Raw genomic sequence first — 72,089 nt, 5'->3', positions numbered from 1 at the left:
ATACCCAACTTCCATCAAATCTGTAGCTTTTATTTTCATGATAATATCCTTACATGCATCTTTCATCCGACAGCATGCACAAATCACACGTGAGATAAACCTGCAAAGCTTCTGGTGTTAGGAGGAAAACAACAACAATGATGATGATAATTATTATAATTAAAATCTTTTTAATTACTTTATATATGTAGCCTACTATTGATGTAAAATCAGTGTTCAATATAAATGCATATGTTAAATTATCTGGATTCCTGTTATTAGATAAGTTTGGCTGTACTCTCTCAAAACGTAAAAACAAAGCATAAACACACCTTCAGATGTGATTAATCTCAGAACATATTAATATCCATCCTTAGAGCTCATCTTAGCGCTGTATCTTCTCCTAAGCTCTTATGACAGTGTGTGAAAGTATTAACCGGCTCAGACGCTCGCTGATGCTCTCAGATTGATCAGAACCTGGTGTAAAGTGTTTGGATCCTCTGCAGTAAGCAGTGACTGGTGCCCAGCAGGATTCACACTGACAAAGAATGTCAAGGACTTTTGCAATTCAGCATCAATATTTAAAGTTAAAAATGCATGCATAATGTATAAGAGAAAGTGCATAATTTAGGTGGTGCTGCATGACTAATAACCCTGTTATTGCATATTTTGCAGGTTACTTATACAGTCTTGTAGTTTGCCAAATAAATGTATGACTTGCATCTCATATCACAAATTTCTTGCAGTCTTTGGCTGAAGAGAAAATCAGTTTCCTGTCAGAAAATCTCAAAATTAAGAGTAAATGTAATGCAGAGTTAAAGCCAGACTAAATTAAGCCTGCTCTGACCCAGCTCAGCTTGTTAATTGCTGTGAAATGCATTTATGCCACCTCTGAGCAGCATTAAACAACAGTCTGTTTAAAGACACCTTAATGCAGCTTCAGAAGTGTTTCTGTGCCACCTCTGTGGTGTAAACTACACACTTCTTTACACAGCTGAGTTAAGGCTGCTTAGTGCCAGCTCAAATTCAGCGTAAAGTACACAATAAATACCAGAATACATTATGCACTTCTGTGCCACTTTTTAGTGATTTTGATATAAGGTTGAAATAAGGTTGCTTTATGCATACTCAAACTTTGGTGTAATGATGCTAAAAGTAAAGATGCTTTTGTGTAAAGACTAAAACCCAGACAAAATTCTGCCTGCTCGGTCCCAGTAGTAAAGTATGCACTATATATATTTATGTGTTAATGCATTTATTGCATTAAACAGTTCATGCCAAGACACCTAAATGCCACTTCAGAAGCGCTTCTGTTCCACCTTTGCAGTCTAAATTGTACCCTTTTAGTCGACTAAGACAGAAGCGCTTCTGAAGTGGCATGTAGGTGTTGCATGCAAAGCTAAATTCTTTTTGTCACCTGCATCACTTGATGAACAGAGAACCTAACGAGCAGGATTCTCATGACAGATGCAGAGGAGAGACACGCTGCGTCTCTGATTCACACTCAAGCAGCTCAAGCAATAGGTGAGACATTTCTCTGGTTCCTATGGCAATGAGTAATTAAAAGAGAACGAGAGTGCAATAACACTCATTGACACAGGCGCCTAATTAACCTGCACAGTGGCACCCGTGACACTGATCTAATACTTCCAAACCATCATCTCTGGCATCATGATAACGTTCAGTCCACCCAGAGCTGCAGCTGTTCTTGAGCCCTCGCTGTCACTCAGTTCCTGCCATTAAACACATTTAGGGAGCATCGACCGCCGTGTGCTCGCCGTGGGAAGTAGATTCACTCAAGCTGTAACTTAGAGACTTATAGAGCAGGAAAGCATGCCCAGGAGACTCAGATATGAAGCAGGGTAAAGTGCAGAGCTGTTGATCTACAAACCCTGAGCCTAAGCTCATCTCAAATATCATCACATGCCAATAAAGGTTTAGCACACAGCATCTGAGCATAACAATATTTAGATTACATTGAGCAGAGGCTTTTTATATATAAACATTGCACTGATTTATTTCAGTTAATGCATTCCCTTGAAATCAAAACTATAGAGTCTTAGTGATGCCGTTTATGTACATTTCTTCAAATATATATATATCTGACCAAATGCGAGTCTCTTTACTTCTCACTTGATAAAAGTGTAATCTTAACAGTTACAGAAGCGCACCGTGTGTTTGGAAGAGGATGCAAATTTGCTTATAACTAGAAATCCTTGGCCTACAGCTTTGGCTCTGCTTTCTGTAGACTCTGTAGAAGAATAAAATGCAATGCATCTTTCAGTGTCAGCCATGTTGCCTGTCTGTTATGTTGATGTAAAGTTAATCTTCAGACCTTACCGGTCAACACAGAGGCTGGACCGTGCTTATGCATCAGCGTATTAAAATGAAATGACAACAGCAGCCAAAGTTAGAAATGAAGGTCACATCTGCTCATAACCCTTGAAACATTAAACTACTGCTCTTTTAACTCTTTGGATCTCAGTTGATCTGATTTGGCTTCAGTTTCTGATCATGTAATTGCTGCTCTGAGCTTCTTTTAGATATCACAGCTAATTTAACGACTGATAAGAATAAAGCACCTTCACAGTTTCATTTAATTCATTTCTCTAAGTGGTGTTAGTTATTGTAAATTGTTTGATATATTAAAATGGATTTTCAAACCTAAAATGAATGAATTAATGAATGAATAAAGGTTTAAACGAACATTTCTGAGAAAAATAATTACTATCATACATTTTTTACCATGCTTTACAGAAAACACCCACACAAAAAAATCTAATAATACATTTTTAATCATCTAAAATATAATCATATCTAATATGATCTCTTACTTTTTTATATGTCTGGTCAGAATAAGTATATATTTTAATTTTTACACATTTATAAATGTATATAAAATTACTTTTCTAAATTTAATTAGATGCCTAAATTTTAATTTTAGTATTTGACCCCTAAACGCTTTTAAATTAACACACATTTACATCAGATGCAAAATGAAAAATAATGCATTGAGTTACCAAAAAATCGATTTAATTCAGAGGGAACACTAGATGATGTTTCTGACCCCACATGCATATATTTTGTCTGGTTTTCAGGGAAAACACACTTCATCCAGATGCAGTTTGCCTCTTTAGTAAACAGAAGACATTTGTGCTGCAAAACAAGACAAAAATCCATTCATTTTCTGCAAGAGCTAAGTTCTGTCTGTTCTCAGTCTTAGAGTTTGAAACCCTCTCAGCGATGGATCTGAACTTCTTCTACAGCGAGAACATCAGTATTAACCACAGCATGCTCTTCAACGACAGCAGGAACCTCACGTTCTTACCGTTCTACCAGCATTCCCTCGCCGTGGCCTCCGTCATCATCCTGGCCTACGTGCTCATCTTCTCGCTGTGCATGCTGGGAAACATCCTGGTGTGCTTCATCGTGCTGAAAAACAGGCAGATGAGAACCGTCACCAACATCTTCATACTCAACCTGGCCATCAGCGACCTGCTGGTGGGCATCTTATGTCTTCCCATCACACTGGTGGACAATCTGATCACAGGTACATCTGTAACTTCAGGTTTGATGCAGCTGGAGAGAGTTTGTCTGTTAGTATGTGCATGCATCTTCACGAGGACTCACTCGGCCAATCAGCAGAGCCGTAGATGTCATGTGACTCACCCTCATCTCTATTAAAGAACATGAGTGTGCATGCTTTGTCTGCAAACATATACATGCATGTGTGTGTGTTTATATATATTATATAATATAAACATTACTTATTTTTGTTGCATCTGTGTTTTGCATTGGAAATGCATTTTCAGGATGAACTAGTTTCCTCTAGTTTTCGACTGGTTAGTGGGTCTTTGTTGTGGTTCTCAGTACATTTCAGTCATTTTTCGGCAAATGCGAGCGCTGAAGAAAAGCCTAGCATTAGAGGCAGCAGCATTCGTGCAACTGTTGCATAACGAACACACTACCTTTGTGTTTCTGTGCATTCATTACTCTCAAAGTGAAGTAGAATCAGAAGGAAAGCACCAGAAGAAATGTTATGTAGGGCTTTTAAAGCGTAGGAGTCAACAGAGTCTCATTCTGCAAATGCAAACATGTTTACATCAGTGTTCGTGTGCTGGATGACAGCATTATACACTGTTAGATTCATCATTCACATCAGAACATGTGTTGTGTAAAGCATCCATATTCCAGCTGATTTATCAGTTTGTTGGATGTTAAATACAGCTGTAACACCCGATGGGTCACAGATCATTAAAACCTCCTTCATTTACATCAATCTGTTGAACGTGTAATGATATTTTTTATTGTTTTGACACAGCCTCCTGCTTGTATTTTTCCCACACTGTACATGAATATATGTTTACATTATTCGGTATAAAAGAAAACAAATATGTACATTCAAAATGTGTAATCAGAAGAGGATGATTTATTTATTTAGGTGTTGCAAGATCTTAAGGAGAATTCAGTGCAAAATGTTGTCTTTAATGTTGGATAAAATGTCCAGTAGTTCTGTAATAATCATAATTATTATTATCTGTCATTATTTTGACTTTTTATAATTAAAACATTGCACTATAATTTTTTACTTTTCATTCTTGTTATTTTGACTTTTTAATTAAATGTAGTAATTGGAGTATATTGTGTTATTATTATTACTTTCTCATCTTACAATTACAAATTTTGGCACAATTTTGACTTTTACATCTTGTAATTTTGACTGTTAAAACGTTTTTTTTTTCTTCTCTATTTATAATCATGTGTCCTTATGTCTAATTAAAATTAGTATTAAGTATAAGTTAAATTTTAGAGTTATAATTTCAACTTTTTTCATATAATTATGACATTTTGACTTCTCCATCCTATCATTTGGACTTTTAAGAAATATTTAGAATCATATTATTAACAAATACATTTTATGTCGATTTCTTTGGATAATTTCAAATTTTTTCATAATTTCTACTATTTAATCTTATGGCTTTTTAATGTCATAATTACATTTTTCTGTCACATTTTGAATTGAAGAAATACATAATTAAGTGCTGATATTCATGATAATTTTTACTTATGTCATAAGTTTTTCCATGCCATTATTATTACTTACCATATGTCATAACTTAGATTTAGGGAAGCTGCACTGAAAAAATAAATTATGCTAAATGTTGTTGTTTTTTAAGGTAAATGGTTGCAACAATTTATTTTAGCTACATTTAAAAAAAAGTTGAAAGTTAGTCAACTAAATTTGCTTATTTAAGTGTATCTAAAATAAGTCATTTGCAACCACTTACCTTAAAAAAGTATTGCCAGGAATCAGTAGTGTAGCCAGAAAAGAGACTCTGGGTGTGCATATGAAAATCTGGGTGTTCCAATCCACATTTATTGTCAGATTACTGTGCAAAATTATGGGGTAGTATTTTTGTCGCACTGGTTCCGTCCAACCATACTCCTAGTGGTAATTTGGAGGAAGTGTCAAAATGTAGTTAGTTGTTAAATGTAATAATTTTCTTTCAAATACGATAATTATGAACTTCTGGTACGATACTTGGACATTTCCAGTCTGACAACACTGTCTGTTGATGTTGGGCCCGGGAGGGAGAAACATCCTGATCAGGTGTAATGTTAAGGCCTTGTGTCCTGCTGTCCAAAAACAATTAAGAAAGGAGCTCTGCGACATATTGCTAGCTATCAATGTGCAATCAAAAATGATCTGTTTATATCATAGACTGCTGGGGTCACAGTCAGCTGCTGTTTGCTGATTGGTTGGCAGTCCGAATGTCGGCAGATATATTTTAACAAAATTAATTTAAAATGTAAATTACATTTTAACATTTTGAGCATTATTGCCCCATATATTGGATTCTTATGTCTGTGCCCCTGAGAGTATGATTTAGAATGTTCAGTGACGTCACAGAACTGCCAGATTCAAACAGCTTTCGCGCGTCGGCTGCACTGAGCCAGAGACGCACGCGCTCAGAGCTTGTCATATATCACAATTAATATGCAGTGTTTTCAACCACATAGTGTTTATTTTAGGTTTCATACATTTAAATATACATAATCACTAGTAAAACAATACATTGGTAGTTTGTAAAACACACACTGATGTCTATGGAAGCAGCAAATCTAACAATCTAGACAAATGTAATTTGTCGACGTGTTTTATTCATATATCAGACAGACATAGAAGCAGAACAATAAGGTTTACTCTATTCTTCGTCCAGTTCAACAGCCACTTACTTTCATGTAACGTTGTTTCGGGAGAAACTGGGGAATTCAAGTGCTGTACATTCAATCCGGCTGAGAGGACTCTGAACTGCAGCGCTCATCTCCTTATAGATCAAGATAGTTTATAAAGGTTTTAAACAAAAAAATCGGTATAATTTTTGTATATAAAAAAATGTATATATTTTAATAAAAAATGAAAAATTAAATAAAACGGATAGCGATACATCTGTTAGTGGCTGCGGTGTGTCACGTGACAATCATGACGCGTCGCCATGGAAACACGGGGTCAGTTAAAATATTTGAACTTACGCGTGAAAGGGTTGATTAAAAAAAAATATATATATATATATTTTCTAAGTAAACAACAATAGCCCAAGTTTAGTAAACATTTTTTATTGAGACTATAAAAAATAATTCTGCATCTATTTTTAGGTGTGCCAGCTGCCACTGTGGAATCACAAAAGAAGTGAATATTCTGAAACTTTCTAAAATAAATATATACTGTACAGTGCTTTTGTTTCTCTGAGCTGTATGCCCCTCCCTCTCTCTCTCTCTCTCTCTCTCTCTCTCTCTCTCTCTCCCTCTCTCTCTCTCTCCCTCACTCTCTCTCTCCCCCCCTCCCCCCCCCCCCCTCTCTCTCTCTCTCCCTCCCTCCCTCTCTCCCTCACTCTCCCCCCCTCTCTCTCTCTCAGGCTGGCCGTTTGATGTGGTCATCTGTAAACTGAGTGGACTGGTCCAGGGAGCGTCAGTCTCGGCGTCGGTCTTCACGCTGGTGGCCATCGCAGTGGAAAGGTTAATAACTCTCTCCCTCCTGCACTTCACATGAATACAGAAACACGCTGAGACACGCAAAACCAATCACTCTGTGACTTCAGTTAATAACTGATCATCCTGTCAACGTTTCCTCACCCTTATGTGCTTCCAAACCCTCATGACTCTCTCAGAAACACTCATATCAACTAATAAAGCTTCTGGTCGGTGACAGACAGTGTGTTCACAATGTGCTGGGGCCGTTTGGAAAAGAACAACAAAATAAACAAACAAATAAATAAATACTTTTGACTTCTAATGACTTTATTTGGACAATTTTTATCTTAAAATATGGCATGCCATTATTGAGACTGATGATTTTTTGTCAAAATACTGACTTTTCAATTTCAGTCTTTAAATTTACCATTTTGACTTTAATAACCGTGATATTTCATGTTGATAGCTTTTTGGTAATTTCAACTTTGTCATAATTGTCTCATATAATTATGACTTATCACTAGATTTTATTTATATCCTGTAATTTTTTTGTTGTTGCATAATTTAGATTTTTCAATACCAGAATTTTCACTTTTTCTTAATAATTCTACAGATTTTTTAAACTTCTTCTATCATAATTATGACATAGTATGTTGTAATTGTCACTTTTTCTCATAATTATGACTGTTTTTGACCTTTTAATCTCTTAATTTCAGTTTTTGCCATAATTTTGACTTTACAAATATTAAGTTTTGACTTTTTATTCAAAGATCATTTGTGATGTCATGTTGATTTTTAAAGATAATTCCAGTCTTTCATGTCATAACTATGACTTTTTTAATTTTTTAATCTCACAATAATTCTTTTTTTTTATGATTCATCAAAAACATTCAGTTCTCACTGACTTCAGAAGGAAATGAGCTGCTATAAAGCTTCAGTCTGGTGGTTGACAGACGTGATAACAATGTGCTTGTATTGTTTGGAAAAGAACAACAGATGAACATGAAAATCCCTTTGTGCTCCACAAAAGAAAGTAAGTCAAAACAGATCTTAAAAGCACCATTAAGTAGAAGATGTCATCACACACACACACACACATTTGACAGACACTTCACACGTTGTATTTAACAAAGCAGTAATTTATAGGCACACGTCGCCCACAGTCTGTACATTACTGAAGATGAAACAGGGTCTGACGGGTTTGGAACAAAATAAGGGTGAGTTATTAATGACAGAATTTTCATTTCTGGATGGAGTATCCCTTAAACTTCCTAATCTCGTAATCATGTAACTCCGGTTTCCCGAAGCATGGTTTAGTTTCTTCCGTAGAGTCTGGTCCGGATGGCTCAGATCTGATCTCCTGTGTTTCAGGTTTCGTTGCATCGTCTATCCGTTCCAGCAGAAGCTGACGCGGCGTCAGGCCATCATCACCATCGCCTTCATCTGGGCGCTGGCCGTGTCCATCATGTGTCCGTCCGCCGTCACGCTGACCGTCTCGCAGGACGTCTTGCACTTCACCGTGGACGGGGACAATGAGACGCACCCGCTCTACACCTGCTGGGAGGCCTGGCCCGACCAAACCATGAGGAAGATCTACACCACTGTGCTCTTCTCACACATCTACCTGGCTCCGGTCACGCTCATCTTCATCATGTACTCACGCATCGCGGTCAGGCTGGTCAAGCCGCCCGTCTTCCGCCGCAAGCTGCGCGTGGTGAACATGCTCCTGATGGTGGCGCTGCTCTTCGCCGTCTCCTGGCTTCCGCTCTGGATCCTCATGATGCTGACGGATTACGGAAATCTTTCGGCCGCTCAGCTGGACCTGGTGGCCGTCTACGTCTTCCCGTTCGCTCACTGGTTGGCCTTCTTCAACAGCAGCGTCAATCCTATCGTTTACGGCTACTTCAACGAGAACTTCCGGCGCGGATTCCAGGAGGCGTTTAAGCTGGGTTTGTGTGTGGTGGACGAGCCGACGCAGCCCAGACGCAACGCAGCGTGGAAACACAACCGTGTGTTTGCGGACCGAGACGAGACGAACGCAAAGAGCGACGGCCGGAGAGAGTTCTGCAGCGGAGAACAGAGAGACGAGCTGGTGCTGGAGGATCTGGACTGAGACACTGACACACTCATGCAAACACACACACACACACACACACACACAAACACATATAAATACACACACACACACACACACATACATACAAACGCACACACACACAAACACATTCTCACACAAACATGCACAAACACACACACTGACAGCATGGATGCATGGTTTTGGAAAAACATACAAAAACAAAAATGTATTATTATTATTAGAATATGAAAACTTAAATAGCATAAAAAATATTAGTATTAAAAAAAAGATACAAATATTGCTATTGTAATATTTCAGCTACTGTTATTATAGTTGCTAATAAGTTAAAAAATGTATTAGCATTGGGATGTTATATTATATTTTAATATTGCCATTGCAACATTTTAGTGTATTATAAAAAGATTTAGTATTTGTGTCATTGTGGTACATTTTCTGAAACTTTTTCTGAGATTTATGCATCATCTGAAAGCTGAATAAATCATCACTCCATTGGACAATATCTCTCTGAGACAAAACTACTTGTAAATCTGGAATCTGAGGGAACAAAAAAAACTAAATATTGAGAAAATCATCTTTAAAGTTGTTCAGATGAAGTTCTTAGCAATGCATATTACTAATCAAACATTAAGTTTTGATATATTTACGGTAGGAGATTTACTAATATCTATTATTTTGACCCATGTAATATTTCTGTGCTACTTATGACTGCTTTTGTGCTGATTTCTTTTTAATTAATTGTGCAGCCCTAACTGAAACAAACACTCCAGCTCTCTTCTGCTCAAACAGAGAGATAAAAAACAGAATAATTCTTCATTTTTGAGGGATGTTCCTGTAATAGAACGATGCATGCAAGCATGCTGCAGAACTGTACAGCACACGCACATTAAACCCTCATTAAGTACAAGAAAAACATTCAGTGTATTAAATGATTCATGGACTGATATTTGGAAGTAAGTGTTTGCGGTGTTCTTCTGCTGATCTGGTGTTGTTTGATATGTATGTAAAACTATTTGCTCTGTAAAACAAACAGCAATTACCATTCATGCTGGGCTGTGTCTGTTTGCCTCCAGACAAACACTGACAGCTAATTAGAGAAATTCACATGACTGTGAAAATGTCTTTTATAACAGTGTTACTTGTAAAAGCTGTGTAACTTTTATTTTTATGTCAGTATCTCTGGTCTACTTGAGTGAACTGAAGCATGAAATAACATCTCAAACCTCTATGAACAGCAGCATCCATCCATTTGATTGACAGCTGAAGATCTGCAGAAGCTCCTCCCACTGGATTACAGCAGCACTGCAGGAGACGGCCATCCAATCACAGTTACTCTGTATAATTGACAAAAATCATTATAATTTATTTCATCAGAATAAATTACTCCTGAATGTATAAAGATGCTGTTTAACAGCAACAAATGGTAACCAATACAAACCAGCCAACCCACTTGTTATAACACTAAACCATTAAAAACAGCTGAAACAATACACAATCCAACAAGTCATTTCTGGTCTTATACTGTGAATGCAATCTTGTTTGTGCTTGTTTTATGTTTTTTTCAAAATATAAATCCTTCTGAAATGATTTTCTTGTCAATTGTTATTTCAAAGGTGAAGCAGTTTTACTAAAATCTCTTTTTCAGTACTTTAATGCTTTCTATCATTAATATAATAAAGCTTTGGTAAAGTACTGCTAGATCATACATGTTAGACAGACATTTTTAATTAATTAAAATAGGGGGAAAACATGCACATGTGAAGAGTTTAAATGGTCTCTTATTTTTAATATATTCCATTAGATTTAGATTATTCATGTCCACTCCAACGGATGTTTATATTTTTAATAACAACTTTTTGGATTGGATTGGGCATTTTAGAGAGACATAAACCAAAAATGACAAAACATCACAGCATTGCAAACCCATGATAATACTTACTGATGTTTGTGCAGCTGATTTCCCTCCAAAATGACATCACTTCCTGTTGGATGATGTCATTGAGAAACTGGCTTTTGTTAGTTAAAGGGATTTTACTAAAGATTAACGGTGTAAAATTATAATAAGAACACACACACAATTATACAATTATATTAGTATATTAAATATTTTAAACAATATTTGAAAAGAAAATATGTTTAGATTTTTTTTATGTTATTTCAGAATGTTCTCTGAATGTTCAAAAAATATTTCCCTCTTGGTTCAGCAAATGTTAAGGGAAATATTTCATTTTGCAAACATTTTGGAAATGTTACTTTTGAATGTTCTCTGAACATTCTAAACATTCTTTAAAGAGATTTCAAATGTAGCATTCCCATAATGTTCAGAGAACAATCCAAAATAAAGTTCAAACTAAGCTTTTATCAGACTGGGCTTTTGTTGGATCATGTAGCAGAAATGGCTCTTTAGCTGAAATATTGTAAAAGCATGGTAAACAAGACGAGTTCTGATTGTCCCGTCACAGCAGATGCTGCCAGACACAAGTAGCCTACAGTCAACTCTGACCTGTTTTTAATTGCACTCAGTGGGACTTCATTAAATCCTGCCGATGTCACTGTGCATTCTAGAAGAGTGAGAGAGAAGAAAGAGACTGTAAATAAATACACAGCACTGAACTATTGATACCTCTTTTCTTGCATGCTTCTTCTTCTTCTTCCACAAACCATGGGAACTCACTCAAACAGATTTAAGTCTGTTAATGAGGAGAAACTTCCCCAGCCTTATTTATAGTCTGTTACTATCTATAATGTGACCAGGTTAAAAATCAGCTTCCATAAGCATCTTATGAGAGTCTGCGCAGCAGGAGGGTAATCTGGGCTGTAATTGGCTTTGTGCTAAACTCCCGTCTCTCCCACCTGCTGCTGTAGGTGAGTGTGTGTTCGGATCACACACATTTACACACGCTGATGTGCTAACTATGTGTCCACCTGCCCTCAGGATACAGCGCTGCAGCAGAGACACAGTAAACAAGCACAACATGTGAAGGTCAGAGAACTGAGCTCTGCTGTGTTGCATATAGAATGAATCAAACGCAGGGGAAACTGAGCTCTCAGCTCCCAGAGATCAGCAGCTGTGAGAACTGCTTGTGCTTTTAGACCCCTACAGAAGACCAGAAGCTCTGCTGCTGCAGATGAAGTCAACTACAGCAGTGACCTTAATCACTAGTGTGCTCACTTTAAAAATTTGCTTGGCAGCCTGTGTCATAATTTACAGATGGACAGACTAAAAAAAGACAAACATATGTTTAAGCAGATAGATTAGTGATTTAGTGATGGTGATTATGATTGTGATTTAGTGATAATGATAGTGATGGTGATAGTGATTTAGTGATGGTGATTATGATTGTGATTTAGTGATAGTGATAGTGATTTTGTGATAGTGATAGTGATGTTGTGATTTTGTGACAGTGATAGTGTTAGTGATAGTGATTTTGTGATAGTAATGGTGATAGTGATAGTGATGATGTGATTGTGATAGTGAAATTGATAATAATAGTGATAGTAATTTTGTGATAGTGCTAGTGACAGTGCTAGTGACAGTTATAGTGATAGTGATGGTGATGGTGATGGTGATGGTGATAGTGATAGTGATTCTGTGATTGTGATTGTGATAGTGATTATGATAGTGATAGTGATAGTGCTAGTGACAGTTATAGTGATAATGATAGTGATGGTGATAGTGATAGTGATAGTGATTCTGTGATTGTGATAGTGATGATGATAGTGATAGTGATAGTGATTTTGTGATAGTGATTTTGTGATTGTGATAGTGATAGTGAAAGTGATAATAATAGTGATAGTAATGTTGTGATAGTGCTAGTGACAGTGCTAGTGACAGTTATAGTGATAGTGATGGTGATGGTGATAGTGATAGTGATAGTGATAGTGATGGTGATGGTGATAGTGATAGTGATGGTGATAGTGATAGTGATAGTGCTAGTGACAGTGCTAGTGACAGTTATAGTGATAATGATAGTGATGGTGATAGTGATAGTGATAGTGATTCTGTGATTGTGATAGTGATGATGATAGTGATAGTGATAGTGATTTTGTGATAGTGATTTTGTGATTGTGATAGTGATAGTGAAAGTGATAATAATAGTGATAGTAATGTTGTGATAGTGCTAGTGACAGTGCTAGTGACAGTTATAGTGATAGTGATGGTGATGGTGATGGTGATAGTGATAGTGATAGTGATAGTGATGGTGATGGTGATAGTGATGGTGATAGTGATAGTGCTAGTGACAGTGCTAGTGACAGTTATAGTGATGGTGATGGTGATAGTGATAGTGATGGTGATGGTGATAGTGCTAGTGACAGTGCTAGTGACAGTTATAGTGATAGTGATGGTGATGGTGATAGTGATGGTGATAGTGATGGTAATGGTGATTCTGTGATTGTGATAGTGATGATGATAGTGATAGTGATTTTGTGATAGTGATTCTGTGATTGTGATAGTGATGATGATAGTGATAGTGATTTTGTGATAGTCTAGTGACAGTGCTAGTGACAGTTATAGTGATGGTGATAGTGATAGTGATAATGATGGGGATAGTGTTAGTGATAGTGATGTTGTGATTTTGTGACAGTGATAGTGATAGTGATAGTGATAGTGTTAGTGATAGTGATTTTGTGATTTTGTTATTTTGTGATAGTGATGGTGATAGTGATAGTGATGGTGTGATTGTGATAGTGAAAGTGATAATAATAGTGATAGTAATTTTGTGATAGTGACAGTGACAGTTATAATGATAATGATAGTGATGGTGATAGTGATAGTGATTCTGTGATTGTGATAATGATAGTGATGGTGATAGTGATTCTGTGATTGTGATAGTGATGATGATAGTGATAGTGATTTTGTGATTGTGATAGTGATAGTGAAAGTGATAATAATAGTGATAGTGATTTTGTGATTTTGTGATAGTGATTTAGTGATAGTGATTTAGTGCTAGTGCTAGTGCTAGTGATTGTGATTTAGTGCTAGTGCTAGTGATGATGATGGTAATGGTGATAGTGATAGTAATTTTGTGATAGTGATAGTGATTGGGACAGTGACAGTGATGGTGGTGATGGTGATTGTGATATTGAAATAAGTAATGTTTTAATTGCCAATTTTAAATTTTCAGTGGGATTTAAAACCAGAACAAGATTATATTGTTAAGTGTGGAAAGAATTTTGTAAAGCATCTTTCCTTTTGCATATATTTTTCCCCATGCCACTTTGAATTATTTTATAAAACAATCCATTATGCCAAATGGAGTCAACAGCCTTCATAAAATCTTTGAAGCATGCAAATATTTTTCCATCTCTCTTTGGGTGTTCTTGTTCATTTATTAACGTGTGCAGTGTGTGAGTATAGTCAGTGGTTCGATATTTAAGAAGGAAGTGGTTCTGAGAATTGCTGATGATATTGTGCTGCTTTCAGAAAGTGAAGAAAGAGAGAGATAGTGTTGATTAAGGAGCAAAATACCTTTTCCAAATTAGTGTCTCTCTCTTTCTCTCTCTCTCTCTCTCAGGATTAGGTGTGATTATTAGATTAGCAGTGTCTCACAGCCGTCAGTGTGTTCAGAGTTCAGCAGAGCAGGAAGAACAGGCAGCATGAGCTTCAGCGTGGAGGAGAGAGGCAGAGAAAACACGGCCAGCTACAGACTTTACTTCAGTAAGTGTCTCAGCATCCATCCATCACCAACACTGCACTGATTCCGCTCACGCTCACAGTCTCACAATGAAGTGAGCATTGGCTGATTTTAAATCATTTTTTCCACTTGAGTAGATGCAAACTTCTTGTAAACATTGTATTAATGCACTTGTAATTAATTTGTTGGGTTTATATATGTCCAGTATCACTTTCCACTTTCCATTTATTTGTTTAATTGCAGTTAATCTGACAGTGCTTGTGTAGTGTTACTCACTCACTGAGAAATTAACATTTACATGAAAACTCAAGACATAATTAGTAAAGCTGAATGCATGCCTTATTAAATTACCCATGCATATTCATTTTATAATTGTTGAAAGGATGCTGCATAACAACAATGACCTGTCTAGTGGCATCGTCTTAACTCTATAATTATGCATAGGTGTATTTAATCATCTTCTCTTATTACACACACACACACACACACACACACACACACAAGCTGTTGAGCATCTGCTGGTGGCAGTAAGAAACAGGTGGAAGTCACTATGCGACCAATCACCAAGAAAATCTGCTTTCTGTTGAAACCATAAGTGTTTGTTTCCGTAATGAATTCAGTTTTTGGTTCAAACCTCACAGTAAATCCTCCTGCTCTCACTGTCAGACATCAGAAAGTGCTGGAAATCTCTTTAATCTCAGAGTATTTTAGATCCTTTGTGAAGCTCTCTTATCTCGTCTCACAGGAAACGCTGAGGAGAAATACATATCTCCATTCCATGACATTCCCATCTACGCAGACGAGGCCGAGGTATGGAGTATATCTGAATCCTGATTCATGCATTCAGTCCTCAGATCTCTGAACCGGGATTTAATGAGGAACAGAAGTCGTTCCCTTCACCTCTGTGAAACACAGATGGATTTCTCACATCTATGATCACGTGAAGTTCAGAAAAATTCAAGCAGAGCCCAAGCTTTGGTTTTGAATTGGAAAATGAAGTCAATGATGAAATGAAAAGTGCATCTGTTAACTAAACGCATTAGTGTGTGTGTGTGTGTGTGTGTGTGTGTGTTTCTCTCCCTGAAGTATTTGTGTGAATTAAATCTAATTAGATGCATTCTCTTACGATAATCATCCTGGAGTTCATAATGACATTAATATGTCAGATTAATTATGGGAATAGATTCCACTATTCAAAATCACGGGGGTTTAATCAGTATAAACTCAACACAGAGCAGAATAATCATGAACTCAGAACAGAAGAAAGTGTGTGACCTCCTTCATCCAACAAAACCTGAAGAAACCTGATCGTGAAGGACTTTAAACCATTAAGATCATCTGACCAGACCCGTTTTCTCCTGCAGAACATCTTCAATGCTGTCATCGAGGTTCCTAGATGGACAAATGCAAAGATGGAGGTAAGAAATCTTCAGCGTTCAGTGCAAACCTCTGGATGTGGATCTTCACACACATGCTGGTTATCTCACCTTAAGAGCAGGAACGTCTTTAAATCGTGTTTAAACTCACGGATGGCATTCAAGGCTTTTCATGATTGTCCCTAACTAAAAATAGGAATTCAGGAATTATAATATTGACAAATAATCTGTGAGGGATATTGAGGAAGTTAGTTCTGTAGACAGTCATTAAGTCATTTTACTTAATTATTGTTATTAAGAACATTTTTCAAGGTGTATCTAAAATAATAATAATAATAATAATAATATATATAATTTTTTTTTTTTTTTTTTTTTTTTTACTTTTCCAAAAGTGAAACTTTATTTTCTGCTTAAAATTAGACATGGACAAAATGCATTAACATTTCAAAAGAAACTCTAAACTTCTTCAGGTCAAAAAAAACGAATAGATGTTGGTTTTTTATTTATTTATTTGTTTTAGATAATGATCTGTTTTTATGAAATGTAGTGAAGTGAAAGGATGTAAATGTAAAGGTTTCCAAAAAAATGCTCTGATAACTTACTGTATCAAATATATTTTTAAATTCTTAAAAAAAAGAAGTATTTACATTTTTTAAATACATTTTCACAAATTTTAAAAATGGCATAAAAATATAACACAAATATATTGGTATACTTGGAAATTAATATTTTTTTAAACCTATTTCAGCAAATATATTTTTTATTATTTTCTGCATATATATGTAAAACAGAATGAAAATACACCTCAGAAATTAAATGCAGATTATAATAAAAAAAATGTATAAGAAAAAAAGTAAAAAAAAAAATTATATATATTTTTTTTGGGGGGCTGTATGGGACTAGTTATTTTATGCTGATTTTTGGAGCTTGATTTTATAAATCTGCATTTAATTTCTGAGGTGTATTTTCAATACGGAATGTTTTTTTTTATTCTAAAAAGACTGCCCTTGTTTCTCCAGATCGCGACTAAAGATCCTCTCAATCCCCTGAAGCAGGACCTGAAGAAAGGGAACCTGCGTTTCGTCAGCAATGTCTTTCCTCATAAGGGCTACATCTGGAACTACGGAGCCATTCCTCAGGTGTGTGTGTTCTCGAGGTTTAGAAGAAGAGTAAAAGCGTGGGAAGCTCCAGGGAACGTGTGTGTGATGCACGAGCGAGCTCAGAGAGCAGATGTCACGCATGTTTAGATGCCAACCCAAGCAGTGCTGGAGACTGGTTTCATCTGAGCTCACTCACATCATGAGAAAGAACGGACAGTGATTTGCTGTGTTTTGCAGACGTGGGAGGATCCGGGCCACAGGGATGAAGACACGGGATGCTGCGGTGATAACGATCCCATCGACATCTGTGACATCGGGAATCAGGTCCAGAGCAGCGCACAAACACACTTCCTGTAACACAACACACTTCACTGCAGTGTGACGCGATACTCCTCATGCTTCACTGTCCCTCACACACAGTCTGTGTTATCCCCAAGTCTAGTCACTCAAAACTCACATTATTTCAAGCACACACTCTAGCTCTTCATAACAGCTTTCTGGACCATTTCTCTGAATCAAAAAAAAAAAAAAAAATAAATCAAAAAAAAAAAAAAAAATATATATATATATATATATATATATATATATATATATTATTTTTTTTTCTAAATATATAAATAGTCCAGAAACCTCTAGTTTATGTATATAATGTCATATTTTTCTCTTCAAAACCATGCAAAAATAAATAAAAGTTATGGAAAATATACTAATAAAATTATAAAATTTAGAAAAAAAGAAAACTAGAAAAAAAGTCATGAAAATTTCTGAAGTGAATTTACATTTTCCATTTTTATTGGTCTGTTTATATATTTCTATAATTTATTATTATTATAGGTATCTTAACATACATAAAATCTATATATAAAGTGTATATAGTCAAAATAATTATTCAAACTCATGCATATATATATATATATATATATATATATATATATATATATATATATATATACAATATAAATAAAATACAATATAAAATAAAAATAAAATAAAAATTAATTAGCAATAAAAATATACAATATAAAGTAAAATATTATATTATATTATATGTCATATTTGTCTCTTCAAACACATGCAATATATATATATTTATATATATATATATATATATATATATATATATATATAGTTTGAATATTAAAAATATACTATAATAATAATTGTATATGTATATGTGTGTATTTTTTTTTTTTTTTTTTTTGTAGAGTAAAAGTTGCTCTCAATGTAAATTATAAATTGTGAGCAAATCATTGTTTTAAATGACTTTAATGATTCGGTCACACTTTGATCTGAACGATTCATTTGAATCACTCTGAATCAGACTCATTTGAAGCATCTCCAGGGGTTTCAGTGTTCTTCACATGTTCTCCATCAGGTCTGCTCTCGAGGAGAAGTCATCCGTGTGAAGGTGTTGGGGACTCTGGCTCTGATCGACGAAGGAGAAACCGACTGGAAAGTGATGGTCATAAACGTGGAGGACCCCGAGGCTGAAGACTTCAACGGTGTGAGAGCTTTAGCTTCTGTGTTTGTGATGAGCTCGAGGGTGAATCTCAGCGTCTTCTGTCTCTGGCAGATATCGAGGACGTCCGCAGACTGAAGCCTGGGCTCCTGGAGGCCACACTCGACTGGTTCCGGATGTACAAAGTCCCAGACGGGAAGCCAGAAAACCAGTTTGCCTTCAGTGGTGAATTTAAGAACAGGGTAAATAGAGCCGCCGCTTTAATGAAAGACAGCAGACGACATTTGATTAATAACTACTCCCTGACAGCCAGACATGAAGATGTTTCCATCATGTCACGAAGGCAAGAGAATCCAAGCATGTGATTTTCAAAATTGCTTTTTCAAGAGGTGATGGTGTCAGTGATTAAATGCCTAGACCTTCTGACAGATCTGAGATCAGTGCGTCTCGCTTCTCAGAACTTTTCAACACTACGAGCTGCTAAACATTCAGAAGAAACACATGCTTTACCTGTGTTTGAGTCAAGCTCCACTCGTAACATACTGAACACAACATTCTGTTTGAAAAAAATAAAATAACAAGTTGAATTTTATTGTTTTAAAATGTTACTGTAAATAAGAAAGAGATGCTTCTTTGACTGAATGCTTCTTTGTGGAACCAAAAATGATTCTTTTATGGCATCGCTATTTTTAAGTGTATGTCTTTTTAAGGTATATATTGGCCTGTCTTTTTTAAATGTACATTTTTTTGTAAATATTCAAAATATTTATTTATTTTTAAATATTTAGGAAAACGTGTAAATATGTTATTAAATGTTTTAAAATTATTACTTTTTAAACTATTTTTAAATGAATAAAAAATTGCATACTATATATTTTTTATTCATATATATATATATATATATATATATATATATATATATACACTTGTTTTCTTTTTAAATGCTTAAATTAGCACATACACTGTTTTAAAATGTTTTATCAAATTTTTATTAAATGTTCAAAATAAATGTAATTTTAAAATGATCATAACATATATACATTTTCTTAAATATATTAAATAATTATATTTAGTTATAGATATTAGTAAATATGCTTAATAGTTTTTATTTTAAATTATTTTAAAATATTGAACATTTACTACATCTTTTCTTAATAGTTTGAAAAAATGTTTTTAGTAAAATGTTTTTATTTATTTATTTAAATGATGTAAAATGCAGCAAATATATTATATATCCTTTTAAAATGTTTTCTAATGATTACTTTTGGTAAATATACTAAATTATTTTATTATTTATTCTCTCTCTCTTGTTTTTGTTGTTGTTGACGTAATGTTTTAAATAGTTTTTTCTGGTTCATGGCCTGCAGGATTTCGCCATTAAAACGATTAAGGACACTCATAGTTTCTGGAAAGCTCTGATCTCCAAGAAAACAGACGCTGGAGAACTCAACTGGTAAGACATCGGTCTCTCGGCCATAATTTGGTTTTAGTTCAAACTCCAGTATATATATATATATATATATATATATATATATATATATATATATATATATACTACATAACTTTTAAGTGCTCTTAAGCTTCGTAAATCCACTGTATATTTCCTTAAACGTTTTAAAATGTTTATTTTTAATATATATACTATGTCATATTTTAATGCTTTTAAAATAAGTAAATATATTAAATATTTTCTTAAATGTATATATATATATATATATATATATATATATATATATAATTTAAGTTTATTTATTAATAATAAAAAAATATATTTTTAATTAGCAAATACTATAACTTGTTTTAAAGTGTTTATTTTGAGTAAATATGGTGAATGTTTTTAATTAAAATCATAAATATACAATGCGCTTTCTTAAATGTTTTAAAATGTTATAAAAGTTGTATAAATGCTTTAGAATAAGTATATATATATATTTATTTATTTATTTATTATTTTTTAAATGCTTTAAAAAAATAATTCTAGTAAATTATACTAAATAATTTTTAAGTGCTTTAAAAATCTTTTGCGTACTACATATTTTCTAAAAAAATTTAAAATGTTAATTTTTAGTACATATATTACATTTATATTTTTTAAGTGTTTTATAAGTAAATATATTTTATTAAACAATTATTGTTAAGAGAACCCAGTTTAAATTCTGTTTTCATAAAGAGCTCCAAGACATCGCTGACCGTTCCTCTTTGCTTTATCACGGCTGGAATATCAAATACCTCAATACACGCATTTCTGTCAAATATAATTCATGCAATATGTCAAACCTTTAACCCACGGGGAAAAATAAATCAACCCACGGCAAGAGTTTAAAAGCAGTCTAATTAAATTCAATCTTGGCAAACCTGCTGAAATTGAAACAATTTAATTGAAATGAAACTCCTGACAGCAGCATGAAGTCAAACCCAGTGTGCTGTCTACATAGGGAGCACTTCTTCAGCACCAAACGTGAGGGGTTTTTCAATAAGGAAGGCATTATTGTTCCTTTTAAAGCAGGTGCACACCTCCTGAATGTATTTATTGCTATAGACTATATTTGTGCTCCAGCAGCAGGTCATCAGAATGAAATGCAGCCTCACAAACATCTGATCATCAGTCAGCGAGATGCTCTTCATGGTCACGCTCGGATTGAAATCATCATGTTTCTGATATTAGATATGAACAGCTGATGGTCAGGGTTTGTTTAGTTCGGCTCACCTCCAGTGACTCTAGACTGAAGGAAGTGAGGTTTGATTTCTAATGTTGTGCTTGTGTCTGTAATGTATATCCATCAGTGTGAACACCTGTGTGTCTGACAGTCCCTTCTGTCGCTCCGCCGGTGAAGCCAGAGCCGTCCTGGATTCAGTGAGTGTTTTCTGTCTCACACAATTATAATTCAATCTCCAGAAGCAACTTTTGAGCATAATGAACATCTGTTTTGGATTTATTCCTCATTTATGCAACTTCAAATTGTTTAAGATGACTTTGATTGTATGTTGAGATTTTGATCGTCTGGTTAAAGTTCAATTAAAAAGATGTCAGCATCAAAAAGCATAATTAGGGTCTCATTAAAGTCTTATTTAACTCAAATTATAGTCTCATTTAAGTAGTCAGGAGTCACATGATAGTTTTGTGTGAAATTCAACCCATTAAAGAAATTAAATGTGCAGGTAATTCAAGTTTAGGATGAGTTTGTGTCTTCATCAGGTTTGTAGAAATGTAGCATTGCATCAGTGTCTCATCAATGGATGCTCTGCAGTGAATGGGTGCCGTCAGAATGAGAGTCTGATAAAAACATCACAATAATCCACAGCACTCCAGTCCATCAGTGAACATCTGGAGAAGACAAAAGATGAAACACATCCAGCATTAAGATGATTTTAACTCAATTACATCCAGAATAACACTTCCTCCAGTGAAAAAGTGTTCTGGTCTGAATCAGGAGAGAAATCTGCACAGATCAAGCAGCGTTTAAACAGATCTAAACTAATATGTGGCTGGATTAACTGATGGACTGGAGTGCTGTGGATTATTGTGATGTTTTTATCAGACTCTCATTCTGACGGCACCCATTCACTGCAGAGCATCCACTGATGACACACTGATGCAATGCTACATTTCTACAAATCTGATGAAGAAACACACTCCTCCTGATCTCAGATGAACTGAGGATGAACACATTTACAGCAAATTCAATTTTTTGGTTGAACAGTTCCTTTAAGCTTCTTGACTGAAAGCAGCAGAACTTGTCTAAAGCATCTCAGAAATGGCTGTCTTTTTATGATGCATTAAGTAAATGATGGCAGACTTATCATTTTTGTTGGTCTGATCCTGTAAGATCTACTTTCTGTTCTCAGGCTCCTCCGTACAGTGCTGCGGAGCCGACTCCGAGCTCAGGTGAGAGAGAGATGCTTCAGTCCTTCAGACACCTGCATTAGAGAAGAACCACATAATGTACACTAAAATCAGTTACTATATCTAATGAGCTTTCCAACATATATTTATTAATGCAGAATATCATGATTATTTCATAGACATTTATTTCAAAGTTAACAGTTTACAGAAGACAATTATATATATATAAATAATAAAAATATAATATATAATGTTTTATATATATATATATATATATATATATATATATATATATATATATATATATATATATAAAATGTAAAATAATTATAAAAAATTATATGTATATAATTTTTTATATTATTTTATATAATAATTTTATATTATTTTTATACTATTTCATTTTAATTAATTGGTATATTAAATAATAATATGATCTTTTTACACATCTGATTATATAAAATAAAGTCATGGCAATGTGTTTTTACATCACTTTAATTCACTTAATTTAAACTTCATTTTTTAGGTAATACAGATTGAACTCTTTTTATATGATATAACTCAGTTTAATATGTTTTAATAAGTCAAAATAATTCAGATTAGATTATACTTAAGACTGCAGCTGAACATTGTTTTATATATTGTTTTTTTACAGTGTAAAAATAATATTTTCCCTTTCTTTCTAGCTGATAAATGGTTCTTTTACAAACAGACATAGAGAACGATCATCAGCGCTGATGGGAAGAATAAACGTCTGGAAAACAGTTTTATTACACGCATCCATCATCAAGAACAGCAGACTCACGGACGTCATGATTCTGTCATATACTGTATTAGTTACTGATAAACACTGTGTAGTTAGATTCATAAAGGCCTAAACAAAGTTTGGATGATAGGTAGTCGATGCAAAATACTGTATGAACATATAAAGCCTTTCAAGAATAAAGCAATGTGACTTTATAAATACACATCTGTGGTTGTCAAGAGCTGTTTTACTGGAATACAGTGCATATTTATATTATGCATAATTGCTATGTCTATTTCTGCAACTGTTTGTTAAAGGAACATCTAATTGTAGCACATTTAATTAATTTGGCTGGCTTTAATCACTGTAATTGCTCGGAAACACTTGATTGTGGTTCTACAGGTAAGAGCTAATAATGTCATGATGCCCCGTCGCCATGGAGACCAGCATCACTGCAGCATCAGCTGTTTCTCTGCGTTTGATTGACAAGCAGATGTGAACTGATGTTTACGGGGAAATAATTACACACAGACCTATGAGGATCATGAGAATGATGCATGTGAGTAATCTTCCGCTAACTGGAGAAATTTCCTGAACCTGTACACAAAAAAATTTAATAAAAATCATTAAAGTTTCACATTGGCAGCACATAATTACGTTTTTTAATGTTAATGAAAGATGTCTCTTTTGCTCACCAAGGCTTTATTGAGCACTGATGATACTTTATCAGCATTTCTGAAGATCGTGTGACACTAAAGACTGGAGTAATGATGCTGAAAACACAGTATAATTACATAGAAAACAGTGGTTTTAGATTGAAATAATATTTCACAATTTGTACTGTATGTTTGATTAAATAAATGCAGCCTCAGTGAGCAGAAGAGACTTCATATAATTAATAAAAAAATAAAAAAACGGCAATGTGAAGAATGATTTATAATGGCTTTAAAGTTCTTATTGCATCGCTTTAATCAATTTTCCCTAAGCAAGTATTGAAGTTTTATTTATTTTAATCTTAATCATTACTATCACACACACTATTAAAGTCCACTTAAACGCTGATTATGGCAAATATCTGATGTGATAAATGTTTTAATTTGAGATGCAGACTGAAAACATTTAAGATTTTTAATCATAAAAATCCTAACTAGTCACATACTGGTAAAAAAAAATAAAAAAATAAAAAAATAAATAATAAAAATTGTATAGCCTGAAATAATTACTTTGGATAAAAGTGTCCATAAATATTTATCTCATATTTTTAACGCATATATACTAGAATAAAACATTTTGTGTTTCTGATCGCTAATATGAATGTTTTTCCCCCATTAGTGAGAGTTTGTACATCACTGATTTCTATATGCATGATGTTCTCTATGCTGTATGCATCCCAAGAGCAGCCTATTAAATATAACGCTGAAGTCAGTCACGTGGTGTTGGAGTAGATGTGTAAACAGCGGCATCTAGCGGTCAATGGTTGGATGCGCAACACACCTGCCTGCACAGGTGCGCGTTCTACAGCCATACAGGTGTGATTAAAGTGTTTTATGTATCCACATTTTTTTCAAGTTTTAATTGAGAACATCAAATAAACTGGCAGCTACAATACAGTAGAAGTTAAAAAAAAAATAATTAAATGTAAAAAGGACAGGGATATGTTACTAGTGAAAATAAATCATATTAAAAGGAAAATATTTAAGGACAAGTCGTTTTTAATAACTGCCTAATTACAAGGTGAATTGGAAATAGTCCCAAAATACTGCAGCAAACAGAACACACAAAAGTGGGTTCTGTCTTGAAAATGTGCATTTATGCACTTAATATTATGTTAGTCATGTAAGACTTTTTACATTTAATAACCCCATTTAAAAAATCCTAAAGTAAAAAAAAAAATAATAAAAAAAAAAATCTGACAATGTTCTCAATTGGAAAATCCTTTTAGAGTGATGGCAGAGCAAAAATAAATAAATAGATCGATAGATAGATAAACAGACAGACAGACAGACAGACAGACAGATAGATAAGTTAGATGTATCAAAATCAGTTTCTCTAATGTTATTGACATTAGCGCATAAATAAATAAACTAAATATTTATGAAGATTAAATTACGTTCACGTCTTTAGACATCGTGATTTTGACGTGAAACATTTGTAATTTGTTTATTTGTTATTTATTTTAGCATTATTATATTATTGTAATGACTGACACATAAGCGGTTTTAATTATGTTATTTAACTGTAAAAGTAGCGACGCTCTCTGACCAATGAGATCGCGCACCGACGGTGACGTGCATCAAGGCGGAAGTAAGGTCAGGCTGTCGTGCGCGCTCATGTGAGAGATCCTGCGAAGTACTAGGGACGTTCCACGGCTCGCGCGCTTTCAGACAATAACGGAAAAAACGGATAATTTAACGACGACACACTGAGGCCGCGACACGCGTCTGAGAAACGGTGAGCGATGATAAAAAACACATACATACTGAGAGAGAGAACCGGACGAGGCTTTAATCAGGCCTGGGATTAACGGTGTGTGTGTGTGTGTGTGTGTGTGTGTGTTATCTTGCACCTGATGACTCTGTCACTCATCTGATACGACAATAAGTGCATATATAATAATATTATTATTCATAACATTGATGATAATAACACAATGAATTATAGGCTCATAGCCTAAATAAAATTGTAAACACTACAGTCATCAATTTTATTTTAAGCGCCCACTTTCAAAAACTACATTACGTTACCTGTTCATCACGAAATACTTTTCTTCTCGTTGTTTTCATATGTTCGGGCCACACCAGAAAAATTTAGGAAATAAATGTAAACAGTTAACTTCTATATCGCATATTAATGAGTAATAAATCCGTCGTCGTCTCTGAGGGAATATTCGCCGACCGTTAATGCGCGCGTCCGTCTGATTAAACTAACGTTACTGTTTCAATTATTAAAGTAGTTCAGTTTTGTATCTGAGCTAATGGAAAATTGATTTTACTTAGAAAAACGTTTAGATAATTTTTTTATTTATTATTTTTTGTTTGTTAAATGTAAATTGTTGTTGTTGTTGTTGTTGTTGTTGTCAACGGCAGACAGTGAATTTATTTAATCAAAGACTACACTCAAGTTTAAATGATCAATTTAATCCATTTTGGAATAAGGCTGTAACATAACTAAATGTGCTAAAAAGTGATATGCAATGGTACTGAATTTATACCATAATATTTAGCCCACATGAACATCGATAAGTGTGGAAAAACGTTTTAATATTACGATATTGCACTAATTTATGTTTTCAGCATTGTGTGACATTATTTTCATGACTCAGACTCGCTCAAACAAAAACGAGTCTAATTATATTTAACTGTAACATACTAATATTATGATATATTGCCCTAAATACAGTAGATATTTACTAAACAATAAATTTTAAACAAAAAACAGTAATACAGTAGATGTTTACATGCACATTAATAGGTGTGGAAAACATGCTAATGTTATAATATACATTGCAATAAATGTCAAAAACAGTACATAAAGTATTACCATGTTATAATTTTTTTAATGGTATTACCTAGTTAACGTTACATGTTTAAAAACAAGTTTGTTCTGCAAATATTTACAGTAGATGAAGATTAGTAAACTGGTGTTTTTTAATCTTTTTGAGAAGTTTCAAACCTGGAGCCTAGTTAAAAAAAAATTCTTCTGTTTAAAATATTGGTAATTTTTTCTGTGTTTTTGTTAGGAAACATCTGCGATGTCATTTATTTTTGACTGGATCTACAGAGGCTTCAGTGGAGTGCTGCAGTTTTTAGGTCTGATTCATGAGATTTAATCACTCCAATATTACTCTAACGTGGAAAATAGTTAGAAACAAAGCAGATATGATGATGACCGAGAAAAAGTTTTTTTTTTTTTTTGCATGTTTGTCACACTTTAAAATGTAATTTTATATTACACAAAGATAATGCAGGTAAATGTCCAAACCTGCCTGGCACAGCGTGAAAAAGTAATTGCCCCCTAAATCTAATAACTAGTTGTGCAGCGCTTTACAGCAACTAAACCTGAATTTAGTTTTTCTTTAGGCATTCAGAGGTGGATTCCTGGATCATTGTCCTGCTTCATAACCCAAAGAAATCATCATTTATAAACTGCATTTTATATTTACTTGCATTATCTTTGTGTACTATTAATTAGATCTGAATCGTTAAAGTGTGACAAATATACAAAAGATTAAAAACAAAACAAGAAGGGGCATGACACTGGATATATACATACATTTTGTGTTTGTGTTCTTGCAGGTTTGTATAAGAAGTCTGGAAAGCTGGTTTTCCTTGGTCTGGATAACGCTGGGAAGACGACTCTTCTTCACATGCTCAAAGACGACAGATTAGGACAACATGTGCCCACATTACACCCCAGTAAGACTCTGTTACTGCGATTAAAACACTACACCGCTGTGAGATGAATGATTCCCTCTGACTGTGTTTCTCTCAGCGTCCGAGGAGCTGACCATCGCAGGAATGACCTTCACTACGTTTGACCTGGGAGGTCATGTACAAGGTCAGAACTGTCCCTTCAGCATCACTCCTGGAGTTTCAGTCTGTATACTCACCTACAGTTCTGTGGGAAACAAAGAAGAAGTTAAATGAATCTTGTAAGTGTGTTGTCTTTCTTCTGCAGCCCGGAGAGTGTGGAAGAACTACCTTCCTGCGGTCAACGGCGTGGTGTTCCTGGTGGATTGTGCGGATCACGAGCGTCTCACGGAGTCGAAGCTGGAGCTGGACGTGAGTCTGCGCTGTTTCAGCCGATCGCAGGCAGACGCTTCTCTCTCTGAGCTCAGTCTCTGTGTTTACAGGCTCTGCTGTCAGACGAGAGCATCTCCGGCGTTCCCGTGCTGGTTTTGGGGAACAAGATCGACCGTCCGGAGGCTGTGAGTGAGATCAGACTGCGAGAGGAGTTCGGTCTGGACGGACAGACCACTGGGAAGGTAAACGCTTTTCTGCTCACCAAGCCTGCATTTATTAGATCAAAAGTGCAACAAAAGCAGTTAAATACTGAAATATTTTTACCATTTAAAATAACCGTTTGCTATTTGAAAATATTTCAAACTCTAATTTATTTCTGTGATGCTCCGCTGTATTTTCAGCCTCATTCCTCCAGTCTTCAGTGTCACATGATCTTCAGAAATCAGAATAATATGATGATTTACTGCTCAAGACACATTTCTGATTATTATTAATATTATTTAAAACAGTTGAGTAAATTATTTCAGGATTTGGGTAAAGACTTTTATTCAGCAGTGATGCTTTAAATTGATCAAAAGTGATGAAAACACCATTTATAATGTTAAAAAGATTTCTGTTACAGATAAATACTGTTCTTCTGAACTTTCTTTTAATTAGAGAAACCTACTATTCTGTTTTCAGCATAATTATACTAATAATAAATGTTTTTGAGCAGCAAAACATCATATTTTCATGATTTCTGAAGATCATGTGACACTGAAGACTGGAGGAATGATGCTGAAAATACAGCGGAGCATCACAGAAATAAATTAGAGTTTGAAATGTATTCAAACTGAAAACATTTATTTTAAATAATAAAAATATTTTACTGTTTTTTATGCTGTACTTCGGATCAAATAAATGCAGGCTTGGTGACTTCTTAATTAAACAGTGTAAATCTGTTCCGAACTCTTGGGTGGGAGTGTGTATTAGACACTGATGCTGATGATGTGTGTTGTGTCTGCAGGGCAGCGTGTCGCTGAAGGAGATGAACGTGCGTCCGCTCGAGGTCTTCATGTGCAGCGTGTTGAAGAAGCAGGGTTATGGAGAAGGCTTCCGCTGGCTCTCGCAGTACATCGACTGAGTTCATCCCTTCTGGCCTGATCGGATTTATTATCAGCAATAAGTATCAAAACCCGCTCCTGACATGGATTTAAAAAAGGTAATTGTGACTTTTCAATCTTACAATTCAGACTTTCTTTTCACAAAATAAAGAGAAATTCAGAATTGTGAGATATAAAGTCAGAACTGTGAGTCTGTGTTTCCAAAGTCACAATTCTGAGTTTTTGTTTTCTTAAAATTGTGAGGAAAGTTTGCCTTGTGAGGTCTCATAATTCTGGTTCATATCTAGTTTATATCTCAGACTTTTTTCCTCACAAATAAGAAATAAAAATCTCACAATTCTTTAACTACATCTAGCAATACTGTTTTCCCCCACAATGAAACAATCAAATAAAAAAAGACAATTGCAACTTTTTATCTCACGCTTCAAACTGTTTCTCACATGATGGACCTCTTTTCTCATAATTCTGAGGAAAAGCCAAAACTGAATCAAGAAAGTCTGAGTTGTGAGATAAAGAGTCACAGTTCCTAAAACAAAGTGTCTTGTGGCTTAAACAAGCTTCTATAAATCAGAGCGGTTGATTTGATCACATGGTGTGTTTCAGTGGATATTTTCTTGATCGTGTTGTCATCTGTTCTGCATGTGTGCAGCTGTAAATGCAGAAGATCCTGTAGCCATGGCTTCTGAGGTAATGATCAGAGTACAGGGAATAATATTTAGAGCACGTCTGCATTCTAAAGCTCTGATGTGTTTGAGATGTACAGTATGCTGTGATATATATTCTACTGTACAGTGTTTGTGTGGATGAAGTCATCAGCTGCCGTCAGTGTTTGTTGATCATCAGGAGAAGCTTTGGCTCGTCTGATATGAGAGCATTTACGGCACAGGTGTCATCTTGTGTTGCAAGTGTGTAAATACTGTATAATGAAGTATAAATGTGTTTTATTGTTCATAGCTTTGACTTGAGTGTACAGGAATCCAGCATAACAGACCGTAAACATCTATAAACTAAACTATTTTAAAGAATGTTTCTACTGTTGTTATTTAATATCGATAATCCACTCTTTATATTTTGTCCTTGTTACAGTTGAATTATGCATTTAAGGACTGAGTAATATTAATTAACTACATGTACTTACTGTATGGTTGGGATTAGAGTCTGTTACTTGCATGTAATTATGCAGAATGTATTGTTATTATAATAGGAAGTGCATGTAACCAGTGTAACAAGGACGCCTTAAAATAAAATGTAACAAAAAAAGTAACACCTTCTTAACAGTGTACTTGTTACATGTACTTAGTATTATAACATCAAGCAACTAACCCTAAATCTATAGTAAGTACATGCATATTAATATTACCCAGTAATCAGTTGTATAATTAAATTGTAACAAAGGCACCTTATAATCAAGTGTAACCCAGAACTCTATCGATTGGACAAAATATTGCTTTTAATTGTTAGTTAAAGGGCTGTTAAACAGCAGGAGGCAGCAGAGACTTCAGATCATGAGAAGACACACACTGCAATCCTGACAAACAGCAGTTTAACTGGAGTGTGTTCAGATAAAGAGTGTATGCATGTGGCTAGAAATGTGTGTTTGAGCCTCAGGGGGTTAATAAAACACTGTTTGGATGTGTCTGAATAAGTCTGAAACACTGAAAGCATTCTGGTTTCTTCTGCCTGGTTTTCCTTTCCACCTTCAGGATTTAACAGATAAAACTAACTACCATGCAGTAGCTCAAACAGCAACACAAGGTCATGGGGTCGATTCCTAGGGAATGCATGAGTGAAAGTGTAAGGTATTTGATGAATGAACTGAAATCAATGTACACCTTCACAGTAATGTGAGTGGCTTTAGATAAAAGCATTTGCTAAGTGCATATATTGTGTGTTCCTGCCGTATATATCATCTTTACTGCACAGCAGTGTTATTCACTATCACTGATATACTAGTTTTTTAAATAAATATTTTTAATCTTTGTTTATACTTTATTTTTTTTTAAGTTGTAGAAATTTAGTAACTCATTTTTTTTCTGGGAATAGTAATTTAGTAACAATTATAGTTTTATTAATATTTTGATATAGTTTCTGTTAATACTTTGTTCTCATTTAATTTAATTTGTAGTAATTTACCAGTTCTTTTTGTTTTTATTAATTTAGTAACCAAGTTTTTTACTAGTAATTTAGTAACTATTAGTTTTTATTCATATTCAAAAATAAATGTTTAAAAAGTTTGTATTTTGAGTTAAAGTTGTAGTAATTTTTAAATTGTGTAGTAACTCTTAGCATTTTTATTAATTTAGCTGCTATTATATATTTTTTTGTAATATTAATTTAATAACTTATCGTTTTAATCAGATTTTGAATTCGTTTTTATTTTTAAACTGTTAGATAAACATTTCATTTTTTTATTTATTTTAATGCCTTTACAGTTTTAGCTTTAATTAGTATTTAACTATAAATTGAGAAAAGTCATCTTAGCAAGTAAATTATGTAAAGTTATGGTTTATTGCATTTCAAGTAAATACAATTTTTTTTATAGTTTTAGTATTAGTTGTAATAATAATCCTATTATAACCCTGCTGCATATGCAAATTACCGTATGCACAGATCTTTACTACATTTGGGAAACTGCAGCATACAGCTGGAATACAGTATCCCACAATGCATTGCACTCAACACCTTCCTTTTCCAGAGTGATGAATGAAACTGAATAATATTTCTGATGCAGAATGATCTGATTCTGGTGCCGTTTAATATCACAGCAGTGTTTTCAGCGACTCTGAGGCTGTATATTAATTCAGCGCTGCCATATTGATATTGATATTGATTCTCAGACGCTGCACACAACACACAGCTGATTACGCATCAGAGAGACGCTTCGGTTATTTACAACATTTTATTTCACAGATTTCGAGGAGCCGAGCTTCTCCACATCAGACATCACGCGTTGACTGCTATTCTACAGAAAGAGCCAATAAAAGAGCTTTCTGATGTGAACGATCATGCAATATATGAAAAATAAAGCCCAGAACATTATCAAGTTAACGTTTCATGTTCTGTTTCAGCAAAAATGACCTTTGACATCCCACAGGCTTCATTTAAGACACAACCTGATGTGAATCAGAGACAGATTCAAGAAACCGGAGTCACTCCTGATTCAGAGACGAGTGTGAAATCAAAGTGTTTCAGCTGTCAGTCATAATTAAGTTAATTACATATCAGTCATTTGACTTTGATGTTTCGCTCCATGTTTGTGTTTGCTACATTGATTCTTTTTCAAATGTTTTTATCGCCAAAGCAAATCGAGCTAAAATAGTCTCAAAATGAATGCATTTACCAAATATTAGTGAAAAAATCATGTGAAAATCATATTTTTTGTGAACATAAGAAAAGACAGAAACATACTTGTGTTTATAAATAAGTTTTGAATTTAAAAATCATATTTTGTGCATATGAAAAATCATTGAGTTTTGTCTTTTTCTCTTTGCCATTATATACTTATAATAAAAGTTACTAAAATTATAATATAATTAATACATACTTATAAATTAGAAGTATATGCAAATGTTTATATTTAAAATAAACACTTATAAATACTTTGCATATAAATTAAATATATAAACATTATAAGAAACTTAACTGCAAGCTAATTCACAAAGAAGTCGATTGGTTTCAGGAAGGCGTGAACATAATATTGTATCTATGAAGTTTGCATTTACTGAATTTTAATTGTGCAATGCATATTTTCTGAATATAATTTGAGAAGTTTATGTTTGCAAATATATATATAATACAGTATCTTTGCACATTTCTGCAAGCAAATTCACATTTTTGTGCATGTGGATGTCAGTTTGTGTATTTGCTAATCATATTTTGTGAATATGAATTAGATTATGAGCTCATCGATTTATGTTTGCAAATATATTCTAATTAAATATTAAATACATTACTCATATATTGTAATAAACTAATACTTAAGCTAATTCACACTCACAAAAAGTTGATATATTTACAATTGATCATTTCGTAACTTTAGTTATAATCACAAAATGTGATTTGCAATTTTAAAAAAAAATGTATGTGTGAATGAATTTTTTTAGATTTTGAGATTATTTTTTTTAGCTGCTCCAGAAAGCAAGCATCATAAATGTGTATATGTATACCGTGTCGGAGCATTAATGTAGGGAATATGCATTATTAGTGCATAAGAACATGGTTTCTAGAGAGCCAGAAGCTGAGACTCATGATGATAGTCACGTTCACACAGATGAAGGTCTGTACAGTGAGTGTAAACCTGATCTCCAGAGGTTCAGAAACCAAGTTCTGTTGCATAAATCCCCTCAGATAAACCCTAATACCCTGTTAATGACGACGCATCCGTCTCCAGGCTTCGCAGAGTTTGAGTCTTTCGTGCATCCGTTAAAGCGATGACAGAAATGAACAACAGTGAAATGCAGACTCGTGCTGGTGGGATGCTTCAGGAAGCAGAAGTAGATCAGGTGCAGCGGTCAGCAGACGCTGGAGATGTTTCACCAGATGTATCCGCCGTCGTCAGACTCCTCTTCATCCTCCTCTTCCTCTGCGTTCTCATCCACGTCTTTCTCCTCCTCGTCCTCCTCGTCCTCCCAGCCGACGCCGCTGCTGAAATCTCCAGAGCTGAGCAGCTCGTCTACGGCACACACAATTATCAGATTCATTATAGTTTATAGTAACTTTTATTTTTGGTCTGATTAAAGAATATTCACGGGGAGTTCAGTTCAGATTTTGTTGCTATATGTAATTCAGGATTCCCCCGTTCATTTAGACAGCACTTTGTCTTGTTTGAGCTGCTCGGAGACTTCGCAGATATAATGAGTGAAGGGACTTTACTTGAAGGGGTCACTCACCACAGTCGGGGTGTCCGTGGATTCGGGAGCCCGGGGCCTCGGCTCCGTGAGGGTCGACACACCAACACTCATCACGGCTGTGGTCACACTGCAGCTTCTGGTAATAACCGTCCTCATCACAGCTGGGGATGTACATGCCTGCACACACACACACACACAAACGGGCGTACGCACACATGCACATGTACACACACACACACAAACACAACATGCAAGCAGATGCACACACACGCACATGTACACAAACAAGCACACACATGCACACACATACGCATGCATGCGCACGTACACACACACACACAACACGCACACAAACCACACACGCATTAGTGATCTCGTGAAATTACTTTTTTGGTATTTTTATTTTACTTTTACTTATTGTTTTTAGTCATAATTGTTTATGTTTTAATATTTATTTACCTTTATTAATTTAAAAATATTTAATTAAATATTAAACTTAAATGTTTAATTATTATATGTTATACTTTATTTTTAGCTAATTAAACTTGATTCAAAGTGATATAGTTTCTTTGTCATTTTTTTATTTGTTTATTTAACATTTTTTGAATTTTAACTCTATTTGTTTATATATAATTATTTATAAAATTTTAGCTAATTCAACCAGGGAAATCAATACAGCGATCAAGACTGGCATTATTTTTTATAATAAATATAATACAAGAACATTAATATGGTTACAAAATGTTTTACCATTTTAAAACTATTTATAATTACTTTTTAGATATATATAATTATTTTTATATTTAATAATTTAATTTATTTATTTTTAGGTAGTTAAAGAAAATACATTATTATTATTATTTCTATTACAAAATAATAGTAATATGGTAACAAAATGTAATAAATTTCTTAATTCATGTTTCTGATCTTTTTAATTTTATTTATTGATTTTTCTGCTTACTCTTAGGTGGTTAAACAAGGAAAATAAATACAGCGACCAAGACTGGCATTACTTCCACCAATTATCTCATAATATAAAAACATTAATATGGTTACAAATTTTTTATTTTATTTTTTAAAAACATTTGTAAAATATTTACTCTATTAATTCATATTCCTGGTCTTTTTAAATTTTTATTTTTGTGCATGCATGTATTAATTAATTTAGCTACTTAACTAATATTAACCATATTGATGTCATTAATCAACTATAAACAATAAAATCCATAGAATTCTCTGTTACTCACAAAGAAAATACATTGCATCCATTTTCCATTCAAAAAACACTTTTTCTAATTTAATAGAAGTCAGATTATATGGATTTGATGTATTCAAAAAACCTCTTCTATCTTCTAATCATTGCACACATATATCCTTCCTTTCTTAACCACAAGTGGCTTCGTTTTGAATCATTTTCCTGTAATTGCATTTCTGCTGGTTTGTCTATCTGTGTGCATTTACCCGGTTTCCTCTCGGACGGCTCTTGTATCTGAATCCTCTCGATTTCAGCCAAACATGGAGGTTCTGCAAAAAAATACAAGAAAAAAATATATTACGACACAGCAGTCCATCTCTCAAATCACACATGAGGTCAGATAAAATAGATAATAAAATAATTGTAACATTTACAGGTCAGAAGAACCATCAGAGAATTTTTTTTTTATGCTTTTCTCTCTCTCTCGTGCTTACTATTTTTTTTCTCAGTGCAATGTTATTGTTTTTGCACTGAAACACAATTTCCCCAGAAAAGCCCATGCCACACTCACTCTCTCTCCAGAAGCACAGACACCATTCTGCCGTGGACACCTTCCCGTCACGATACGAGTCGCACGAGTTAAAGAAGGGCTTGATGCACACTTCATACTTCTCCAGGTTTATAGCGGCCAGCTCGGACTGATCCAGGAACAGGTCATTACTGGTGTCCAGCTTGGAGAACATCCAGCCGATGGAGTCCTTACAGCCGGCCACGAGCCCCCGGTCAAACACTGCAGAGGAACAAGCCGAGATTCAGAACGATGATCCAACAACTCAACTCTGTTCAACTGTGTTCTCGCTGTTATCCGCTAGAGGGCGCTATTACACATCTCCTGAGTGAGTCTAGATAGAAGATGCAGAAAGGTGCCATGATCTCATATGAAAACATATGCAATCATCAACACTAACACTAAAACTAATACTTACACTAACTTTTTCCAAAAACGCTGTCGGGAAAAAATATAAGATATATAATATATAAGATATTTTACAACTAGCTTTTTAATTTTTTTTATTCCATGGCTGGAATAGTTTTTCTAAAGTTTTCAACATTTCAAATGTTTCTCGAGCAGTAAATCATCATATTATTCTGATTTCTGAAGATCATTTGACACTGAAGACTGGAGGAATGATGCTGAAAATACAGCTGCACATCACAGAAATAAATTACACTTTAACACAGATTCACACAGAAAACAGCTGTTTTACATTAGAATAATATTTCACAATTTTACAGTATTTTTTGAATCAAATAAATGCAGCCTCTGTGAGCAGAAGAGACTTCTTCCCCGTGCAGTGAACTCTGTCGTGTGTTCACCTGATGCTGTTCTTTGTCTTCCAGAGTTGTTCTGTTTTGCATTTCCATGGAGAAGCTGAAACCAGTCTCGGAGTCTGTCGCCCAAATCTGCCAAATCCTGACCGGTGCAGAGCTCTAGAGACAGAAACACCAGTAAATAACGAGAAGACTCTCTTTCACTTCAGCCAGCAGATTAATAATGCAGAGGAACAATAAACTCACTCAAATGCATTCAAATTTCCTCTAACTAGGCTTCATAAAATATGAAGGTCTGAACTCGCTGTGACACTAAACATCATTCTGCACGTTTACAGAGAGAGCTGATGGAGTAATGTGTGTGTGTGTGTGTGTGTGTGTGTGTGTGTGTGGACCTGGTTTGGCTTCAGGTGACGTCTCTGGATTCATCTTGATCTTGGGTTCTGCTTTAGGACGTCCAGCACTGATACAAGGACATGAACCAGAACACAGAACAGACAGATCCTTCCCCGACAAACACGCCTGCTGCTCCAGCTTACACTGATCACACACACACACACACACACACACACACACACACACACACACACACACACACACACACACAGGAGAGAGAGCTTTATATGAAAGAAGCGCAGTGTGTTCATATCTCAAAGCAACACTCACATACATAATTAAGCAGATATGAATGGCTGAAGATGGTTTTCACTATTCTGACTTAAGAACGAGTATTTGTTGGACGTGTAAGATGTTTTGCAAAACAGCAAAATTAAAAACATTTTCTTAAAATTTTCATTTTTCATTTTCTTAAAAACTTAAAACTTAATTGAAAAATATTTTTTTAATTAATTGAAAATGAATTTGTAAAAATTTATTGAAAATAAATATGAGTGAATAAATAAATAAATTAGAAATAAATCTATCTGTCTATATATATATATATATATATATATATATATATATATATATATTTATTATTAAATAAACTTTTTAAAACATTAAAATAAATTAACAAATATAAAAAAAAAATAAAGATAAATAAAAAAAAAATAATTATTTACAATTGATTGAACATTATTATTTAAATATATTGTTAAATAAGATGGGGAAAAATGAAATACATCTTAAAAAAAATTCAAACTGATTTTTTTTTAGAAATAACAAAAAACAAACAAATAAAATATAAAAAAATCATTTGAATCAAGTATTTTTAAAAAAATACAAAATATACTCTAGCGTGGGTGTGCGCGGTGTAAACTCTAGCGCGTGTGTGCGCGTGGTGTTAAACTCTAGCGCGTGTGTGCGCGGTGTAAACTCTAGCGCGTGTGTGCGCGTGGTGTAAACTCTAGCGCGTATGTGCGCGGTGTAAACTCTAGCGCGTGTGTGCGCGTGGTGTAAACTCTAGCGTGTGTGTGCGTGGTGTTAAACTCTAGCGCGCGTGTGCGCGGTGTAAACTCTAGCGCGCGTGTGCGCGGTGTAAACTCTAGCGCGTGTGTGCGCGGTGTAAACTCTAGCGCGTGTGTGCGCGGTGTAAACTCTAGCGTGTGTGCGCGGTGTAAACTCTAGCGCGTGTGTGCGCGGTGTAAACTCTAGCGCGTGTGTGCGCGTGGTGTAAACTCTAGCGCGTGTGTGCGCGTGGTGTAAACTCTAGCGCGTGTGTGCGCGGTGTAAACTCTAGCGTGTGTGTGCGCGGTGTAAACTCTAGCACGTGTGTGCGCGGTGTAAACTCTAGCGCGTGTGTGCGCGTGGTGTAAACTCTAGCGCGTGTGTGCGCGGTGTAAACTCTAGCGCGTGTGTGCGCGGTGTAAACTCTAGCGTGTGTGCGCGTGGTGTAAACTCTAGCGCATGAGTGCGCGGTGTAAACTCTAGCGCGTGTGTGCGCGTGGTGTAAACTGTAGCGTGTGTGTGCGTGGTGTTAAACTCTAGCGCGTGTGTGCGCGGTGTAAACTCTAGCGCGTGTGCGCGCGGTGTAAACTCTAGCGTGTGTGCGCGTGGTGTAAACTCTAGCGTGTGTGCGCGTGGTGTTAAACTCTAGCGCGTGTGTGCGCGGTGTAAACTCTAGCGCGTGTGTGCGCGGTGTAAACTCTAGCGTGTGTGTGCGTGGTGTTAAACTCTAGCGCGTGTGTGCGCGGTGTAAACTCTAGCGCGTGTGCGCGTGGTGTTAAACTCTAGCGTGGGTGTGCGCGGTGTAAACTCTAGCGTGTGTGTGCGTGGTGTTAAACTCTAGCGCGTGTGTGCGCGGTGTAAACTCTAGCGCGTGTGTGCGCGGTGTAAACTCTAGCGTGTGTGCGCGTGGTGTTAAACTCTAGCGCGTGTGTGCGCGGTGTAAACTCTAGCGTGTGTGCGCGTGGTGTAAACTCTAGCGCGTGTGTGCGCGGTGTAAACTCTAGCGTGTGTGTGCGCGGTGTAAACTCTAGCGTGGGTGCGCGCGGTGTAAACTCTAGCGCGGGTGTGCGCGGTGTAAACTCTAGCGCGTGTGTGCGCGGTGTAAACTCTAGCGCGTGTGTGCGCGGTGTAAACTCTAGCGTGTGTGCGCGTGGTGTAAACTCTAGCGCGTGTGTGCGCGGTGTAAACTCTAGCGTGTGTGTGCGCGGTGTAAACTCTAGCGTGGGTGTGCGCGGTGTAAACTCTAGCGCGTGTGTGCGCGGTGTAAACTCTAGCGCGTGTGTGCGCGGTGTAAACTCTAGCGTGTGTGCGCGTGGTGTAAACTCTAGCGCGTGTGTGCGCGGTGTAAACTCTAGCGCGTGTGTGCGCGGTGTAAACTCTAGCGTGTGTGCGCGTGGTGTAAACTCTAGCGCGTGTGTGCGCGGTGTAAACTCTAGCGCGTGTGTGCGTGGTGTAAACTCTAGCGTGTGTGCGCGCGTTGTAAACTCTAGCGTGTGTGTGCGCGGTGTAAACTCTAGCGTGGGTGTGCGCGGTGTAAACTCTAGCGCGTGTGTGCGCGGTGTAAACTCTAGCGCGTGTGTGCGCGGTGTAAACTCTAGCGTGTGTGCGCGTGGTGTAAACTCTAGCGCGTGTGTGCGCGGTGTAAACTCTAGCGTGTGTGCGCGCGTTGTAAACTCTAGCGTGTGTGCGCGTGGTGTAAACTCTAGCGCGTGTGTGCGCGGTGTAAACTCTAGCGCGTGTGTGCGTGGTGTAAACTCTAGCGTGTGTGCGCGTGGTGTAAACTCTAGCGTGTGTGTGCGTGGTGTTAAACTCTAGCGTGTGTGCGCGCGTTGTAAACTCTAGCGTGTGTGTGCGCGGTGTAAACTCTAGCATGTTTGCACTGTGTAAACTAGCGTGTGTGTGTGGTGTAAACTCTAGCGTGTGTTTGCGCTGTGTAAACTCTAGCGCGTGTGCAGCTGCAGATCACACGCATGTGATGAATGAAGTGGACAACTCTGCTCCTGCTCACTGTATCGATTTATACACTGTTCTCAATTATGACCTTGTATGTGAGAGACGGAAAATTACCTCCTTCCCTCTCCCTGTCTCCTTCTCCCTCTCTCTCTTTCTCTCTCTTCTCAATGAGCAATCACTGTTTCCTGCGGTCACCCTTATAAATATTTGATCTGATTCCAGCTAAAGCCTTGATGTTCTCACTGCACCACAGAGCCGTGTGTGTGTGAGTGTGTGTGTATGAGTGTGTCTCTCTCTCTCTCTCTCTCTCTCTCTCTCTGTGTGTGTGTTTACCTGTGAGTTGTAGTTGTGTCCGTCTGATCCACACACAGGTGTAGAGGTCATTTCTGAACAGAGGTTACAGCTGTTAGCGTGAGGCTTCAGTCCAGACTCTTTGGTTCTACACCAAACACAACAAAACAATCTCAATCCAGCAGTTTCTGCTTTCAAGAAGACACTCTATGATTAGAGATGATTAAAACTTTCATTTCTTGGTTTAATATAAGTGAGTGTCTTTAATAACAAATAACAATGAACCAAAAACTAACCATTCTTTTTTTTAAAGGAAAATACCTTATTTATTTGTGTGACAATGCAAGGCTATATCTTCTATCTATTCATTTTGTTAATAGAAGTTAGATGTTTAATATATGTGAATTTTTTTATTTTATGGCTAATGTGTTTTAATTAAGATAATAAATCACAAACTATGATCGTTTTCAAGACAACGATGAAGAGTAATTTCTTTCAAGAATAGAAAAGACCTAACATTAAAGATCAAAATCAGCACTTCATGTGAGATTAAACACTCTCGCTCTTTCTCTTCTGTCTCTTCACTATGTCCCACCTAACCCTAACCCAAAAAACATCCCAACAAATGATTTTTTAAGTCAGTTTAGTAATAACTTTCAATGTGATTCAATCTCTCTCTCTCTCTCTCTCTCACACACACACACACACACACACAGATAATAACACTGTTACACACTCAGAGATGAACGATGGCTTCAGCAGATAGGAACAACACGGCCGGTTATAATGTTCTGACCCATTAGTTTTTGCCCATTACACTAAAGCTCTGCGGACCAGATAAATGCTGAAAGTCTCAGACACACACACACACACACACACACACACACACCGATGAGAAATGTTCGGTGGGTTCATAAACTCTGCTGTTCTGCTGTTAATATCAGTCTGGAGCAAATGAACAGAGACTGAAGGAGCCATTAACACTGAACACTAAAGTACACTGGAGTTCATTTGTATTTCTATTTAAATAGATGTTCATGTTCAAAATACATTATTACAATATCTGAAGCGATAAATGTTCAGGCTCATTAAATCTTCAATGGATTATTTTATAATCTCAGTTTTACTGATATCTCTTGTATTACGTTGAAATGTTGGCTACGATCAAAAACTGATCATAATTGGATTCAACACAATTCACCAAAAATCACATGATGAAAATCAATCAATTAATAAATCAATCAATAAATCAATCAATAAATTAAATGGGGAACAGGTAAACCTTTAACATTGATACTTTTCATTCATTATAAAAATGATATTATAATGAAAACATTAGACCATATGATTTTTTTTATTATTATTATATTAAACAAATATTTTCAAAACCTTATATTTTTAACCAAAAGTGAATATTTTAATTTTATTAAAAATACAGAAAAATTGTGAAATATTATTCTAGAGTAAATCATCTGTGTTCTGAGTGAATCTGTGTTAAAGTGTAATTTATTTCTGTGATGCTCCGCTGTATTTTCAGCATCATTCCTCCAGTCTTCAGTGTCACATGATCTTCAGAAATCAGAATAATATGATGATTTATTATTAATGTTAGAAACAGTTGTGCTGCTTAATATTTTCTCAGGATTCTTTGATGAATAAAACATTAAAAATAAAAAATAAATCTGTATTTGTTTTGACAGAAATGAATACCTTTATTCAGCAAGGATGTGTTAAATTTCTGTGTAGAATAAATGTTTGATTGTGAAGGATGTGAACTCTGAGACACTGAGCTGACCGGAGAGACTGACCGGTGCTGGAGCTTCCTGCGGGTCACACACATCGCTCTCTGATCGCCCTGAGCCACACACACCTTGTGACGACTGCACTTCACCTTCTGACACGGATCCTTGGTGGTGTCCAGACCTGCAACACCCCGTCAGACCACCGTCATGAGCATCAAAACCCTCACAGTACTGAAACATCAAACGCTTTTACATGCACAAAATTGAAATATGAAAAATACACATTTCACTTTGGAGGAAAGCAGCATTTGATTTGTATCTGTTATTATACACACCTTTTAACTAATGAATTTGTTTGTGATACATGTGAATAAAACACTTGAAACTATCTTTTCTTCTTATGTTTAGTTAAAGTTCAACATATATATATTTGCTTTTGATCTATATATTTCTATATATTTCATTTTTTTGTAGAATTTTTTATACTTCAGCTTATCTATCTTTCTATAATATATCTATCATCTATTAATCTATTAATGTATCTATCCATCCATCCATCTATTTATCCATCCATCCATCCATCCATCTATCTATCCATCTATCCATCATCTATCCATCCATCCATACATCATCCATCCATCCATCTATCTAACTTATCTATCTATCTATCTATCTATCTATCTATCCATCATCTATCTATCCATCATCTATCCATCCATCCATCCATCATCCATCTATCTATCTATACATCTATCCATCCATCCATCCATCATCTATCCATCTATCTATCCATCCATCCATCCATCCATCCATCTATCTATCTATCCATCATCTATCCATCCATCCATACATCATCCATCCATCCATCTATCCATCTATCTATCTATCTATCTATCTATCTATCTATCTATCTATCTATCTATCTATCTATCTATCTATCTACCTACCTATCCATCCATCCATCCATCCATCTATCTATCTATCTATCCATCTATCCATCTATCTATCTATCTATCTATCCATCCATCCATCTATCTATCTATCTATCTATCCATCCATCCATCCATCTATCCATCCATCCATCCATCTATCTATCCATCCATCCATCCATGCATCCATCCATCCATCCATCTATCTATCTATCCATCCATCCATCCATCCATCTATCTATCTATCCATCCATCCATCCATCCATCCATCCATCCATCTATCCATCCATCTATCTATCTATCTATAAATCCATCCATCCATCCATCCCTAATGTTGATCAGATCTCTACATGATACTCTAAATAAAGCAGATCTCACAATCTCATCAAACACTTTATAGAAAACAGAAATGGTGAATCTCTTCTCGAACAATTCAGACACTAGAGGAGAGAAGAAAGCTCAGGAAAGAGAAGAAGGGATGAGGCTGGAAGCTGCATTTCTGTGGAGAATATTCCATCTGTTTTCTGAGTGTGTGATGATAAACCCATAAACAAGAGCTCAGACAAACAACTAGAGGCTAAAGACAGAACAACATCTATTCCTGAGAGAAAACATGTTTTCACACAAATATCAGACTGCAGGCAGCCACGACTGATGATTATTATTCACTGATCAACAAACCCTGAACCTGACAGGATACTTCTGCTCCCAGCTGCAGAATATATCAAGTGTTTATTTGCAAAAACAGATATATATATATATATTTTTTTTTTTTTTTTTTTACTGCAGTTCATTGAGATTAATAGAAATGCACAATGAAAAAACATGATTTTTGAAAATTGTTAAAAATGGAGTTATCTGTTTTTTGCAAATGAACTCTTCATATATATATATTACATAATATTATTTGGACTTTAAAGTGCATTTGAATGTAAATACTATAATAGAAGCAGCAGTATATACAGGGTTTCCACATCTTTTAACTAATTAATTTCAATCACATTTTCAGTTTGTGATTAATGAATAGAAAGTCAAATCAAAATGATTAAAAATTATATTGACGGAATGTATAACTCACTAAATAACAAACTAACAAATAATTTTAACTGCAAATTTAAAGTTTTACAATTTAAAATAAAAAATAAAAAAAAACATTTTTTTCTTTATTAGATTTAATATTTATATTCAGCTTTAATTTATTAAAAAAAATATTAGTATTTTTATAATAATATTTTTAATAAAAATGTATAATCAAATAATACATTTTTAATTATTAAAATGTGTAAAACTATATATTAACATATTAAATATAAAATGGAGTTATGAGTTACTTTTTATTTTACTATAATTGTATTGTAATTATCTATCCACCTAAACTTTTTAATCCTAATATCTGGGATTTCGTAAACTTTACTATTTACTTAAAATCATTTAATGGACAATACATTCATATACAGATGATGAAACATTTTTCAACTTAACGTATGTAGACTACAGAAAATAGATTACTTTTCCAGAAATGGAAAAAGTCACAATTTTAAAAAGGCACAATTTGCATGATTTTGAAACCCGTAAAGCACCTTACAGTCCTGTGATGTGATGCTAGGTTCATGCTGCTGGGGTTTATATTATGATAACGACCGTCTGACTGTAGATTCACATCAGCACACACACACACACACACACACACACACTCACACACACACACACACACACACACACTCACACACACACACACACACACACACACACACTCACACACACACACACACTCACACACACAGTCTCTCTGATGTCTCTGTGCTGTGGGTTATCGTTAAACCCCGTTAGGTGAGTAATGCCTGTGATTTCTGTATGCAGGCCATCGCATCTCTCCCTCGGAGCTGCGCCGGAGGTGTTTCCATAGAAACATGAGCGCGCTGCATTTCCTGCGCTATGATATGATTTGTAGCACACTTACAAGCTTCATAAATTCATGAGAGCAGCCGCACCGAGAGAGAGGAATAACGTGCCGAAGGTGTTTCATTTAACTTGCCGTAAGCTTTCCATCTGTCCACATTTACTCTTATTTTTTGGCATTTTTTATGTCATTCTGGTTCCTAAAGGCTCACAGTGACAACTAGAGATGTTTAGATCTTCATATCCCAAGGTAAAAAGATGTTGAGGGTGGTGTTCAACCGATATATTGCCACAACCGATATATCGGCCGATATTTGGCGTTTTTCAAATGATTTTCACTGTGTGCAAAAACATTTATGCATTCAGCAGACACTCTTAATCAGTTTCAAGGCATTACAAAAACTACAGTAATGTAAAAAAAAATACTTAAATAATAGTAAAAATAAGTATAAATACATAAGATTCATTTAGGCTTAATTTTCTGTGAGCAAAATATTCTCCAATTTTTTTCATTGATTTTGATTGAGATTTCACAAGCGGAGAGTATGTTGTTACTCACTTTCATCTGAAGCCCGTGGACCTTCAAGTGTACGGATGTAGTCATCCTGAGGAGAAACACCAGAGAATCACATGTGTGACGTAAAATAAATCAGTCAAATTAACCTTTGAACATATACTGCTGTTGAATGGCAGTAAACCAGGTGAAACACGCACACACACACACACACACACACACACACACACACACACACACACAGAAACCAACCTCCACTTCCTTCAGCAGCGTGAGGCCAGGAATGAAGAAAGAAAGAAAATCAGACGTAAACTTAGACACAGATGAAAGAGGACAGCTCCACACTTTGCTTTAACTAAGAAAGCTCATGTACAAGTAACGTAAAAAAAACTTTGCTTTTCTGTTCATCTGCAACTCTGGTCAAAATAAAATAAATATCAAAACTTAATTATTTCAAGGAATAGTTCAGTCAAAAAAATTAAATATACAATATTTTAAGGAATCATTCAATCTAAAAATTCGAAACATTACGTCATTATTATATCCCCAAATTTGCCTCTCTGTTTCTCTGACTCTTACTTTGTGATGAATTATTTGAATGATTCAGTGAGTCATTCATAAAGAAAGTCATTGGCTTAGTTTCTGAATGAATCAGACGTTTGAATGAATCAAGTGAGCCAATGATTCAGTGAATCATTCATAAAGGCATTCACTTGCTTTGTTTCTGAAAAATCTGCAGTTTGTACCAAATGAGTGAGACTATGATTCAATAAATCATTCATAAAGACAGTCACCTTTGAGTGAGCAACTGATTCTGTGATTCATTCATAAATAGAGTCACTTACTTCGTTTCTGAATCAATCAGCCTTTTGAATGAATCGGTTGAACGAATGATTCATTGACTCGCTCATAAAGAACGTAACTCGCTGCCTCCTAACGGCATTTTTTTTTTACATATTTAGAAAATAGTTTCATATTTCAAATTTGCGTCTGTTTATCTGCGTCTTACTTTGTGGAACTGCATGTGTAAAATTAAATAAAAATAATATAAAATGTTACAATATTTCATTTTATTTTTATAATAATATATAATATGTTATTATATTTTAATATTTTTTTATATTTCACTTGATCAGAAATTAACATTTTATCATTATATACTTATAACCTCATGTTATTATATTGTTATTATTACATTCTAAACCTGCGTTATTTTTATGTTTATTACTGTGAAACGATGCAGATATTTTAATCCCAATCAATGACCATTTCAAGCTACAAAAAGGTCCAAACACATTAATATATAATAATATACATAATTAATGATATTGTATAAAATATTCTACATTCTCAGTCCCTTTTCTCATGCATGAAAGCTGGAAAACTTAAGATGTGAGTTTGCCCTTCAGAAGAACTGGTGTCTGTGAACTGAATCAGAAGCTGAAGAGCGAACACAGAACACAGAACTACTTCAGCTCAGCGTCTCATTATAATGTTGTCGAGCTCCTGGAGCGAATCCAACTTGAAAGCTCGGCTGAAATTTAGTTCTAATGAAATTTGCATGCTCCACATGCATCCTAAAGCCACATTCACATTCTGCCAACACCATCAATCTGTGATTCTGTAGCGCTTAGGAGACGCACTGTTCAGTTAGATGCAGACAGAGCCCTGGAGAATGAACATAACGTCAAACAAACCCAAAACAGACAGATTGACCCCAGCGCTCCATCAATATGTGGTTTTCAATGACTGCTGCCAATACTGATGTCCAGAGGTCGCCAAATGCTGAAACCACATCATTATAGGAGTAAGAAGCTACTTTTTGTTCATTAACAGCCATTCAAAAATACATACGTTTATTCTGGCAAAATTAATTTTTTGCAAGCAACATATTATGTTTTATGATATTCTAGATATGGAATAGACATACATATATATATGTATATACACACACACACACACACTATTTCTGGGATCAGAAATATTTTTTATGTTTTTTAAAAAAAGTTTCTTCTGCTCATCAAAGCATTTATTTGATTAAAAATACTGGGAAAAAAATTTAATATTGTGAAAAATTGTTATGATGTAAAATAACATTTTTCTTTTTTATTATACATTTAAATCTAATTTATTTCTGTGATGCACCGCTGTATTTTCACCATGTCACATGATCTTCAGAAATCACTCTTTTTCTGGATTTTTTTTTATGAAAAAAAAGGTAAAAAGATGAGCATTCATTTAAAATAGAAATATTTTCTGACAATCTACACTACTGTTCAAAAAGTTTCAGGGTCAGTAAATTTTTATTCTTTCTTTTTTTTAAAGAAATTAACACTTTTTTTCAGCAAGGATGTGTTAAAATGTTAAGAAGTGATAGCAAAGATTTATATTGTTAGAAAAGGTTTATATTCTTAATAAATGCTGTTCTTTTTAACTTTTTAATTCATCGAAGAATCCTGAAAAAAAAATTTGACAGCACACCACTGATAATTCTACTAATAAATCATCATATGTTCATGATCTCTGAAGATCATGTGATACTGAAGACTGGAGGAATGATGCTGAAAATACAGCTTTGCATTACAGGAATTAATTATATTTTAAAGTACATTAAAATAGAAACCATTATTTTATGTTGAAATAACATTTTGCAAGATTACAGGGTTTTTTTAACCTTTAAGTGATGCATGATTTTGTCAGACATTGATTTTATCTAAATAAACAAATGATATTCAATTAAAACTGATTCAAGCTTGATATTGAATTTTAAACACATTGAGTTTATTAGCGCTATTACAGAAATCTATAACAATATGCATGACAATTATGCATGTTTTATTATTGTGTTTGGGTTAAAACGGTGTTATCCAAATAGATGCAAGTATAATATTCAATGCAACTACATACTGTACATCTAAATGTTGTTCAGAGAGTCACAAGCAGAGGGTTTGAAACGTAAAAAGCTGAATGATCTGTTTTTAAAGGGGTTGATGATTTAAGGATTGACTGATGAGAGACGGGACGATGAGCCAGCAGCTTCAGTAATGCAGCGCTGCACAGATTGCTTTGGCTCCGAGACGCTTCATGTCACTCTTCAAGACTCAGAAGAGCCTCTCTCTCTGTCTGCTGTGATCTGTGAAGTGGACAAGATTTCATCCTCCCCAAACGCTGCTGTCTGCAGTAACTGGTTTCATTTCCAGAGAAAATAATATTTTCATCGCCGCTTTTGTGTGATAAGCTCTGCCCCAACGTCAAAGTCAACTTCACCTATAATTAATTCAGTATTTTTTTTTTTTTCTTTAGTACATCAAGTTCAACAAAAATAAATGAGATATTGGCCTGGGAAAATAAATAATTTATATATATGTTCTGTTAAGATATTATTTATTTTGAGCACTGACATTTTTTTTCATTTTAGATTAGAATTTTATTTATTTTATTATTTGTGGTGTGTGTTAATTTATGGTTTCATTTCTAAAAACAACTGTAATTTTTTCATTAGTATTTCATTTTAGGTTGTAATTCACTTTTCACAAAATGTACTTTATTGCATTTCAGGTATATGTTGGATTAGTGCATGCATTCCATGGGAATTAAACCCAGGACCTTGGTGTTGCAAGCACGATGATCAGGAATGCAATGCACAAGCTTACATGTGACTCTGCCTTAGAATTTAACTCAAAAAAATCACAGTTTGTCCAAACATCAAAGGCATGCTTCTGCATTGTAATGCACTTTAACAAAAAGTTGAAAAGAATCTTTTGGAACAGCCTCAGTGTCCTGAAATGCTTTAAAATGCTGTCTATATACAGTAGGCAGCTCACAGTGTTTCAGAACAGAGTATAAGTGTGCATTGCACCTCTTTCTGCCACTGCAGAGTTTTTCACTCACTTTCTCCATCTCTATTTTCTTTCTCGATGCGCTTTCGTCCATTTACTGACAGACACGGCCTGAGAAATAAAAAACCTGCTGCTGCATCGTCAGAAATCCATTAAGGCTCTTCTCAGACTGCGGTTTCATATCAGTCCGGCCGTACGTGCACCATGAAACTGGACATTTTCTTCAGTCGAGCGTGTGTCTGACTTCTCCCGGGCAGAACCCAAACAACCTCCGGCCCGCGGCTCTTATCATGTGGCCAGAATAAATCCACATCAGTCTGAAGCTGCCAGCTGCACTTTAAGATTCGCTCCAAAGGAACAAGAGACTAGAAGATGAACTACAGTCACCGTGCACTCACACTCACTGTATAACGTTAGTCAGGGTTTCAAACCCCAAAAACATGAATCATAACGTCACATTTAACACATTTTCACACCTTGCCCTTCACTGACTGTAGAACAAACATCAAACTAAATCATTTAAATCAGAACAAAGACTTCCTCTAAAACATCTTTATTTCAAAAGCGCCTCATCCTGAGGGTAACGTGTCTTTACCTCTAACACATAAAACACTTTCTTCTCCCGCTGCGTCGGAGAAGACATGAATTTTAAAGACTTCAGGAGAAAGGAGGAAGCGCTCTGTTACTCGGTGTGATATTCTGAAGCCACGCGTTCACATCAGCCGTGATTTATGATTCTTCAAAAGACACAATACCTGGAGATCCGTCAGTGTCTCACCACTTCATTCTGAGATCATATCACCGCCTTAAATTATTCCCAGCTATCTGAAAGCCGATCTGACGCCGGAGAAAGGTTTCAAATGAAGATGTTCAGATCTGAATACTTCACCGCGTGAGACACTGCTCACAAAAACCCACAAGAAACAGACAAGAAAGGCTTTCAGTGTCAGGAGAACAGCGGCTCGCTCCATCAGATCTGACTTACAACACATCAGAAAACTCCTTTAGTCTGAGAAGTGAATGTCTGTTAAACCTCTGACATGTTTATATCCCTCTACATGAATAATAACATTGTTTTAAAGGCGAGAATACTGAGGTTTGCAACCAACTTGCTGAAAATATCACCATCCTCATTGCATCAATGTCTCATCAATGGATGCTCTGCAGTGAATGGGTGCCGTCAGAATAAGAGCTGATAAAAACATCACAATAATCCACAGTCCATCAGTGAACATCTGGAGAAGACAAAAGATGAAACACATCCAGCATTAAGATGATTTTAACTCAAACACATAGAGTCTATAATCCAGAATAACACTTCCTCCAGTGAAACAGTGTTCTGGTCTGAATCAGGAGAGAAATCTGCACAGATCAAGCAGCGTTTAAACAGATATGTGACTGGATTTTGATGTGAGAGACAACACTTTTTCACTGGAGGACGTGTTATTATGGATTATTGACGGATGCCTTACTCTTCCATTGTTTATTTGACTGAATACTTTGTTTCAGCCTACAATAATTAAATAACAGGCATAAAATGTGCATAGAAATACAAAAAACTAGCTTTAATGTGCATTATTTATACTGTCTTCTGAAACCAGGACGCGTCCCTTTTAAAATGTCCTTTAACCTGCGTCAGTGTGAGGGCAGACGCACCGGCCACATCGCCCTGAGCGAGAGCCATTACCCACAATCCCCTGCTGTCTGACTGCAAGCATATGCAGAAGGACAAACACGGCTTGCGGCTCAACTCCTCATGTCCGCTTCAGTATGTGTGCTGGTTTATACAGCGTTTCTGAGAGCTGCAGACGGGTGAAAGCCTCCTGATGATCAAACTTTAAAGGCCAGGTGCTGAGAGCAGATGCTTCATTAAGAATTAACCACCATCATGGCATCCACGAAGCAAGAGTTCATGCATTTACATCCACATTAACTTCCTGAACAAACCGGCATGCTGTAGATCTAATGAGAACACGAGTTTGCCTCTGAATAAATAAAATAGACTATTATTTATATCAAGGTAATACATTATTACATTTAAATGAACCTCAGCTAACATGAACTAGTTATTAACTAACATTAATAAAGGTTAATAATTACTGTAACAAATGTAATGCATGCATTTGGACATTGTTATAAAGTGATGCCATTAAAGAAAATAGCAACACTTGCGGTATCCCTATGGTTGCCATAACAACTGAAAGATAAGCCAAGGCCTTCCACTGTCTCTGACAGCTACAAGATTTCTGTTCTTTTGTCGATAATGTGCCCTGAATGTAAAATAAACCATCAGTTATCAGTAAAGCTTTGAGGAGGATGATTACACACAGCACCGCTCAAGCCACACCCACTTCCTGAAAGGCTTACCATATATGGGCAAAGCGTTAATCCAGGGAGCCATTACTGATATTTCACATGGGTGATATTTTGCACATTATATTTTACTGTAAAAACTAAATACTGTTTTAGAAAAAACATTTACTTTATAAGTAAAGAGACATAAAATAATTATTGTTTTATGAGAAATTTGTTTAAAATTAACTGTAAACTAAAATCAAATAGTTCCCTTAACGTGCTGCAAGTATTATCATTCAAAAACTCATTTACAAACAAAATAGTCTAAATCAGCTCTCTAGTATTTATTTTATACTATGAATTAAACAGTTGCAGGCAACAAAATACCCTTCATCTAATTTATTAACAGGAGTTGCAATAAATCATTCTCAGCGTGTTCCTCGTATTTTTCAGCCAAACAACCATCTGTGCAAGACACCACATTATCAGTCAAGAAATCTGTCTGAAACATGACTGCAAGATAACACGATTCCTCTCGGCATAATTGATCGTGATGAGATGCAGCTTTCCTAACGACTGTCTCAGGAACAGTGCTGTTATTAATAATGATGCCACGCTGCAGAGCTATTGATCAATCACTGCTTCAGGTCGCAGATATTACTGAGTCTGTGCCGTTTCCCTTCAGCTAACTGTGCTGGAATCTGTTCCCAAGTTTGAGATTTGCTTCACATTATGCATAAACAGGAGATAACATGACAGCATGACATGCAACCTTTTTGCTTCAAATCAACTAAATCTACTAAAAATTAAAATAACGAAATAGATTCTAGAATGCCTGAAATGTTTATTCTTCAGACGTCCACGTGATGCCACGAGGAATAGTTCCTCACATACCTTTAAAATGAATATATATTAATGTCAAGAAAACAATGTAATAAAACTACATAACATTAAAAAAAACAACATGGAATAAAACATAAAATATAACAAAACAACATAATGTAACGAAAAGGCATAACATTAAACAACATAAAAAAGAACAAACATAACGTAACATGAAACGACACAATGTAACAAAACTAAATATATATATATTTTTTTTAAACAACAATGTACAGTAAGATATAACATGTTTTGTGACAAAAACAAAGTTTGCAAGGAAACAAAAACACTTTTTCACTGGAGGAAGTGTTATTATGGATTATAGACTCTATGTGTTTGAGTTAAAATCATCTTAATGCTGGATGTGTTTCAGGTTTTGTCTTCTCCAGATGTTCACTGATGGACTGGAGTGCTGTGGATTATTGTGATGTTTTTATCAGACTCTCATTCTGACGGCACCCATTCACTGCAGAGCATCCATTGATGAGACACTGATGCAATGCAATGAAGAAACAAACTCATCCTGATCTCAGATGAGCTGAGGTCATATACAATTTCAGATTTGTTTCATATACTGTCTTTATGGCTCTATAAGTCTTAAATGGTGTTTAGCAACTAAGATTTTTACATTTTTGATTCCAGACAAGCATGGACCCAAACAAGACAATAAAGCCCATAGAGTGTCGATGCAAGAACCATAACGCAGTCGTGTGCACACACCATCTCTGTCACCTGAGTCACTCCTGCGCTGACAGACGGCTCCCAAGGTGTCTCTCTCTCAAATAAATAAACACAAAACACACAATGTCTGTCTGTGTAGCGCTAACTCATCCAGACAGCAGATCCTCGGGGAGCAGACCAGACTTCAGCTGTCATCTCTCACCAGCTCTCTTCCTAAACAGCGTGACTGAGACGAGATTATATGGTGTGTCGAAAAGAGCAGGGAATGTTTGCTTTCTGCTCCGGCGAAAAATCACTTGAATTCACTATGTTTATTAACAAACAATGTCAAGGTTATCTGTATCTGAATCATATACTGAATTGAGTTTATCATCTTGAAGGTGATCTTCATACAGTGTTTTCTACATTAGATTTTAGACAGACTTCAGGTGTATACCAGTTTAGTTTACTAAAATTAGAATTGGAAGGTATTTTTATTAAGCACATTAATATGTAAATGTATTTGCAGAATACTTTGCACACAATAATGTATACAGTCCTTGATATTGAACCTCACTGACCACATCTTTGATGCTTTATCTGAAATGAAAGTGATTTATTTGTTTACATCATGCCTATGTGGATACTGAACCAACTTTTTTTTTTTTTTTTTTATATCACCCTCCTTCCACCATTATTCTGGAAAAAAATAAAGTAAACAAAATAACATTGGGCCTAATTTACTAGATTTATTTTGTCTGTTTATAAAATATATTCAATATTCAACTTATTGCTAAAAATTAGAAACAAATGATTCAGTCACGCGCTGATTTCTGAATGAGTCAACGTTTTTTGAATGAATCTCTTTTTAGGTCACGTGTTTAAAGCACTTCGTTTTACCTTGAGTGTTATAAAGGCTTTTTTAAATGAATGTTGATTGATTTATTAATTTATTGAAAATCTTTATAAGAAGCTTCGTGACTTTTAAAAAGGTGATTTATTGTAAACAGAAGTATTTATATTCGAACATATAAACTTGTATTCCAGTACTTTTGTGATTTTAAGGGTTGTTACAAAAATAATAACGATACAAGACTTTGTGAATATAGATAAATTCTATGTAAATTCTATATAAATTCTTGTTCGACATAAATGAATTACAAAAAAATCAAATAAATAAATAAATAAATAAATCTTCCCTCCAAAAAAAAATTAAAATGATACAGTTATTTATTGTTTTCAGTTTGACATTGTTTTGGTTGGCAGCATAAAATACATAATAAATATGCGCACACTATTCTCAAAACAGCGCCAAATATGATCAACGCACCGGATTCCTGTTAGGAAACGTTCAATACCATTGTTGTAGTCAAGACTTTAATTTGTCGATAAAGAAATCTGACTTAATAAACCGTTACAATGTTGTACGTTAGTGGAGTCGCACTGTTTGTTCTGTGGTCATTATGAACGGATAACTCACGTCTCTGAAGCGGTTCCAGTGTTGGACGGTGCGGCTGTAGCGGTGGACCGTTGAGAGCCACTGCTGCTCGTCTTCCAGGAGATTCCCGCCACCGATCTCCCGCGCTTCTCTCGCGCTCAGCGTCACGAGCAGCAGCTGAAGAACCGATAAACCGCGCATCACGAGCCGCTTCTCACGAATAAACACCGGAGAACCGAGGAGACGGTCTAATGTCTGCTCAGGAGACACGCAGCGACCGGACTGAAGAGAGAGAGAGAGAGAGAGAGAGATAGCGACAGAGAGAGGGAGAGAGAGAGATCTGCATCTGCGCGCAACCGCTGCTGACCTCAAGCAAAGTTCATCAATTAAGGCTGATCGTGATTAATTTCTTCAGGATTCTGAGATGAAGAAAGTGCAAATAACGATATTTAGTCTATCTGAAATAATTTGTAACATTTTAAATGTCTTTACTGTCACTTTTGATCAGATCAATTCAATTTGTCATCATTTATAATGAATGAATGAATGATGCATGTATATGACTAGCCTGTGTGTGTGGATAATGTGAGAGTTTGTGACTATAATCCACACACACAGATCAGATCAAGCAGATGGGAGATGTATAAACTAAGGATTGCGAGATTTATAAACTCAGGATTGCGAGATGTATAAACTCAGGATTGCGAGATTTATAAACTCAGGATTGCGAGATGTATAAACTAAGGATTGCGAGATTTATAAACTCAGGATTGCGAAATTTATAAACTCAGGATTGCGAGATGTATAAACTCAGGATTGCGAGATTTATAAACTCAGAATTGATAGATATATAAACTCAGAATTGCGAGATGTATAAACTCAGGATTGCGAGATGTATAAACTAAGGATTGCGAGATGTATAAACTCAGGATTGCGAGATTTATAAACTCAGAATTGAGAGATATATAAACTCAGAATTGCGAGATGTATAAACTCAGGATTGCGAGATGTATAAACTAAGGATTGCGAGATGTATAAACTCAGGATTGCGAGATTTATAAACTCAGGATTGTGAAATTTATAAACTCAGGATTGCGAAATGTATAAACTCAGGATTGCGAGATGTATAAACTCAGGATTGCGAGATGTATAAACTCAGGATTGCGAGATGTATAAACTAAGGATTGCGAGATGTATAAACTCAGGATTGTGAGATTTATAAACTCAGGATTGCGAGATTTATAAACTCAGAATTGAGAGATGTATAAACTCAGGATTGCGAGATGTATAAACTAAGGATTGCGAGATGTATAAACTCAGGATTGCGAGATTTATAAACTCAGGATTGTGAAATTTATAAACTCAGGATTGCGAAATGTATAAACTCAGGATTGCGAGATGTATAAACTCAGGATTGCGAGATGTATAAACTCAGGATTGCGAGATGTATAAACTAAGGATTGCGAAATGTATAAACTCAGGATTGCGAGATGTATAAACTCAGGATTGCGAGATGTATAAACTCAGGATTGCGAGATGTATAAACTAAGGATTGCGAGATGTATAAACTCAGGATTGCGAGATTTATAAACTCAGGATTGCGAGATTTATAAACTCAGAATTGCGAAATGTATAAACTCAGGATTGCGAGATGTATAAACTCAGGATTGCGAGATGTATAAACTAAGGATTGCGAGATGTATAAACTCAGGATTGCGAGATTTATAAACTCAGGATTGCGAGATTTATAAACTCAGAATTGCGAAATGTATAAACTCAGAATTGCGAAATGTATAAACTCAGGATTGCGAGATGTTTAAACTCAGGATTGCGAGATGTTTAAACTCAGGATTGCGAGATTTATAAACTCAGGATTGCGAGATTTATAAACTCAGAATTGCGAAATGTATAAACTCAGGATTGCGAGATGTATAAACTCAGGATTGCGAGATGTATAAACTAAGGATTGCGAGATGTATAAACTCAGGATTGCGAGATTTATAAACTCAGGATTGCGAGATTTATAAACTCAGAATTGCGAAATGTATAAACTCAGAATTGCGAAATGTATAAACTCAGGATTGCGAGATGTTTAAACTCAGGATTGCGAGATGTATAAACTCAGGATTGCGAAATGTATAAACTCAGGATTGCGAAATGTATAAAATCAGAACTGCGAGATGTATAAACTCAGAATTGCGATATGTATAAACTCAGAACTGCGATATGTATAAACTCAGGATTGCGAGATGTATAAACTCAGAATTGCGATATGTATAAACTCAGAACTGCGATATGTATAAACTCAGGATTGCGAGATGTATAAACTCAGGATTGCGAAATGTATAAAATCAGAACTGCGAGATGTAAAGAAGAATTCTGAGAGATAGACTCAAGAATTGCAAGAGATAAACTCAGAATTGCGAGATATAAACTGAATTTCGAGAGATACACTTAAGAATTGTGATATATATTCTCAGATATTTTATTATAAAAAAAGGTAAATTTGAACTAATATCTCACAAAAGCCAGCATTACAAAATATATAAATTTATAATTGCAAGATATAATTCTGTTTTAATGTATCTGTGCAGCAGTGCAATCCACTGCAAAATAAATAGGCCATTTAGTATCAAACTCTTTCCAGGTGTCAAAACGTAGAGTTTGGAAAAGTCTATTTAGAAACATATTTATGATCAATATGGAATTTAAAGAAACAGACATAAAGAACACTTCTGCAGCTGGCAGTATATCGATCGATACAGTTTATTTCAGATGAAGGTATAAACCTGACTGTCGTGGAAAATGAGATGTTATTAAAAGAATAACTAATGTTCAACAAAAGCAAAGCAGTATGGGTTAATGTATGTGAGCTATTAATTTAATCATTTACTAATTGACAATAAATCCACAATATTATATTTCAACCCAGCAGACTTCAACAGCTCCTTGAGCATGAAACAGATGTGAATGGATTTTCAGTGACATGATGTGCGACTATAAAGCGCTAGATCAAAGACGTCTGAAGATAATAGATGAGAGACACTGGTGTACTGAGGCTTGCAGAAGCGCTGTGAATGAGAGAGAGCTGGAGGGGGACAGAAGAAGCCCACGGCCTTCACTCAACACTCATTTACTGAGTGGGAAGATGTGGAAACAGGTCGGAGTTCACTGCCTCTGTTTGAAATAAAGGCATCTATTAGCAGCATTATTCAGCTGAAAGAGAAACATCATTTACTTCATTACTATCAATTAACTCACTAATTAATATAGTGTGTGTGTGTGTGTGTATACACAGAGAAAGCGAGAGAAAGAAATATCATAAGTGTATTTTTGAGTATCTGTGCAATATTATATTTTTTTATTCATGTATTTATTTTAAAGGGTTTTAAGTAAAAGTATGCATATTATTATGTATCTATCTATACACAGATTATTATTAATATGTATTTATATAGAATTATCAATGTTGGCAACAGTTTTCGTTTCCTTTTATTTTTTCAGATACTTTTTTCAGGATTCTTTGACGAATAAAAAATTTAAAAGAACAGTATTTATTTAAAATATAAATATTTTCTAACAATATAAATCTTTGCTATCGCTTCTTAACAACTGAACACATCTTTGCTGAAAATTTTTTTTAATTTCTTTCAAAAACGGTAGTTTATATTATTAAAAAAAGTTGTATATTTTTTTTAATAAATTCTCTTCTTTTTAACTTTTTATACATCAAAGAATCCTGAAAAAAAGTATCACAGATTCAAAAAAGAATATGAAACAGTAAAAAAGATTTGAATGTGTATTAAAATAGAAAAAGATTTTACATTACATTTACAAACATTACATTTTCTCTTGTATTTTTTATCAAATAAATGCAGCCTTGATGACCAGAAGAAACTCCTGTAAAAACAGTAAAAAACATTCTGATCCCAAACTTTTGACTGGTAGTGTACACACATATACGTATTCACATGCAGTCAATCGGACAGATCTGCATAAACTATGTTTTCTAAAAGCGAGGCGTTTTATGTTGTTCAGGCACAAGTCGAGGGAAACGCTGACGCCTCTCAAGTGATTTCTGCGTCCCACGAGGAGAAACTCAGCAGATCTGAGTCATGACTCCAGCACACACACAAAACCAGCCCACTCTCCTTCAAAACATTCATTATACTGTGCATATTAGTCAATCTGAACCTCATTAGTTTCCTGAAACCACCGAAGAAAGAGAGTTCAACACTAATTAACCAGCAGAGAAACAACATGACATGATCAGAGCTGTTAGTGTTTTCTTAATATCACATGATGATTTCAGCTTATTTTAGTTCATCCCTTCAAAAGAACCAGGATCCTCACAATCAATGTTTAGATCTGTGATATCTTAAAACGCTATATGGGCATTTATATAATGAATATAAACTTTCATGACAGTTAAGCTCTACAATAAAGGAGTATTTTTATTATTATTATTATTATTGTAATAATATAAATTAAAGATACAAAAAAATAAAATATTACAATATGTATCCTTATCCAGTAAATAATAAACTGGAAAAGTCACTGGTTAAAAAATAAAAAATTCTAAATCTGAAATAAAACCATTCAAATTAATAAAATCATAAAACTATATGCACCCGTGTAATTATTATACTTTCTATGCTAAGTTCTAAAATATTTTATTGGATAGAATAATATTGATGATATCATGCTTTAAAAAATATTAAAATTAAAATATTAAAAATATTTTTTTCATACAATATTTTTAACCTCTATGCAGTAAATAACTGGAGAAGTCATGCCATTGGTTAAAAATACTTTTAGTTTTGGGAGAAAAAACAACAAAAACAAAAACAACATTTAATTAATAAAATCAAAAGGCTATGCATCTGTATAATGAATAAAAAAATTATATTCTAATTTCTAAAATGTTTTAATATTTTATTGGATAGAAATTGAGTTGAAATACTTTTTGATATATTAAAATATAATATTTTTAAATTATAAATGTCTGATAACTTTATAATTGTTTTAAAGTATTTTAAAATGTAATATAATGTATACATATATAACTGCATATAATATATCTATAATAATTCTGTCAAACGATTAATTGCATAAAAAATATACGTTGTGTATCTAATCTGTATATTTATTATGTAATTTATAAATACAAACACATGCATGAATATATATATATATATATATATATATATATATATATATATATATAAGAAACATTTATTATTAATTATTGATAATAATTATACACAGTACACATACATATAGCTTTGTCTGCATGTTTAGTGTGTGTGGGTTTGTTTATTTACATTTAGCAATTTAGAAGATGCTTTTATCCAAAGCGACTTGCAAATGAGGACACTTTAATGTAATGTAGAATTTTGTAATGTAAAAGACGCATATGCAAGGGTGTAGAAAAACCTGAAGAGCTTTCTGTGTCTGAGGTCCACAACAGAGCCTCATTTTAACAGTATAGCGCCACCTGCTGGACACTGACTGACAGCAACACAACAAAACACTTTCAAACAGTGCATCGATAATGACAAAACAAGCTTTAAAATCAGCTAAAATAACTTAACATCAAAGATTTCCTATTTTATTTCACTCTCTCAAAAATAACCAAGATTCCCACAATCATTAAAAACCTGGGAGTCTCTTTTAAAACACTTTTAGATCTGGAAAACCAAACTAATAAAATCTTTAAAAAATAAAACATTCATGAATATACCATTTTATGCCAAGCTCTGAAATGTATATATCCTTATATATAAATATATCCGTACCCAATAAAACACTGTATAAAGAATTTACTATTTTCATGTTTAAAATATTTCATTGGATATAAAAAATTGTTTTATGTATATTATACACTATTAATAACATATTGTATTCATAAATATTTAATTGTTTTAAAATTACATTAAAATATTTGTAATCCTAATGCAGTAAATCATGAACAACTGGCAAATGCTTTGATTAAAAAGAGCAGAAATTAATAGACTAAAATTAAATAAATAAATAAAATAAAAATTGCACATGCAAACTGTTCCATCAAAATGCTCTTTATACTATTTATATTAATATTTATAATGAATAATATAAATAACTGATTATTAATGCATAAATCAATTGCAAAACAGAGAACTGTGATGCATTCATCAGCAAATCCCAGAGCAGTGTTGTAGTGTCTCGGTTTAGGCTCACAGCTTCAGGCTTCATTTACAAGTCTTATTAAGGGTGACATTCATAAATATTTTGCATGACAGAATCAGCGGTTACTATGGAAAGCAGCTGATGGGGGACTCGGACGTGACACTTCAGAGAGATTTCGTGACACAAACAGCAAACTCGCATGTGCACCAGAGAGTAGATGTTAAAACAGAGAGTGAATGATGTTGTTTACTGGATTTGATTCTCAGAATGATTTGAACTAAGGGAACAGAAGTTCTGAGAAAGCAGGCGTAGTCTCTTCTGGACGGGACAAGCTGCTCCTGCCCTAAAAAAACAACAAGAAGTGTGTGTGTTTGTGTGTGTGTGTGTGTGTGTGTGTGTGTGTGTCTTTGCATGGTAATGCTATAGTTTTTGTAAAAGCAGATTTGTTTTCTACAATTACTGTTACATTTTTACACAATAACAAACAATGAAGAGTAGAGATTGTTGCTCATCAGTGTGAGTTACTTCACTTATGTCAGTTATATTTAATCTTCTCTAATGTTGTAATCATGTATGATGTCTGGATTGAGATTTAAAACTATGTGAACTATGCATTGACCACCGTTCAAAAGTTTTTGTTCGGTGAGATTTATGGTTTTGAGTCTCTTCTGCTTACTAAGGCAGCATGAATGTCATAAAAAAATACTGTAAAATCATTAAATATTATTATGATTAAAAAAAATGTTTTCTGTGTGAATCTGTGTTAAAGTGTAATTTATTTCTGTGATGCTCCGCTGTATTTCCAGCATCATTCCTCCAGTCTTCAGTGTCACATGATCTTCAGAAATCATTCTGATATAATGATAAGTTTAAACAAGTTAAATAAGTACAAAAATTACTACAACTAAAAGTAAAATAAAATTGAAGCCAAATAGTCGCATTATAAAATGAAAATAAATGCACAGTAAAACATTTAAACTAAAATCACAACTATTAAAAATATGTTTCGTTAATTAAAATAAATGGAAAACTAAAGTGAAATAACTGTAAATTAACTGAAATTAATTTATTTGTCATCGGATATTTATAATTTATATCTAATTTTTTTTCAGGCAATATTTATATTTAAGATTCAATTAAAAACACTTTTAGTAGGTTTTATTTTGTGCATTGTCATTTTTATTAAAGGGTTTTTTTATCTTTAGCTTTAAATTTTATTTCCGTTTAAGTCATTTTTGTACTTTATCTTATACTGTTTTCAAAACACACACACACACATTGAACTTGAACTTAAATTTATTTTAGTTAATTAAAATAAAATGTAAATATTTTTTATGAAAGCTTAAATGTATTTTATTTTAGTTAGCTGCCAAAGGCAACTTTTAATTGTTTTAATGTAAGTATTAGTGTGTGTGTGTGTGTGTGTGTGTGTGTGTGTGTGTGTGTGTGTGTGTGTGCTTTTGTCATATTCATTAGGGTTTTTTATATTTCTTTTCAGCTTAAATTTTAGGTTTTTTTATTTACATTTTTGGTCATTTTTCCTCTTAAATGTTTTATTTCAGTTAGTCATTCGTTAAGGCAACCCTTGTGAGTTTTCTCTTACATTTAAGATGAAGAGTTAAAATGGCTAACATTATTATTGTAAAATATAACTATATAAAATAATAATGCACAAAGTCCAAAAAAATATAATTTAAAAAAATGAAGAAAAATAAATAAATGGGCCTCACGTCACGTTGGCCTCTTTCCGCCGCGACGCTAGGGGGCGCTCTGACGTCAGATCAGCGTCAAACTGACGTAAACAACGTAACGCACTGAAGAAACGTCAACGGCGGCTTCGCAGCGACTGACGCAGGTTATCAACAAAAACTACACGATTTTAACACATATTTAACTTTCTTGTTATCCTTTTTTTTAGTATATTGCTCTTAAAATGGTAATTAAGTGAGGAATAATAATAGTAGCGCATAATTTACGCTCTACGAGTGTTCAAATTATAGATACCGTTTAATTTCCTGTATTTTAAACTAAAATCTCAAAGTTAAAAGAACTAATACAATGAAATGTTGTATTTGTGTCTCTCTGATTGCTCTCTGTGTGTATAGTGTTTTCTCTAGGCTGCTATATAATGCTTTTTATTCAAAGCGTGAAGTTTTGTGTCGTGTTTACATTTGTCCCACTGCTAATGTTGTAGTAAATATGTATTACAGTCTTCTCTGTTTATTAGTGATGTAGTCTACAGTGTGTATTAGAAAACCAGGTTTTACCCAAACAGTGCTAGAGATTGAATGAATCTGTAATCTATAGTGTTGTAGAAACTGAAGTAGATGTGTTTAGTTCATTGAGAACCGTCTTTCCTGTCCTCTTTTGCTGTTTTAATGTGTTTTTGGTGTGTTTTGATGTGTTTGGTTTGTTTTTATATGTTTTTGGTGTGTTTTACTGTGTTTTTGGGTGTGTTTTATTGTGCTTTTGGTGTGTTTTACTGTGTTGTGATCTGTAGGTAGTGAATGGCAGCGTCTTCGTCCTCGTCCTCGGCTGGAGGAGTCAGCGGCAGCTCGGTCACCGGATCCGGCTTCAGTGCTTCCGAGCTCATCCCGCCCAGGAAAGTGCTGTACACGTATCCCAAAGGAGCCGGAGAGATGATGGAGGGTGTGTTCTTTCTTTAGCATCGCTGAATAACATTTCCATCCCTCTAAAGCTCAGAAATGCCTAATCGGGTTGCCACATAAGCCTGTTATGTAAACTGTTATGGAACATTTTTTCCCAGTTCCCTGGTGCCGTTTTGTTTGTGAAATCATTTTTGAATCTGATCGTGGTTTCTGGGTCATTTTCCCAGTGTTTCCCAGACTCTGTGATCTACAGTGTGTTTGTCACAATGCTAATCTACTGCATGTATACATTTGCTTTTTTCCCCACAGATGGATCTGATCGATTTTTATGCGAGTCTGTGTTCAGCTATCAAGTTGCAACCACACTGAAGCAGGTGAAACATGGTGAGCGCAAATAAAAAAAATGAACAAAACAAACCTATGTAGTTCACCCTCAGCTCATCTGAGATGTGGATGAGTTTGTTTCTTCATCAGGTTTGGAGAAATGCAGCGCTGCATCAGTGTCTCATCAATGGATGCTCTGCAGTGAATGGGTGCCGTCAGAATGAGAGTCTGATAAAAACATCACAATAATCCACAGCACTCCAGTCCATCAGTGAACATCTGGAGAAGACAAAACCTGAAACACATCCAGCATTAAGATGTTTTTAACTAAAATAATAATCCATAATAACACTTCCTCCAGTGAAAAAGTGCATCTCCTGTTGTCTCTCACAGATTAGTTTAGATCTGTTTAAACGCTGCTTGATCTGTGCAGATTTCTCTCCTGATTCAGACCAGAACACTTTTTCACTGGAGGAAGTGTTATTATGGATTATAGACTCTGTGCGTTTGAGTTAAAATCATCTTAATGCTGGATGTGTTTCAGGTTTTGTCTTCTCCAGATGTTCACTGATGGACTGGAGTGCTGTGGATTATTGTGATGTTTTTATCAGACTCTCATTCTGACGGCACCCATTCACTGCAGAGCATCCATTGATGAGACACTGATGCAGTGCTACACTTCTCCTGATAAAGAAACCTAATCTTGAATGACCTGAGGATGAACACATTTTCAGCATATTCTCATTTTTGTATGACATATTCCTTTAAAGTTCTGTGCGTGTTAGAGTTTGAGCGTCACCGAAGGTTGATCTGGATTGTCTCTGATCTCAGATCAGCAGGTGTCACGCATGGAGCGTCTGGCCGGACTGGTGGAGCAGCTGGAGGCGGATGAGTGGAAATATAAACCCATCGAGCAGCTCCTGGGGTTCACGACCTCATGACTGCGTTCAGAACTGACGGATCAGTCTCTCTGCACGTACACATATTCATTGGTTTTTACCCGTCTTGAATCAGCTGAAGTTCTTATGAATGTACTGTAGGTGTATGTTGTGTTGTTTTGTTTTGCACTGCTTTATAATCATCAGTGTTTGTGATCACATGTGTAAATATGCATTGTGTTTATAGATACAGCATTAGGAATACTTTAAAATAATAGCCCCTTGTTTTCAGTGTGGATTTGTATATGTATGACAATAAAAGCCTTTTTAAGCACAACTCATAAGGTTGCATGAATTCATTTAAATAATGCTTTAAAATCTACTTAAACATTAACATACAATCTGTACTGAGTTTATTTACTTTAATGTGCTCAATAAATAAAATGCATGTATTTGAATTGCACATTGGATTATACAGTTTTAAAATTAATAAACTAGTTCATGTAGTGTGATGCAAAACTAAATACATTTAAAAATTGCTTAGATTCAGCATAAATATATTGTGTGCAAAAACAATTGCATTTATTCTGTTAAAGGTCCCGTTTTTCGCGCTTTTTTGAAGCTTTGATTGTGTTTACAGTGTGCAATATAACATGTGTTCATGTTTCGCGTGTAAAAACAGTATTTTTCACACAATTCACCTATCTGTATACTGCTGTTTTCACTGTCATAAAAACGGGCTGATGACTTCCTTGTTCTATAAAGTCCCTCCTTCAGAAATACGTATCGAGTTCTGATTGGGCCAGCGGTTCCTGTGTTGTGATTCGACAGCAGCTGAGCGCACGTTACCCTCTGCAAACGCGATTGGACTAGTTTTGAGAAGCAAGTGAGCAGGAGCATGTGCTGGAGATGTATTTATAATCACAGGAGCGTCTTTACTGACGACATGCACATGAAAATCGCATTTGATTTTTTGCACAGCCCTAACATCTAGTTAACAAAGCTAAACAGCATTGCCCTTTGTGTAATAAGTTACAGAAACTGTTAAACGCACCAACATAAATAATAAAATACACTTACCAGTTGTGGTCCATAAACAACGCCTTCTCCAGACAAAGAGGGAACTGCTCCATCTTTCAGGAAGAATCTTTGTGCGAATCCAGCATTAAACTGATTGAGATTGAGGAAGCTGTCCTCAGTGTGCTGCACATAGTTTTACATGTGGATTATAATTTTCGGGAACCAAGTTAAACATAAATTGTAACCATTAATCTCCAAGTACAGCGTCCCTGGGAAGCCCAAACAAAGGTGATTGGACTCCAAGATGAAAATAACAGCGTTTCGACGACATGAGGACAAACACAAACAAAGCTCTTCCTTCTTCTCCGTCAGAGCGCAACAAGGCCACGCCCCCTGTTTGTGAATTCATGTGGGCGGAGGTTAGTCAAAAAACTGTTTTAGTGACGTCATTACTAAAGGAACTAGAGGGATGTAGTCCAAACGGGTAGTTCGTTGTAGGCGAATTCTGTTAAATAAAATATCTCGCTTGGCATTGAACTTTGAGCTTTGGAATTTTACAGATATTATTTATACTCTAACAACAACATTACACACTAACTAAAGTTTAAAACATGGGATCACGAAGAAGGGGACCTTTATTAAAAGTATGAACATGATTTAAATATGTATAGCTGTCTGACTAGCAATATTCAGTTAGTTAAAATGCATTGATTGAAACATTTATAATAAAATATTTTTATATTTATAATATAAATATACCTGGTTATTTTGTGTTTAAAACACAATTTTACAAAGTTTTGACAAAGACACATCACAGTATGTTTAAAAATTAATGTTAAAACTTGAAATATTATATGCAATTCGAAGAGAAAATTCTATTTTAATATGCTTGTTTTTTAATGGGATATGTTTATTATGTTTTATTCGTTTTCTTATTAGTATTTCATTTAATTATTATATTTATTAGGGTTTTTTATTTTATCATATTGTATTTTTGAATTATAATTTTTTTGTAAACAAAAACTAAACAACTTGCTCTGCTTCTGAACCACCTTTTCTTTCCAGAAATTGTCGATTATTAATCTGTCATGTTCAAATCTCTCAGAAAGTTCAAGCCATACACCTGTCAATGCATTTTGTTATTCAAAGTGTAAGTCGTTTGCAAAAAGCAAAAGTGTGTCACATTTACATTCCTTCCTGTACAAAAATGTTTTTCGGTGACTCTAGTCAGTGTGTGTTTTCTCTAGTTATTATTAACTCAACTGAGCATGTGTGTGAGAAACTCTGTTTGGCTTGAACAGTGGCTGAAGGTTTATTTCGGAGACAGACGAGGGAATCGTGTGGGACACAATCCTGCAGGAACACAGAGAAGGGAACGAACGAAAGACAGCTGTGTGGAGATAAAAAATACGAGCCTCAGTCTTTGTCCTTGAGCTGAAGCTCCTACAGATAACAAGCACATCACTCTTCTGTTCATCACCTAAAGCTTGCTGCTTTTCTGTGGAAATAATAGGAATAAAAGTTAAAGTTCATGTTAAAACTTGAGTGGGAAAGGGATAGCAATGCAATGTGAGCCTTGTGTAAACATCTCTTTGAGTTCCTGCAGATGCTTGATGATCCACTGAACGTCGCTAGATGTTTATCAGACTTTACTGAAGCAGGCTACAGAGATGTTTCTGAATGAAAGTACTGAACGTTCTGTTCTGTTCTAGCTGAGATGATGATTGTCCACTTCTGCATTCAACAAAAGGGCTTTTCTAACTCACCACTAGGAAACACAGGGTGGAGCTCATGGAAGATGTTTGTCACAGCAAAAAGAAATTATATTTGGCATTAAATGGGAATGGAACAAATTTGGAAAGATATAAAAATATTGGAAATAAACATTGTTCATCAAAATTGATTTTAAATTGTTTAATTCCTTTTGACATTTAATGCAGTTTTCCAATAATACAATCTCTCCAGAATTTGTAGATTTTTGACATTGTTATCATTCTCAATTAGTGATCCTTTTTATATTTTCATTTGAATACATTGTTGTTAATGATCAATTAAAGGCAGTACAACCAATGTAATGATGCGTAAATATATATATATATATATATATTCATACTAAATACAAAATTATATATATATATATATATATATATATATATATATAAAATTTTGTATTTAGTATGAATTAAGTAATTAGTATTAATATAATATAAACACATTTTAAATAATACATGTGAAATGGGTTTTAGAAGAAAATCCGTATGGTCTTTCAAATGGTCGTTTCTTAGCACATATTAAGATCTGCATTTTGCACAAACATTGCTCTTTTCACAATAAAATAACAGACTGTCGTTGATTTCATGGCATCATTTGGGTCATTCACTTAATGCCCATAAAATAAAGGCGGCTCTGTGAGATGTAAATAAAGTGGGACGGTATGTTTTGTTCCTGGACGAGGAACACGTGTCTTTGTTTTCGTCTGTAGGGAACTGTTTGTCCCGCTGAAGTACATCTGTGAAGTTTGGCTTCCGTCCAACAAACCTCCATTACATGATATATATAGGAATGTGTGCATTTACTTTAATAAAAGTCCATCTAGTGTAACTTCAGTCAGTCTGAGAGAGCTTCAAGTAATAGATTTCTTGAGATTCTAAACCTTATTTGCTTTGCTTGCTTAATTCTTTGTCCTAAAGAAACGGTTTATTATTCACAGTTGAAGTGGTCAAAGTCTTTCTTTCAAATGGACAAACAGCTTTAAGTTTTAACCAGGAAACCCTCAGCTAATTACAGCATTTCATAGAAGTCATAAGGATCATTATACAACTGTAAATGAGTTTTACACAACATGTGTTTGATCCAAAGCAATCTGTTGTTACATTTATAGTCACCCTCCAGTACACCATGTTTTAGTATTAAACTCACAACCTAGTTATAGATAAATACTGAGGAGAAAGTTTCCCAAAGTAATCACATCTCTATAATACATGTATTAGCAATAATGATAGAACAAACACTACTTACGACACTATGTGTGTCTGCTACATGGAAACCTATGTAAAGTCAGAACTGTGAGACGTAAAATTCAGTCAGAAATGCACAATGATATAAAGTCAGAATCACAAGATTTAAAGTCAGAATTACAAGTTGTAAAGTCAGAAATTACAATGATATAAAGTCAGAATAAAGTTATCTTTTACAAAGACGTAAAGTCAGAATTTAAAGAATTAAAAGCTGAATTGCAAGATGTAAAGTCATTATAGTGAGATGTAAAGTCAGAATAGTGAGATGTAAAGTCAGTCGTGAGATGAAAAAGTCATGATAGTGAGACGTAAAGTCAGAATAGTGAGACGTAAAGTAAGAATAGTGAGACGTAAAGTCATGATAGTGAGACGTAAAGTCAGAATAGTGAGACGTAAAGTAAGAATAGTGAGACGTAAAGTCATGATAGTGAGACGTAAAGTCAGAATAGTGCGACGTAAAGTCAGAATAGTGAGACGTAAAGTCAGAATAGTGCGACGTAAAGTCAGAATAGTGAGACGTAAAGTCATGATAGTGAGACGTAAAGTCAGAATAGTGCGACGTAAAGTCAGAATAGTGAGACGTAAAGTCAGAATAGTGAGATGTAAAGTCAGAATAGTGAGACGTAAAGTCATGATAGTGAGACGTAAAGTCAGAATAGTGAGACGTAAAGTCATGATAGTGCGACGTAAAGTCAGAATAGTGCGACGTAAAGTCAGAATAGTGAGATGTAAAGTCAGAATAGTGAGACGTAAAGTCAGAATAGTGAGACGTAAAGTCAGAATAGTGCGACGTAAAGTCAGAATAGTGAGACGTAAAGTCAGAATAGTGAGACGTAAAGTCAGAATAGTGAGATGTAAAGTCAGAATAGTGAGACGTAAAGTCATGATAGTGAGACGTAAAGTCAGAATAGTGAGACGTAAAGTCATGATAGTGCGACGTAAAGTCAGAATAGTGCGACGTAAAGTCAGAATAGTGAGATGTAAAGTCAGAATAGTGAGACGTAAAGTCAGAATAGTGAGACGTAAATAAGAATAGTGAGACGTAAAGTCAGAATAGTGAGACGTAAAGTCATGATAGTGAGACGTAAAGTCAGAATAGTGCGACGTAAAGTCAGAATAGTGCGACGTAAAGTCAGAATAGTGAGATGTAAAGTCAGAATAGTGAGACGTAAAGTCAGAATAGTGAGACGTAAAGTCAGAATAGTGAGACGTAAAGTCAGAATAGTGAGACGTAAATAAGAATAGTGAGACGTAAAGTCAGAATAGTGAGACGTAAATAAGAAATAAAGGTAAAAACGTAAAGTCAGAATAGTGAGACGTAAATAAGAATAGTGAGACGTAAAGTCAGAATAGTGAGACGTAAATAAGAAATAAAGGTAAATAAATCATGTATAAATCATGTATTTACTGGATGACTGTAATTTAATCCTCAGAATATCTGCTGTGATAATACATGCTAAGATTGCATCCGTCCTCAGGACTGAGGAGTTTTTTTCATGCACTAAGCGTCTTTAAAGCACATTTGGCAAAGGTCAGATCTTCAGTTGTCCTCAAGCCCAGTTCTGCTGAGGTGTGAGGAATCAGCAGGCCTTTCTAAAAGCACCACATAAAACACGTGCTATAGTCTACCACTGATTTTACACAGAAAACTCTTCAGAAAGTCATTTTCTGAGGCCCAGTGATGTTTGTGTGTTCATACAGCTGAACCGATTCAGATGCATTATATGCAAAAGCTTCAGCAGGATTTGAGAGGAAACACACCCTTGGCTAGCAAACAGAAGACAGGAATGTGCTTGTCTGTGTGTGACGGTCTCTGCTGACCAGCAACAGGCCTTCAATCTAAACTAGGAAACATTTAACCCTTCATGAACCTCCCCCGACAGCAGCACTTCACACTTTACTGGCCAAATACAGCCACTTTAACTCTTAATCAAATTACATCTTGCTTTATTATGAACTCCTTCCAGTGAAGACTAGTTTTTACCTTTGTTGGAGTTTTAATGTACCAAAGTGTGTTAGTTTAAGAGATTTCATGTCAAAACTCCCAACAAATTCAGAGCATTACTTTTAAATGGTTAAAATGTGAAAACAGGGTTAATGTATCTTTAATGTAGACTTTTTAAAATATTATTTTGGGTTAAAAAAAAAAACTAAAGAAAGTGTATATTTATGAGAAACCCCCTAAAAATTCAGACTCCTGAATGTAACTTTTGGCGCTTTTAGTTTTGGTTTTATTGGCTAAAAAAAGTGTTTTACATTATTTTTTTAACTATTAATACTTTATTTACATTAAACATAGTTTCTTTGGTATGCAAATCTATTAAGGTCTTTGAATAAAACCATTTTTTCTGTTTTAACCAGAGGTTCTAGTTTGCAATTAAAATTTTTATTGTAGCTACTCACAAGTTTTTGACCATCAGAAGCACAAACGTGAAAAATCAGACCATTTTAAAGTTAACTTTTGGTGTTTTGACTTTGCTTTAGTTTTAATGAGTGTTCAAGCATGCCATTAAGACTTTTTAAAACAAAACTTTAGAAGGATAATTCTACCTTTGAGGTATTTTAAACTACAAAAAAAATGGCTTTCCAAAAGTATCTCATGCCAACAAACTACATTAAATCCAACAGGCATGAATTATTGGATAAGGAAGCATTTGACTGCAGTGTTGAAATCATTGGTAATTGTGTGGCGCTTCTTGCACGTACTCAATGAAAACGCATCTTTAGAGTCAGTATTTCACAATTCTGTTTCGATTCGTGATGCAAATGACTTAATCGTCAAACCACAAACAAATGCGCAGACGTGAGATTCGCCACTGCATGTCCTGAGTGGAGACAAAAGGTGATGTGAGAAGAGCACCTCCTCCACCGCGGACAAAAGCAGGCTCTCGCTGATCAGCGCTGCTGCGTGTTACCAGGCGAACTCGGGACGCGAAAGACGTGACAGAGACGCCGATTGGCTGGAAACTCACAGGGGGCGTGGCCAGCGCCAGCACTATATAACCAGGCGCAGAAAGCATTGCGTCAGTGTTTGCAGAGCTCACTGCGGATACTTCCAGCTGCTGCACTTATTCCGCTTCGCACTCGGCTTTGTTGGTCACTGGTCTTTGTTGCGAACTATTTCATCTGCGGGAAACTACCGACAATCCATCACACCTGAAGATCTACAGTACTGAATATCAGTAAGTGTCTTTTTTGAGGATTTTCAGCGTTTAAACAGCGCTGTTTTTATTGTCTCCATTGTTGTTCGTCCAAACCTTGGAGTACAATGCAAGACAAAAGTATGCTGCTTTTCTGAAAATCACGATATTCATAACATCAGGACTGAAAAAGTCAAATAACTAGCTAATGCATGTTTTTTTTTTTAGTTAAAATGACTACTTTTCTTTGTTGACTGCCTTATTTGCTCTGCAGAGATGATTCTCTTGCTTTGTTGTCTTGTTTTCCAGTAACAATCATCCAAGTATTTTTTTTTTTAGATGAGAAGCAAGTGACTTTACATTTGTTTAAAGACTAAATCTCAATGTTTAGTGAGTTTATGCTTCTTAAAATAACAGAAACCTGATAACGGGGACAGAAAGATAAACTGAATTTCTCTAGTCATTTTGCTTGTAAATGCATCTTGATTCAAGAATATTTACATTTGTACTGGGAAAAGCCACTTTTTTTTTTTTTTCTTTTTTTTGTGTGTGCAATGCACCAGCTGCTTTTGTGTCTGGTGCATGAATAATAAAACCAAATCTCCTCTCTTCCAGTCATTCTAGGACACACAATGCCAGAGCAGCTGATTTCCAGCCTTTCATCTGAAGACTCGAGT

General features: G+C 34.9%; 6 protein-coding genes across 7 annotated transcripts in view; 5 read left to right on the top strand and 1 right to left on the bottom strand.

Annotated features, from left to right (window-relative positions):
* Positions 1 to 9,112, top strand: part of LOC127969423 (neuropeptide FF receptor 1-like) — a 9,281-nt gene extending 169 nt beyond the window's left edge. The window contains exons 2-4 of the mRNA XM_052571350.1: positions 3,197 to 3,529; positions 6,897 to 6,996; positions 8,323 to 9,112. Of these exons, the coding sequence (XP_052427310.1) occupies positions 3,223 to 3,529; positions 6,897 to 6,996; positions 8,323 to 9,064 (1,149 nt within the window). The 5' untranslated portion in view covers positions 3,197 to 3,222 and the 3' untranslated portion in view covers positions 9,065 to 9,112. The remainder of the gene's footprint in view (positions 1 to 3,196; positions 3,530 to 6,896; positions 6,997 to 8,322) is intronic.
* Positions 9,113 to 14,559: 5,447 nt separating this feature from the next.
* Positions 14,560 to 23,429, top strand: ppa1a (inorganic pyrophosphatase 1a). Of its 2 annotated transcripts, none has more exons than XM_052570340.1 (11): positions 14,560 to 14,705; positions 15,428 to 15,492; positions 16,047 to 16,100; positions 17,078 to 17,197; positions 17,396 to 17,482; positions 18,534 to 18,660; positions 18,732 to 18,859; positions 19,985 to 20,070; positions 21,402 to 21,471; positions 22,464 to 22,503; positions 23,174 to 23,429. In XM_052570340.1, the coding sequence occupies exons 1-11, from the start codon at positions 14,645 to 14,647 to the stop codon at positions 23,197 to 23,199; spliced, it is 864 nt and encodes a 287-aa protein (XP_052426300.1). In that variant the 5' UTR covers positions 14,560 to 14,644; the 3' UTR covers positions 23,200 to 23,429. The 2 variants fall into 2 exon arrangements, with proteins under 2 accessions (XP_052426300.1, XP_052426299.1); XM_052570339.1 differs by having other exon boundaries at positions 23,148 to 23,429.
* A 2,063-nt stretch (positions 23,430 to 25,492) lies between these two features.
* sar1aa (secretion associated, Ras related GTPase 1Aa) lies at positions 25,493 to 31,030 on the top strand. The gene is made up of 7 exons (XM_052570108.1): positions 25,493 to 25,657; positions 26,946 to 27,015; positions 27,502 to 27,621; positions 27,698 to 27,763; positions 27,884 to 27,987; positions 28,059 to 28,190; positions 28,955 to 31,030. Exons 2-7 carry the CDS (start codon positions 26,958 to 26,960, stop codon positions 29,069 to 29,071), a joined length of 597 nt encoding a protein of 198 aa, XP_052426068.1. The 5' UTR covers positions 25,493 to 25,657; positions 26,946 to 26,957; the 3' UTR covers positions 29,072 to 31,030.
* A 906-nt stretch (positions 31,031 to 31,936) lies between these two features.
* LOC127968875 (testican-2-like) lies at positions 31,937 to 54,550 on the bottom strand. Its single transcript, XM_052570260.1, has 10 exons — positions 54,299 to 54,550; positions 45,188 to 45,233; positions 41,867 to 41,981; positions 40,101 to 40,206; positions 36,824 to 36,968; positions 36,474 to 36,587; positions 35,668 to 35,886; positions 35,363 to 35,425; positions 33,941 to 34,078; positions 31,937 to 33,723 (listed from the first exon to the last, which is right to left on the bottom strand). The coding sequence occupies exons 1-10, from the start codon at positions 54,455 to 54,457 to the stop codon at positions 33,584 to 33,586; spliced, it is 1,245 nt and encodes a 414-aa protein (XP_052426220.1). The 5' UTR covers positions 54,458 to 54,550; the 3' UTR covers positions 31,937 to 33,583.
* Positions 54,551 to 62,166: 7,616 nt separating this feature from the next.
* On the top strand, positions 62,167 to 64,572 carry LOC127968759 (anaphase-promoting complex subunit 16). The gene is made up of 4 exons (XM_052570098.1): positions 62,167 to 62,279; positions 62,925 to 63,073; positions 63,343 to 63,417; positions 64,189 to 64,572. The coding sequence occupies exons 2-4, from the start codon at positions 62,932 to 62,934 to the stop codon at positions 64,296 to 64,298; spliced, it is 327 nt and encodes a 108-aa protein (XP_052426058.1). The 5' UTR covers positions 62,167 to 62,279; positions 62,925 to 62,931; the 3' UTR covers positions 64,299 to 64,572.
* Positions 64,573 to 71,286: 6,714 nt separating this feature from the next.
* Positions 71,287 to 72,089, top strand: part of LOC127969245 (DNA damage-inducible transcript 4 protein-like) — a 1,953-nt gene continuing 1,150 nt past the window's right edge. The window contains exons 1-2 of the mRNA XM_052571086.1: positions 71,287 to 71,454; positions 72,028 to 72,089. The exon at positions 72,028 to 72,089 is cut by the window's right edge and continues 136 nt beyond it. Coding sequence (XP_052427046.1) covers positions 72,045 to 72,089 — 45 coding nt within the window. The 5' untranslated portion in view covers positions 71,287 to 71,454; positions 72,028 to 72,044. The remainder of the gene's footprint in view (positions 71,455 to 72,027) is intronic.

The sequence above is a fragment of the Carassius gibelio genome, chromosome B12 (genome assembly GCF_023724105.1).
Source record: "Carassius gibelio isolate Cgi1373 ecotype wild population from Czech Republic chromosome B12, carGib1.2-hapl.c, whole genome shotgun sequence".
NCBI lineage: Eukaryota > Metazoa > Chordata > Actinopteri > Cypriniformes > Cyprinidae > Carassius > Carassius gibelio.
Note: the sequence above shows the minus strand (reverse complement) of the source record. Positions and strands in the feature narration are given on the sequence as shown.

Excerpts from the sequence above, each read along its gene's own strand:
- ppa1a (XM_052570339.1), top strand. The coding sequence starts at position 14,645 with ATGAGCTTCAGCGTGGAGGAGAGAGGCAGAGAAAACACGGCCAGCTAC. Across the intron at positions 16,101-17,077 it reads GGACAAATGCAAAGATGGAG|ATCGCGACTAAAGATCCTCT; the intron begins GTAAGAAATCTT and ends TTGTTTCTCCAG. Across the intron at positions 18,860-19,984 it reads GTGGTGAATTTAAGAACAGG|GATTTCGCCATTAAAACGAT; the intron begins GTAAATAGAGCC and ends CATGGCCTGCAG.
- sar1aa (XM_052570108.1), top strand. The coding sequence starts at position 26,958 with ATGTCATTTATTTTTGACTGGATCTACAGAGGCTTCAGTGGAGTGCTG. Across the intron at positions 27,764-27,883 it reads CCTGGGAGGTCATGTACAAG|CCCGGAGAGTGTGGAAGAAC; the intron begins GTCAGAACTGTC and ends TTTCTTCTGCAG. Across the intron at positions 27,988-28,058 it reads AGTCGAAGCTGGAGCTGGAC|GCTCTGCTGTCAGACGAGAG; the intron begins GTGAGTCTGCGC and ends CTGTGTTTACAG.
- LOC127968875 (XM_052570260.1), bottom strand. The coding sequence starts at position 54,457 with ATGCGCGGTTTATCGGTTCTTCAGCTGCTGCTCGTGACGCTGAGCGCG. Across the intron at positions 36,969-40,100 it reads GACACAACTACAACTCACAG|TGTAAGCTGGAGCAGCAGGC; the intron begins GTAAACACACAC and ends GTGTGTGATCAG. Across the intron at positions 33,724-33,940 it reads CCACGGACACCCCGACTGTG|ACGAGCTGCTCAGCTCTGGA; the intron begins GTGAGTGACCCC and ends TGTGTGCCGTAG.
- LOC127968759 (XM_052570098.1), top strand. The coding sequence starts at position 62,932 with ATGGCAGCGTCTTCGTCCTCGTCCTCGGCTGGAGGAGTCAGCGGCAGC. Across the intron at positions 63,074-63,342 it reads AGCCGGAGAGATGATGGAGG|ATGGATCTGATCGATTTTTA; the intron begins GTGTGTTCTTTC and ends TTTTCCCCACAG. Across the intron at positions 63,418-64,188 it reads ACTGAAGCAGGTGAAACATG|ATCAGCAGGTGTCACGCATG; the intron begins GTGAGCGCAAAT and ends CTCTGATCTCAG.